Genomic DNA, 72089 nt, shown 5'->3' with positions numbered 1-72089 from the left:
GACCCTCACCAGGAGCAGAAGCTGGCGTGCCTGCAGAACCATGAACTAAATAAACCACTTTCCTTTATAAATTACCCAGCCTCAGGTATTCCTTTATAGCAACACTAAATGAGCCTGCGGGTGTCTTCAACCCGCACCTGCAGCCAGTTGCATGCTGCTGATGTTCTGAGGACAATTTTTGCTTATCTGTGCTGTCAGATATCACGAAAAGTATGTAAAGACATTTTTCTCCCTAATCAGCTCTCATTAGTGTTTGCGTGTTAACTGTATGTCCCAAGGCAACACTTCCCCTTCCAATGTATGGCAGAGAAAATAAAAAGGTTGGACACCCGTACAGGTGTGTCTCAACCTCACAGTGGTACAGGGCCTCTGACTCTGCCCCTGATTCCATTCAATCCCTGGGAAACCCCATCCAGGCCTAGATCTTTAGATCCAGACACAGACAGATGGCTCCCAAATTTACTCTTTGGATCTGACCTTCTTGCACAACTCCAAATTCACATGCACAACTTTCTACTCTTTGTCACCATTTGGGTATCAAATAGGCATCTGAAAACGTCCTCTGGCCAAAATGGAATTATTCGTTTTTGCTGCTCTCCAGGTTCTGCTTCAGAGTCTTTGCACTCGTGTAAAACTCTATTTCTGCAGGTGTCCGCCTGGCTTTCTTTCTCTATCCTAGAGAGCAGCAAATACTACCTTAACTCAGAGGCCTCCACCGACCACCCTACCTTAAATGCCACTCTATCTTTGTGTGCGTTAAGTTCCTTTATTTTTTTTTTCCCGCATAGCCCTTACCAGTACCTGACATTAAATTACAGTTATGCCTTGCTGAATGATAGGGATAAATTCTGAGAAATGCATCATTAGGTGAGTTCATCGGTGTTCAAACACCACGGCATGAACTTACACTGACCTCAGGGACACAGCCTACTGCACACCTAGGCTCTGTGCCATGGAATGGACTAGTGCTCCTGGGCTACAAACTTCTACAGCGTGTTACTGAATGATGATCATTTGTGTGTCTGAACATAGACGGTGCGTATTGAGAATATGGTATTATGATCTTATGGCACCTCTGTTGTACACTGATGCATCATTGACTGAAACAGCCTTAGGCTGAGCAGGACAGCAGGCACTTGATTCTTTATTTCCTCTCTCTTTCCCTATGTGTGTAAATGCCATGAGGCCAAGATCCTTTTTCTATTTAGCTCATTATTGCCTTCAAAATGTCTATGAATGACCTGACACATGGTATACACTCAATATATGAATGCATGAATTAATTAATTTTAGAAAAATTGAGGACTGGTTACTAACAACTGTTATCTCATCAGCTGCATTCATTCTAGTGTTGGATAGGAAAAGAGAAACTTGGCAGGGTGGCTTATGCATGTAGTCCTAGGATTCTGGGAAGCCGAGGTACGAGCATTGCTTGAGCTCAAGAGTTCAAGTCCAGCCTCAACAAGGGTGAGACCCTGTCTCTACAAAAAATGGAAAACTTAGCCAGGCCTTGTGGCACGTGTCTGTAGTCTCAGCTACTCAAGGCTGAGGCAGGAAAATCACTTGAACCTAAGCGTTTGAGGTTGCTGAGAGTTAGGCCTAAGTTAGGGCACCACAGTCCAGGTGACCAAGTGAGACTCTTGTTTCAAAAAAAGAGAGAGAGAGCAAGAAACAGACTTGTCAAAAAAATAAAACTGCAAATTCAAATTAGAATGGGAAATATCATTCATTGCAATGAACAAAAGAATATGGAAGATACGGATTCTTGCATCTGATCGTCTACTTAATAATTGTATGACTTAGGTAAGACACTTTCTTATTCTGTATGCTTAATTTATAAAGTGGTTAGATGAGTCACATGGGCAAGTCCTTCTGTTTTAACATTCTATCAGATACATCTCTAATTTACGATGACATTATGCCTACAAATGAGGCAGTATTAGGACATCTTCTGGTGCTGGAGATTGGAATATTAAAAATGAATATCTTTCTCAGACAGTAACCATAAAAATAAATATAATATATTGGCCATCTTCTCTGTGTTAGATATTGTCTTTTATATGCAATTGTGTCATTTTTTAACTGTGATGACAATTTTATGAGGTAAGTATTTTAGCCCCTAGTCACCAGATAAAAACTGAGGCTGAAGCATTTTAGTAGTTTTCCTAGGGCCACACCACTAGTAACCCCCAGAGCTGGGATTCAAATCTAGATCAGTCAACCTCCTGGATTTCAATCTCAATCAAATGAGGAAATGAAATAGAGAAACCCACAGAGAGAAAGAGATTTAAACACAGAGTCAGAGACAATGGGACTAAGATGGAGGAAGAATAAAATGCAAAAGAGAACGAGAGAAACGTGGTAGAGAAGTTACTATCAAGTCAAGGAACAGAGAGACTCAACATGAGTTAGCTAGCATGGCAGTGCACCTGTGAATACGTATTAAATTCTGTTATATTTTTTCTCTCTCCCCTCCTCTTATTCTCTGCACACTCACACACATACACAGAAATACTACCTGCAATGAGATAATTACTGGAATTTCGTTTTTACTAATATTTCTTAACTGTTGCATCTTTGATTTAAAAAAATAGATTTAATCAAACAAGGACTGAGGGTGTGAGACAATGGCCCTGACATTCCGTCAGTGTGTTACAAGATACATTATTTAGTTCCGAGGAGAAAGTACTTTATGGGACGGTGCCCAATCTTATATTTCTCTGTTTTTCACATCTGAATATACTGACATAAGTGAAATTTAGAAAACAGAAAAATCCCTTAAATAAGTAGCACAACTCTGTGAAATGCGTAAAAATTCTGAGATTTTTAATTCACACATTTACAAAGTGAATCTTTACTCCGGTTTTTAAAATCATGTTTAGCAAGCTATTTCTATATAGGGATTAGCACAATTATTCTAATATAATATTGGCAATTGATATCTAAATCTGGGCTTTGCTTTCTCTTACAGAAAATAAATTGCTGAATTATTTATTAGATGCTAAATGGACATCACCCAGATTTCCATGCCTATATTTGTAGATCGGTAATGGCAGCCTAAATTAACAACAGTTTCATCTTTCGTATATATTTCATTTTGAGGTAGGGAAAAGTCTAGAGCATGGACTCTGAACTCGGACCAATGCTGTTTGCTGCTTTTCAGTATATTATGTTTTCTGACTTGAGTAGTGTTCATTATATTTTGCTTATACGTATTATTGGTAACATGCTTTTCAAGTTATTCTTCCAAATATCATTCCCTGGCAGTGGGGGAAAAATAAAAAGCTTATTGAATTTATTTCATGGGGGAAAAAAAAAAAGTGTTCTTTTGTGACCACAAGGTGGCACAATGGTGACCAGAAATAGTCAACCTCCCAGTAGAGTCACAATTCCCAGAAGCATTTCCCTAATTGTTATTATTAATTTGTTACTATTATCACTATAACATTTCATGATTAAATATCACCCCAGCCTTTGGAGAAAAGATAAAGTCCTTCCATTTAGTTACTTATTTCGTCTTCCATCTGCCTACAAACTCATCACTATTTTACTTTCGTCTTCCCCAGACTCCAAAAGGACGAGGTCTTCAGATCCATCATTTTATTTATTGTCCAAGGGTTTAAAACAAAAATAATTTAGATAACAAGTAACATTTCTGGAGAAGGATAAACAAAACCTTTTATTGTTTAATGAATCTAATGTAATGTTGATGTCAATTCAGTTTTGGTCTTGCCTCTAACATTTCTTCATAAAATAAGAATAAAATGCCACTGCTGCTATGTGGCCTTCTAGTAAGGTTTTTGCACACTGCTGCCTCTCCAGGTTTCATGCCGGTTACTATATGCACATTGACAAGAGAACCCAGAATATACCAAGGTGTTCGTGGATTTTCAGATCACTTGGTATTGAGAAGAGACCATCTCTCCTCATGTTCAGGGCATGGGGAGCCCACTGACCCCTAGGAATCTAGGAATTGCAACGACAGTTATTTACATTTACTGGGAAGGTATAAATGAGTGAACATTCTTTCTCAAAAGTAAATGAATCACAGGCTGAGCAGGGAAAGTTGTTTGTTATTCAATAAACAATTCACTTATCTAAGAAGGTGCACTTCTTAATAAGACAAAAGGGTTGGTATCACCCTTGAATGAACGTCTCGCCCCCACCCCTCCCAAATTCCATAAATTAAGATTTCTGGCTTTTATAAAATTTAACAGCATGTTGGATGCCCTTTATTAGTGGTGTCATTAATGTAAATTACTCTCGCCCAAATGTTAGTGCTGTCTTGTAGTTTTGACATTTTTTAGGTTGTCACTTGCTTCTTGCCATTGCAATTGTGAAAGTAATATTTCATCTTATTAAAACTCACATTTTGTGTATTTTTAAATGCCTGAAGTATTGTTGTTTAAAATAGGCCCGATTTTACAGTTGTTTTTTTTTTTTTTTTTTTGGCCGGGGTTGGGTTTGAACCTGCCACCTCCGGCATATGGGGCCAGCGCACTACTCCTTTGAACCACAGGCGCTGCCCAAAATAGGCCCAATTTTAGAAAAGGGCAGTAATATTAGATTTGGATACTGAGTTCAACAAATACTACTTAAACTGAATTTCCAATTTATTATCACAGGAAGGGTAAAATCTACATCATAGTTATACTTTAAACAAAGGTTTTAAAAGAACAGAATATATCATGAAATTGGCACTTTCCAATTAAATTCAGAGAGTGCAGTCATGAAAGCAGAAAAGGCCATACGGAATTATCTGTGTACCTTTTTATGTTTAAACTGCTACAAGGAAAAGCAATAAACTGAGCAGTTTATCAATAACAGAAATTTATTTCTTACAATTGTGCAGGCTTGGAAGTCCGAGATTAAGATGGATTCAATGTCTGGCCAGGGCCCACTCTTTGGTTCATAGAAGGCCCCTTCTCACGGTGTCTCCACAAGACAGGCCTCTTTTTTTAAGAACGTTAATTCTACTTGTGAGGGATCTTTCCTTATGACCTAATCATCTCCCAAAGGCCCCACCAATTTTGTTGTTGTTGCCATTGTGTGCCATGGCATCACAGTTCATAGCGATCTCAAACTCTTCGGCTTAAGTGATTCTCTTGTCTCAGCCTCCCAAGTAGCTGGGGCTACAGGTGCCTACCACAACGCTCAGCTACCTATTTTTGGGGGGGATGATGCTTCACTTTTGCTTAGGCTGGTCTCCAACTTGTGCGCTCAGGCAATTCACCCGCCTCAGCCTCCCAAGTGCTGGGATTACAACACCAGGCATTTTTTTTTTCTTTTTCTTTCCTATTTATTTATTTAAAAGATAGAGTCTCACTTTGTCACCCTAGGTAGAGTGCCATGACGTCACAGCTCACAGCAACCTCCAGCTCTTGGGCTTAGGCAATTCTCTTGCCTCAAACTCCTGAGTAGCTGGGACTACAGGCGCCTGCCACAATGCCTGGCTATTTTTTTGTTGCAGTTTGGCCGGGGCTGGGTTTGAGCCCACTACCCTCAGTATATGGGGCTAGTTCCCTACCCGCTGAGCAACAGGCTCTGCCCCTTTTTTCTTTTCTTTTTTTTTTTTTTGAGGCAGAGTCCCACTCTGTCCCCCCTAGTAGAACACCATGGTGTCACAGCTCACAGCAACCTTAAACTCTTGGGTTCAAGTGATCCTCTTGCCTCAGGCTCCTGAGTAGCTAGGACTACAGGCATCTGCCACAACACCAGGCTATATTTTAAAGATGGGCTCTCACTCTTGCTCAGGCTGATCTCAAACTCCTGTGCTCAAGCAATCCATCTGCCTCGGCCTCCCAGAGTGTTAGGATAATAGGCGTGAGCCACTGTGCCTGGTGACCCCACCTCTTAACACCACCATCTTGGGTAGTTTGGATTTCAATGTATGAATTATGGGGGGCAACAAACATTCAGACCACAGTAATACACTAAGAAAAAAAGTTATAAAAAGCCAACAAGAAAAGAAAATCAAGGCTAGAAGTCAAAGAGGAAAAAACCATCACGTTATGTGACTACAAGGACCACGAAAGTAATTTAAAGAACATTCATGTCTTAAATGTTCAAAAACAAGGGACCAGAAAAGTTTATTTCTCTTAAATCCACAGCTCAAATCCAAAGAGTGAGCCCCTTGTCTTTAATTACTGGAAGTGCTAAGGCAAAAATCAATTTGTCTTGGGGGCCGGAAGAGAATACATTTAGAAACGTTGACTGCAGACATCCACAACCATATCAGGTTAAAAGCACGGATTTTAAAAAACATGGTCATTAGTAGAGCATTACTAGCCTTTGGTTGATAATGCTTTTGCTTCCAAATTCCTCTGAAACATCCCTCTATTACAGATATATAAGGAAGAAGGCAGGGAATATTCATTTGTCGAGGAAGTCCTCTCTGCCAGATAGATAATTTTTGTGTGTATGTACAAACACAAATATGCAAACACACATATGCACACACACACACGTGTGTGTATGTGTGTAAGGATATTCTCATACGCCCCTCGTAACTGGCCATAGTATGGTTTGGATGTTTACGAAGAGGTGGGGCCTCTAAGAAGTGATTAGACATGAGAGTAGAAGGGCCAGTGCCATTATAAGGGGGGTGGTTTCTATAAAAAGGAGACTGTGGCCCCCTTTTCTCTCTTTCCCGCCCTTGCTTGCCCTCCTGTCTTCTGTGGAGGGGTGATGAAGCAAGAAGGCCCTCGCTGAGCAAAGGCCCCTCGAGTTTGGATTTCCCAGACTCCAGGACTGTGAGCGCTACACTGCTGTCCATTCTAAACTAATGGGTCTGTGGCATTCTGTGATAGTGGCAGAAAAAGGATTCAATTTACCCACAAGGTAAACATGGTCACCTGCATTTACACTCATGAAGAAACTCAGCCTCAGTGACAATGAGAAAATTGCCCAGGTTCACACAGCAGGCCAGGGGCACCCCTGGAGTCTGAATCTGTTTGATTTCGCCTTGATCTTCCTACTAAATTATGTCAGACACACAAGAAAAAGAATAATTGTTCTTCCCCCATCCCAGATGGGTTCAACGCAACCTTCTTTTTTTTAGACAGAGTCTCACTATGTCCACCCCCCGTAGAGTGCTGTGCTGTCATAGCTCACAGCAACCTCAAACTCTTGGGCTTAAGCGATTCTTTTGCACCAGCCTCCCAAGAAGCTGGGACTACAGGCGCCCGCCACAATGCCCAGCTATTTTTTGTTGTAGTTGTCGTCATTTTTAGCTGGCCCAGGCCAGGTTTGAACGCACCAGCCTTGGTGTATGTGACCAGCACCCTAACCACTGTGCTACAGGCACTAAGCCAACAAACCCTTCTTTTCTAGCACCTGAAGTGTGTGACTCTGCATTTCCTGAGTGTTTAGTGGTTTCTTGGGGCCTCCAACACATCACAGGCCAGAGAGGTTTTCCAGGTTCAATTAGCAGCAGCTTCTCTGGGTTGTGACAGGCCATTCTTAGATGGTGAGTCTGCTACTCCCAGGATCCTTCCAATTTACGTAACAGGTTGAGCAGTTTGAAAATAATACATTATTATGATCGGAAGCAGTTAAATAGTTTTGGAAATGGCTTTAATGTCAGAAGATCATCCTGTTTTAAGTGCAGTTGGACTTTTCTTTGGTCTGTTCCTGTCCACTAATAATTGCCTTGTGTCTATCATCTGAGTAGACTAACATTTTTACTCTCACTATTTTACTGAGTGCTGATGCTTCCACGCAATGCAGAGGGTGAATTATTTAGATAATCTAAAACGATCTTGGTAAGATAGCACAGAAATCATTTACACTTGAATTGGAAATAATTTCTATTTCTTCTAATAAATGATTGCATGATTTCCCTCTTAAGCTTTTCATTGTTTTTTAGACTATATCAATGTTAAAACTTAAGGAATGTAAATTGACAAACTACAAAAAAAGATGAAGTGTTTGCTGTGGACAATGATATTAATACCTTCCTTTTTTTTTTTTTTTTAGTAGTACAGGCATTGTTGTTCTAAGCACTTTACAAGTATTTTCTCACTTAACTCTTACAATAGTTGTGAGTTGGGTACTATCATTTTATTTCAGGGTTGAAGAAACTTGGGCACAGAGAAGTTAAGTAACTTGCCCAAAGTCACACAGTGAGAACAATAGTGGAAATAGAATTCAAACATATGCAGGTAGATCGTAAATCTGCATTCTTAGCTGTAGCTTAACATTGAAAGGACAACTATAGATAATGAAATGAAGAATCAGACGCCAGCTAAGTTGCTCCATCTTGCACAGCTATTGATGAGACTAACAGCAAATCCTGGTCCATAGCCCCTGCCTCATAAGAGGATCGTGGTGGCTGTTTAATGCAAATAAAATACTGCTTCCCATTTTGTTTGCTTATTAAGGCTGGCCCTGCCAGAGGAGTAAATGTTCCTGCTTCCAAGGTGAGAGACTTGCTGGCAATAGGTCAGTGTACATGGGTGTGCCTTACTGTGCATTACGATTCCCCCGAAAAGGTGTGACTTTTTCTTTTTAATTCAATCATTTTTATTTGTCTGCATTTTAGAGATTATCCTCATTCGTGATGACTCTTCCCAGCTGCCTTCAACATATTTTTCTTTCCTCAGCTAGTGTCCAGCCTCTCCAAATAATTAAAGAGCAATTAACGGTTCAGTAGAACATCTAGAAAATGTTGGGTTTCTATTTAGCAAAGGGTCTTGAAATGGTGGCTTTTGCCACTGGATGATCACAGAATAGCAATGTCTCAACCCACGCCTGGATTTGCTCATCATCCCGAGTTGGTCACGGGCAATTGCATTTTTTTGTCTTCTCTTTCTCCACGGGGACATGAAGTGTCTTTGTGGGTTTATGACTTCTCTGAATCAGAGATTTTCTTCTATGTAAACTGGGATCTGGATAAATGAGTTTATGTCCCTCTGATGCCCTAAAAAGCTTTGGTTCTGGAATGGGCAGCTGGCAGACACTAGTGCTGTCCTTAAGCTGGCCCCTATGGCCAGCCTCTCTTCCCCAGGCAAGCTAGTGTCAGAACCAATCAATCAGCAGCAGGATAAATAATTGATCTCTGACATGTGCTTCTAATTCTAATAAAAGGGCATTTAACCACCGTGAGAATTTCATATGACCGAAATATTTTATGTGGAAATTGGAAGGTTTCTGATAACTTTCTGTGAAGAAGTTTTCACAGTAAGTAAAATCTCTTGGGGCTCTTTCTATCTCAAGTTCAAGTTGCTTAGATGGTGATTAAGGTCATTTTATAGGCCCCTGTGGTAAATGATAGTGAGGAGAAAAAAAGCATTCCTTGGCTCTGTCATTTAGCAAAACTTAATCTATTTGTTTGGGTCTTCATCCATCAGACTTGCTGAAATACTTTAAATAATTAACCTGTTTCACTGCGGCCCGAGGAGCCTCCAAGGCCTGAGAGGAGTGATTACCCAGCACAGATTGCTTTATTTACTGTGAGACGCTCAATCTCTGTCTTTTGCCCAGCTGCTTTTTCTTGGGACAAAAGACAGGTCCTAGGCACAGTATCCTTTTCACTTTATAGTATTCATCAAAGAGAACGAATCAATGAAATCAAACAGCAAAAGGCATTAAATTATTTCATTTCTTTCTTTTTTGTTTTATATTTCCCTTGTAGCAACTGAGTCTGTTGAACTTAGAAACATTTTGAGATGTCGACCTAAGTCTCTAAACTCTGCACAAAGGATCTCAAACCACAGGCATGGACATTTCCAAGGAAAGGAGCACAGAATGGCAGGATGAGGCAAGAGGCTGCTTACCCCCAGCCAAGTCTCATGACCCAACCACACAGTCATAAGAGGAGTGTGTCAAGTTGCTTTCGTAAACCAAGAGCAGTTAAAGAAACTCTTGGGGATTTATTTGGAGATGAGATTTTCCTTCCTGAAGCAAAGCTCAGAAGCAATACAGACCAAGGATGATTTTCAGGCAATACAGTGACCATGTCTGTTCAGGAAAATGCCCCTTGTAGGAATCTTTGCAGAGAATTTACCCAGGGCTTCCCTGCTGCTTAATCTGTGTCTCCCGTGTTACCCGCTTTTGCTTATGATGCCCAGAGCTTTTGTTTTTCTGAAGGCCATACTGCTCCTTTAAAACTGGAAGAGAGAGAAAAAAGAGAAGTCAAACCAGTTTTAGAATGAAGGCAAGGCTTTGCGATTCTATAGAGTACCAGAGTTGATAGAGGCAGGGGTATGGCTCCTAGACGTCCACAGGACCAGCTTACCTTAAAAACCACAGGACTCTGTGTGCTTTGAAGAACATTGAGAACAGAATAAAAAAAAAAAAAACAAGGCCTATAATAGATGAAACTAATAGACTATTTTAAAATGAGTCATACCTGGTACCCAATCACTGAAATAGGAGCGGACCAGAGAATCTCCTTGCCTGTGTCCTGACTAACTCAGAAATACTACAATACAAATATTTAAAGTAAGGGTCTAGGTTCCCTGGTGTGTCCCCTTAATGTTCTAAACTGATGCAGTTTGGTCTTCCTGGGAGTATGAGACAATATTAGAGAAGTAGGGGAGTTTTCTTTTTTCTTTTTTTTTTTCATCCAAGTTATACAGTGCATGCTTTACCCAAATCTCCACGGATTTTAGACCATTTGTCCTGTGAAAGACTCAATAAAATGCAGAACCTAATTCTGTTGGAGGAAAGTAAGAAGAGAAAGCCCAGCCCACCACAGGCCGGGTCAATCCTTTCATCAGGTCACTCAGCCATCAGTGTGGCTGAGGGATTTCCAGGCCAAAAGCAATTCCTTTGTGTTTGTTTTACAATAGTAGTGGCATTCCCTCAACTCCCCGGAAAATGTGGTTTCCACAGCAACCAACTCCATCAAATGTCACGGACAAATACACGCTGGATCTAAATTTTCCATCTTTTTTTTTTTTCTTACCAGCTTCGTTTCCTAGATAATCCCTTTAGATGTATTGCTCACTGTCAGTTAGAAATCATATTTATTTTTACTCATGAAAAAGAAGTCTGGGGATATGCAATGCTGGGCTAAGGTCTTTCCTTTCTATTTTCCCTTGTAGGTTCTTTGATTTGCATTCTCACAATGTGGCTGCAAGAACTTCAGCAGTCAAGCCTGTACAGATAGGGAGAGGACGGAGGAGCAGGCCGTGACAGACCTGAGCTGGCTAAGTCAGTCCCTAGGAAAGAACATTCCGGAAGGCGAAGGCCACACCCAAAGACTCCAGCTGAGACCTCTTGGGCCAGAACACTGCCACTTAACTAGCCTCCTACCCCCCAGTTTAATTTCTTTCTTTTTTTTTTGTTATTAAATCATAGCTGTGTATATTAATGCAATCATGGGTTACAATGTGCTGGTTTTATGTACAATTTGAAAACGTTTACATCAAGCTGGTTAACATAGCCTTCACAGCATTTTCTTAGTTATTGTGTTAAGACATTTATATTCTATACCTAGTAAATTTCACATGTACCCTTGTAAGATGCACCGTAGGTGTGGTCCCACCAATGACCCTCCCTTCACCCATCCTCCCCACGCCCCTACCCTCCTTCTCCCCTTTCCCTTTCTTCTTGGGCTATAATTGGTTTATAGCTTAAAGCTATACATTGGTTTCATAGTAAGACTGAGTACATTGGATACTTTTTCTTTTACACTTGAGCCCATCATTGTCCAAATTAGGAATTTGTCAGGAAGTTGTCAACAGACTCCCTCGATGAAATGGAAATGAAAAATCTCCACCTTACTCTTTTGTTGTGAGAATTAAATGTATCTGAGTGAAACGAGCACCTGCCAGAGCGTGATGAACAGGCGGCACGTGAAAATACTATTTTCTTCTCTCTTCCCGGGATTATTCATTCCTAAGGGTGGAGTAATGCCTTGATGCCACGCTTAATTTTCAGTCTATTTAACTTCATTCAACAATTTCATTTTCAGAGAGAAGACAGACGGCATAAGAAAAAATAATATTCAGCCTATTTCTCATCGCCAACAGAGCATTTGAAACTTGAAATGCCATTGTATACAAAGCCTTCTTGTGATGTTACAGAATACCTAATTGTTACGTCAGGTATTCCTGTTTTACAAGCTGTAATCCATAGCAATGGATTACAAGGCTGCCTGTGCTCTGGTTATATGAGAAACAGTGTCCGTTTTTAGTACACTGTACCCGATGTGCACTATACCAGCAAACAGAATCTATACCATTGGGAATAGAGGCATATACACACATTCTTGCATCATTTTAAGATCTTTATTATTAAGTAACTCATTTAGGTTGTCAAAACACGTTATAAATCTACACAGAAATTAGAGAACAATATTGCATGGAAATTCTGACTTCACATTCTATTTTGGGTAAGAGGGTTTGATTGTCGATTCCCATAGTACAAGGAATGTATTTAATTAGACATTGATGGCCCTATTCTGATATGGACAAGGCAAGCCTCAGGGAAGAGGCAGAGTCCAGGAGGCAAAGCAAAGTCAAATGAAACTCGAGGTGGACGAAACAAGCTAAAAATACATTTTTTTAAAGCACTTGTGTTTGTTGTCATGGTGGTTGTTTTCTACTAAGGAGATGATAGTACTCTCATTTAGCCTAGGAACTGCTACTGTAAAACCTAAATTTATAATGTGTGTGTGTGACTTTTAAAAATAAGGTTTGAATCCCTCAGCAGGACAGCAATCGTGACTTGTGACCAAACAAATCTCTTCTCCATAAAATAACTGGAATTAAGGATTTGTACATGCACATTTAACAAGTAACCTGATGGCTCCTTGATGAGAGAGAGAGAGAAAAAAAAAGAAGGAAAGGAAAGAGAAAAAAGAAGAAAATGGAAAGAAAGAAGAAAAAGAAAAACACTTTCCATACCATAAATTTTACCTTGATTGGAAATCACGGACCAGCTGATTTCATTTGGTCTACTTGTATAGTTTAATTTAAATGGGAGAGATTGATTTTTCAGAAAAGCAAAAACTGTGTGTGTGTATATATATACATGTACTTAAATAAAAGAAACAAAAACTGTGGCACATTCTTATGGCAACTCATCAACAAAGTAAAAACAAAACGCACAAGTAATTCTGAATGTAGCTAATGACTCTTCGATTTACAAAGCTTAAAGTGACCCTTTTACTCCTTGGTAAATTGGATGTGTGCTCAATGTAATCATGATTAACATTTTTTAACACGGAAATAGAATACACAAATTTTTCTCCTGTTCTAAAATTCAAGCAATATCATACCACTCACATTATCCAATGAATGGGCCTTAAAATCATCTTGATTGTATTACATTTCTCAAAAGCATTCATTTAAATGATTGTCCCAATTTCAGGGAAAGCATTTCTTAAAAGCCATGACTGGAGTCATTTATATCTTGTAAAGTGACCAAGACAGGACACATACTTAACTGCTACCAGGCACGAATAAATACCTCCCTCTCCACACCCCCTCCTAAAGGTTCTGTGTCTTATGTGGCAGCCAAGTTGCAGTCTTTTGGGACACGGGGAGTGTGTTTATAGCTGCTAACCCTCCCTTCACCTCAGCTATATGATCCCATCCCTTCATCACGCCCTTATCAGAGAACCTAGAAAAGTCATGGTTGCCTCATTTTTCTGCGGGGGGTGTCAACCAGGGTCTTTAAGAGGACCATTGCTCTAAATAATGATGTCAATTTGTCCTTTGCCTTATCAGAGAAAAAAATAGCTGCTGGCACTCATTGATCACTACTTCCCCAAGTGGCAGGGCACCTGGTGGCATTATTGATTTGTTGTCCCCATACCTCTGCCTGCTGACACTACGTACAAGAGCAGTGACTCAAGCTGGGAAGCTACTTTCACGGCTACTCAGCTCAGCAGTACAGTTTTTTTCTGGATGCACACTGTGTATCTCTTGGTTAGACAATATGATTTTTTCATAGGAAATCACTCATTGTCAATTTTAATATATTTTAAAATGTAATTATTCAAGCTTGCTTACTTGAATAATTACATTTCTTACTTTTTATTCATTCCAGTGCTCTTTTCAGCCTTTATCCCCATTCCTAAACACTGTGCCTCCAACGAAAGGCACGAATATATGAGATTATAAAAGGAAATGAATTTTAATGAATCAATAGCATTCTTTTTTTTTTGAGACAGAGTACTTTGTCACAGAGTGACAAACCTCAAACTCCTGGGCTTAGGGGATTCTCTTACCTCAGCCTCCCTAGTAGCTGGGACTACAGGCACCTGCCACAACAGCTGGCTATTTTTTTTTTTTTTTTATTGTAGTTGTCATTGTGCAACTGGTCCAGGCTGGGTTCAAACCCGCCAGCCTCCGTGTATGTGGCTGACGCCCTAACCACTGTGCTATGGGCACCGAGCCAATCAATAGCATTCTTAATTGAAAATGGGGTAGCAAGAGGATTTTCCGTATTTCAGAACTAGGGCATTTTTATGTTATCCTTCACCAAGTGTAACCTTCTCAGCTTACCCACCATCACCATAAAGCACAGCTAGGACATTTTTTACAAGCCATGCTTACAACTACTTGCCTTAAGGCTGGAGGGAAAAATGATGGCGTGATAGCCTCGTAATTGTGACGTGGGGCTACATTTGGGATTCTACGGAGATTCTGTTTAACGTGAGAAGAGCTTTCTGATAAGGTGGCTCCTTAGGCTCATCGGCGGCAGACGTGGGGTTTTCCTCTGGGTTTTCACAGCTGCTGACAATGGCCACTGCGCTGAACGACTTTCGCCTGACCTTGGCGTCTGCGGCGCAGGACCCTCGGCCGGGGGGCGGCTTCTGCACGCCGTGGAGCTGCTGGTCTTTCCAGTCCAGCTGCTTGGCGCTGCAGAAGGGCGCGTAGACCTCGGTGCTGCCCTCGAACTGCAGGCAGTTCACCTTGTAATATTTCCTCTTCACCTCCAGGACGTCGTGAAACCTGTGTCCCCAGAGGATCTCCCGAGGGACGTAGGAGCTCCTGGACTGGTGGGACGTCCCCGTGGAATCCCCGGTGTAGATGAAGGTCACCAAGATCTCGAAGTTATCCTTGGCCACCGCTTTGCGGTCCAGGGCATACAGGGGGCTCTCGTGGTCGATTTCATGGACGATGGTTACCGGCGTGACCAGGATGATCTGGTCATTGACTAATTTGAGATCTTTGAACGCCATGGTCATCCTGCCTTCGCTGTCCTCTGTGTATCGGAGCAGCTGGGCCCTGACGGTCCCTTCCACCACGTGGTTGGGCCGGAAGTCGCCGATGCGCCACATGAGGCAGAGCTTCCCGTCCCGCATCCCGACGAGGGCGAAGTAGCTGAAGCGGATGGTCTGCGCGCGCTTGCGGGCCGTGGCCATCTTGGCCAGCGCGGCTCCGATGATGAAGGTGTTGATGATGCAGCTCAGGATGGACTGGAGGATGACCGTGAGCACCGCCACCGAGCACTCCTCGGTGACACAGCGGTAGCCGTAGCCGATGGTGGTCTGGGTCTCCAGCGAGAAGAGGAAGGCCGCGGTGAAGGAGTGGACGTTGTCCACGCAGGGGGTGATGCCCGGGTCATGCAGCAGGTCCCCGTGGTGAAACGCGATGAGCCAGAAGATGGAGCCGAACACCAACCAGGACAGAATGTAAGACAAAGAGAAGATCACGAACATGTGGCGCCACTTGGTGTCCACCAGGGTGGTGAAGATGTCAACCACGTAGCTGCCCCATTCTCCAAAAAGGTGCTTGAAGTACACGTTGCAGCCGCCGTCCTTGTGCAACAGGCGCCGCCTCGCCCTCCTCTTCTCGGTTGTGACATGCTCCGGGGGGTACCCAGGGTACTGGGGGTCCACACTGACAGTCCTGTAGCTGCTGCCGTAATAGCTCATCCTTTCTTTCGTCCTTAGAGCATCCAGGGGAGTTTTGTGGCCGTAATAACTCCAGGTGTGTTGCTGTTTCTTGGTTTAACTTTTCAGTTCAAATCTAAAAAAGAAAAAAGAATGAATGAAACACACCTTAGTTTCAGTTCTCAATTTCCATCTTTGTATCTTTATAGCAATTTGCCAAATCTGGAGCCGTGTTGTACCATCTAAAATAGCTAAGGCTTCATGGGAACGCAATATGGATGGCTCATTTCAGTTGAGAATTCAGCTCCGTTCCTATAGGAACAAAATATGCAATTAGAGAAAATAACATTTTCTTGTATGTATGCATGGGCTTGAGTAAACACTGTTATTATCCCACATGATGCCTCTCTACCTTTTCTGATCTGGCATTTTAAAAAAAGAAAAAACATTGGCTTTATTTGTGCAGACTTTTTCTGTATGAGGGCATTTAGAAAATGACATGATCTATAACATAAAAAGACAAACTATGGTTCAGATATGTGTAGGGCATTCTTACAAGCTTGCTGTTTAAATCAGATGGTTTTTCTTAAAAGAAGGATTCAGGAAAGAGTTTCTACCTCCGTACGATAAGGTCACTTACTGTCGGTTGCTATCTTCAGTACCTGCGGCTTCCCTCTCCCTCTCTTCCTTGGAGGTCTTCCTTCCTCCTGTACTTCCCAGGACAGAAGACACCTGACAGGGGCACCTACTTCATACTAAACTCTTTTTCCCTTAGCTCCACCTTTAGTTTTGAAAGAAAAAAACAGTTTCTTTACCCCAGAGGAGTTAAAACCACTCCCAGGTAAGCTTTCAATGAGGTGTAAAATTGCTTCTGCTTTTGTCTCCTGTCATCCATCATGTTTTTTTCTTTTTCTTCCTTTTTTTGGACACTGGCAGCTCTTCTCTTTCCCTTTGAATAGAAGCCGAAAATTTGCCAAAGTTGCTAATCTTGTTTCCCTCTTAAAGGGAGCCTGCTACCATCAGACCCTTCTCTCCAGCTCTTCTGGGTTTTCCTGACACTTTCACAGCCATCCTAGGCCAAAAAATAATTTTTCTCCCTGCACATTTGGTCTTGAAAAGATCCAAATAGAACATACAGTTCTTGGATCTTATCATGGCTAGCATCCATGGTGCAGTCCATGGTGCAGGCCGGTGGATTTCCCAGCTCAAATCTGAAAGTAAAGTTGAATGCAATGTCAGAATGGTATTTAGTTACTTCTATAAAAGAAAGAAGTAACTGCAGCCTAATTTTAATGGTCAGGCAATCGTTAGAATATGTGTTCTACATCGTCTGTCTCCGCTAGATGGGATAAAGAGAGTGAAACAGGGAACGTTAGACAAAGGGGATCCTGCCACTCCACGGCATAGAAAATGCATCGTGACCTGGAGACCCATGGAGCCAACAGAGAAATTAATCACTATATTCACTTAGCGTTTTCCAGGCTGCAAAAAGGAAGAAAGAGTTAATCTCCCTTCAGTGAAAAAGAATCATTTTTCTTTTCCTCCAGGGATCTGGGCCTGTTTTACAATAAACCCTTTGTTTAGTGGACCATTCAAAAGGATGGACTCTGCTTACTGCTGAAAACTCCTATAAGGTAGGTACGGGTTTTTCTCCATCCCTTTCTGCTTATCGGTCACTTTCCCACTCATTCTCCAGATCTGTTTTCAGCCATTACTGTCCTCTCCTTTGTCAGCACAAAACTGTGTTTGGGGGGACACAATGGCATAATTTCACGATGTGACCCAGGGCTGCCAAATTGCTTACTGGAATGTTGACCATAAAATGTTTCCACAGATTTTTGTCCAGAACATCCACCATTCATTGGCATGTCCCATCCGATTTGTCTCTGAACGATGCTTCACAAACAAAAGAAACTGCTGCGGAGATCTCAGTCTCACTTTCCCCCCTGCAGCCTCCCATCATATGAGACATGAGAAGGCGACCGATGATAATCTTAAATTAACAAGCAGATTTGGGGACAGGATGGTTTTCTAAACTCGATTCCTTCAAGGGAACCGCACACATCGTGGGAGTGGGAGAGTTAGAAAACATGGTTCATAAATCAAGAGCCACTGTGTGCCTCTGCTCTTTTCCACTGCCAAATAAAAAAGTTTTCATTTGAAGTGGCATTCTGCTGGCGTCACTTTGAATTCCAGTAATACCAGCAACTGTTATAAACAAGCCACTTTTAAAACACCTTCCAACATATGCTAATTAGGGAACACATTTTTAATTAATACAAGTTACGAGTGAACTAATTGGAGTGTATGAAAAATTTGTTGCTGAATAATGTGACCATTTCAGAGACACAAGTTACAACTGTGAGAATTTTGCCCTGAACTCACCATGTCCTCTGATCGTTATTGTGAAAACTAAGCTCACTTTATCCAGAGACAAGCCTTCAGATCTTGCTTGAGTTTAACACTTTACTTGGTTTTTGAATCTCCAACCATGTAATGATGCGTAGTACTCTTTTAAAAAGATGATTGTCTTTACGCTAAATAATAAATGATAACCAAAACGAATCCTATTCATTTCTCAGCCTATGTACGATGAGCAAAGAAGTTTATGAAGTAAATTTTGCCAAAATCGCTAGACAAAATAAATGTTTACTAATTCCTTCCTTAATATACTGTGTTAATTTGAATACTTTTGCAACTCATTGCCATTAAAAAGTAGAGGATGGCACTTACTTGTATTTATCATTTCTGTTTTTTAGAATTAAAACTTAAGAAAAAATTACCCTTAAACGTTATCTTAATCTTTCCACAATCATCTTACCACCACCAACTCTTGAAAGCGTTTGCAATGTTCTCCCTTCTTTATCTCTTTTTGCGTGTTGCTGACTATATAATGATAATGGCTATATCATTAGCCTCAAAATTCCTTTTTTTTATAAATTGGGAGTGAAAATTAGATCGGTTCTAATGACAAAATTGTGAACTATAAAGTTCAAAGGTAAATGTTGAATTAGAGAAGGTCTGTTTTTCCAGATAATGAATGACAGAAAAAGCACAGAGTTTCTATTGCCATGACATAGAGTTATGTCAACAGACTGGGCTCAATAAAGAGGCAATGCACAATAGGGAGAGTGAATCATGTCCTCAGAATGCCATCAAAGTTCCTTAGAATGTCCAAAGCCTGTAATCCCAGCACTCTGGGAGGCTGGAGCAGGTGGATTGCTTGAGCTCAGGAGTTCAAGACCAGCCTGAGCAAGAATGAGACCCCATCTCTGCTTAAAAAAAAAAAAAAGTAGAAAAAATTAGTGGGGTGTGGTGGATGCCTGTAATACCAGCTATTCAGGAGGCCAAGGCAAGAGAATCTCTTGCGCCCAGGAGTTTGAGATTGCTGTAAGCTATGATGCAACAGCACTCTAGCCTGGGGTGACAGAGTGAGAATCTGTCAAAAAAAAAAAAAAGAAGTAAGGGAGGGAGGACATGGGGAGGAAGGGAGGGAGAGAGGGAGGAAGAAGGAAGGAAAGAAGGAAGGAAGGAAAGAAGGAAGGAAGGAAGGAAGGAAGGAAGGAAGGAAGGGAAGGAAGGAAGGGAGAGAAAGAAGGAGAAAAAAGAGGAAAGGGAAGGGAAAGGAAAAGAAAGTAAAAGAAAAAAGAATGTACAATCACTTAGGAACCCACTGAGAAACTCCTTGATTTCCTTTATCCCATGAGGCTAAGAGAGAGGAAGTTAGAGGACTCAGTAAGCTCTGTCATCATTGTTACTTTTTTCATATCTTTCTCATTGTATTAAGCTCATACATTAAAAAAACAAAAATCTGAATCTGCTTTGACCGGTAGGATCTGCTTTTAGGCTTCAGATTTCTAGGACTCAGGGAGAAACCTATACTAATACAGCACATATCACGTGGGCTGTAAACACAGCAGGAAACATTTACAACAAAACAAATGAGCATCCAGCACATTTGTCCCTGTTTCTCAGAGGCACAAGGGCCTCAGTCAGACTCGCAGATTTTGAAGCCAGTCGCCTGCCATGTTGTTTACTAGCTAAAGTACTCTCGTGGATAGGAAACTTTTCATTGCATGTGGAGGGTACAACACAATAATTAAGGCTTTACGGTCCTGATGAAATCTGATCTCGTCTGTCGCGTCGCTTAACATAACACGTTAATATGATTTGTCTACCTCGCATACTTTGAGATGCACCACAAAAAAAATGGTTGGATAAAATGTCTTTGTCTATAGCCTTCGAGGTTAGCAAGTACCTTTTTGTTCTCTTTTTTTACCATGTACCTATAGCCCATACTACATGAAGTCATCAGTCTCAAGTCACTTTCCTGGCAACTATTCGGTGAGATAAGTCTTGATGGAAATGTGAGAATTGATGGGGTAGAGAGTAGAGAAGATGTCCTATTTCCGCTAACAGATCAATGCCCTTGAAGACAGGCTTGGGTGGAGTTCCCAGGGGAAGGGAGGCAGGTGCCCGCACAGCTGTGCAATAGGTGGAGACGAGCGTAGTTGGTGAAGGCGCAAGCAGATATATATGAGGGTGGGCTTTGGGTGCTGAGCAGGAAAGAGAGACAGGGGTGCAAATAAGTTAGGACAACCACCACCACCACTCCCCCTGCCAAAAATAAGGCTATTTTGTTATCTTGCTCAAAACCTGTTCCACAACTTCTTGCCTTAAAATTATGCTGGAACCTTATCTAGCCTGGAATCCTCCCAAGACATTTAGACCCATGTAAGCAGAGCTCTTGATTCAGACCATGGGCCTCCTGATTCACCCAGCCAGAACTTTCTGGTAACTGCTTGTACTTCTCCAGATACTCCCCGATGCCCCAACTTCAGTCTCTCCTTTGCTGACAAGTCCTTGGCATCTCCCATTTCCCTCTGCTCCCCAGAGCAGGCCTCCGGGTGACTTACACATCTTCTCTCTGTGTTCTCTCTCCCTCCCAATCCCTATCCAAGTGCTGGTGACTGAGGGTTTTACCCCTTTCCTGATATAACTTCACAATTTATCCTCCTGAGTGAATGTAAGAAAGTTTTGCACCAACGTATTATAGAAAAGGGATTATAATACATAGGGTGCAAAAAAATGCATACATATTTTAGGAAAGGAAAAAGACTGTTATTACTATTGAGATACTCATGTCCCGTTTGACTTCTGCAATTACAAGAGAAACAAGATACCACGTACAGGGTGGCCATAAAGTTCGCGTGAAATTGCACATCAACTTTGTGGCCAGCCTGTATAAAATAACAAATGTTTGTATGCATATATTGAGTATTTCAATTTTAATACAATTTTTCCTTTCTTAAAATGTGTCTTCGTGTGCTGTGTACTTCCTTCGTGAGGGACAACTTAAATTTTGTCTTTTAAATGCAAGCAATGTGGCCTAATTGTGTGTACTCTCAGGTTAATAATTTTTTACACCCTCTGTATGTTATGAGTAAACAACTAAGCTGAAATTTGGAGCTGGGAAGAAATCCACTTATAGCCTTGCTAGAAGACCCTGTTTCTAGTCCAGGTTTTCCTTACATAATAACGACATCTTAATTATAAATCCTTCTTTGCCCAAAATATGGCTGTATTTTACAAAGTAGAAGACATTTAAAGACCACGAGTATGCCTCTGCATGTTTGGGGATGTCAAGATTGTAGCTCAATAATGTAAATTATAATTCTGAGTTATCTGGCTTAACAATCAATTATTCTCTTAACTAGAAATAGTCTAAAATAAAGGGATTTTTGGTATGTTTTGTTTTGCTTTGTACCATAGAGAAACCCAAATGGGGAGGCAGACTCCAGTTCCAGGCCTGTCCTCAACTCCCCGATAACTTTTCTCTGAACTTCTGTGTCTTCATTCTTGAAATGGGGTGATGATCCCCGTGTCACCGAGTTACTATGAGGTTTCTATGAGATAATGAATGAGAAGCCACCTTTTACTGTGCCGGGCACATAGTAATTACTCAATAATTATGACTTAAATCTGAATGCCACAAGAACTCAGTGTCACCCTCTGAAATATCAGAGCTTTGTGCTTTACCATCCTGACTGCCACACTGGAAAAAAAGTGTTTTGTTTTCTTGGGGCCGTGATTTACAAGGTAGAGATAGGTGAAGAGACATGTGAGTTACATAGGCTTCGCAATGCCCTGCGGTCAAAACTAAACGTAAGTTAAAGACAACCCACCTGGCAGTTAACGTGTTAAGCCTTTCTTTCTTTTTTTCTTTTTATTAATATTAAATCATAGCTGTGTACATTAATGCGATCATGGGGAACCATACATTGGTTTTATAAACAGTTTGACACATTTTCATCACACTGGTTAACATAGCCTTCCTGGCATTTTCTTAGTTATTGTGTTAAGACAATTATATTCTACATTTACTAAGTTTCACATGTACCCTTGTAAGATGCACCGCAGGTGTAATCCCACCAATCACCCTCCCTCCGCCCATCCTCCCCCCTCCCTCCCCTCCCTCTCCCCTTCCCCATATTCTTAGGTTATAACTGGATTATAGCTTTCATATGAAAGCCAAAAATTAGTTTCATAGTAGGGCTGAGTACATTGGATACTTTTTCTTCCATTCTTGAGATACTTTACTAAGAAGAATATGTTCCAGCTCCATCTATGTAAACATGAATGAGGTAAAGTCTTTATATTTCTTTAAGGATGCGTAATATTCTATGGTGTACATATACCACAGTTTATTAATCCATTCGTGGATCAGTGGGCACTTGGGCTTTTTCCATGACTTAGCAATTGTGAATTCTGGTGCAAATATCTTTGTTGTAATGTGATTTTTGGTCTTCTGGGTATATATATACTTAATAGAGGACTTATAGGATTGAATGGCAGGTCTATTCTTAGATCTCTAAGTGTTCTCCAAACATCTTTCCAGAAGGAATGTATTAATTTGCATTCCCACCAGCAGTGCAGAAGTGTTTCCTTTTCTCCACATCCACATCTCTGGTCTTGGGATTTTGTGATATGGGCTTGAGATACCATCTAACTCCAGTAAGATTAGCCCATATCACAAAAGCCTTTCAAAGAACATTCTACTGGCTGACCATTAGGGCAGACCAAATGTGGTTCCCTGTAGATTTTTCTCAGTAGATTCAAACAACAAAAAAGAGGGTATCCCTGTTTCCTCCCACTAAGACCCCAAGGCTATCTCTCTGCCCTTTCACTAGTTTTCAAAGCCCCTTTCTTATTCACAACTGTGACCACTTGGGAAATCATCTGTTCCTAGTTCTCAACGCCTTTGTGTTTACACACACACACTCATATACACACATACTCACACATTCAACTATGTTTAAAATTTTTATTACTATTTAATTCTGAAGAACCAGCCTAAGGAAAGGAAGGCTGACAATCTTCTCAAAGTTAAGAGGTTAAAGAAATTCATGAGGTGATCATCATACTTATTCTTTATCTTAAATTGTGTATAAATGTTGCACTAAAATGGTTCTAAAATGGTCTTTCTTGTTCTTATCTTGAGAATCAGACTGCCTATCCCCACCTTGGTTGCTAACCCGCTCAAAGATGGTTACTTTGAGCTAGATCCAGGTTAGTCTACCATGAAATCCAATATTCCCTTAAACTCTGTTGTCTGTGGTTCAATTTATCTTTGTTGTATAAAGAAAGCACTTATTCTACAGTCTCTCAATTTTCCATTGAAGAATCTGTTTCCGATTAATTTCATTCTAGTTTTTTTTTATTAATTATTAAATCATAGCTATGCACATCAATACAATCATGGGGTACAATGTGCTGGTTTTATATATAATTTGAAATATTCTCATCAAACTGGTTAACATAGCCTTCACAGCATTTTCTTAGTTATTGTGTTAAGACATCTATATTCTACATTTATTAAATTTCACAGACACCCTTGTAAGGTGCACTGTAGGGTCCCACCAATGACCCTCCCTCCACCCATCCTCCCCCCTCCCCTTTGCTCCCTCTCCCCTTTCCCCTTCTTCTTGGGCTATAATTGGGTTATAGCTTTCATTCTAGTTTTTTAATTCACTTTTGTAAACTGAGTTCCTACTATGCCAGTCCCACATACTTTTAGGGATAAGTAGGAAAACAACAAAAGAAATGGTCAATTGGTAACAGTAATAACAGTCACTGAGGAAGCAAGATAAAGTGTTGGTATGGGGAAGGGCATCATAGAAAGTTTGGCCAATATATCCCTCACCTCATTAACTTAATGATCGTGTTAAGACATTTATATGAAATCAGCACATTGTACCCCATAAATACATTAATGTATACATGATCTACCTGTTTATGATTTAATGAAAAAAAAAAAAAGTTTGGCCAAGGACCTGACATTCAAATTGAAAGAATGCTTTTCACTCCTCGCCTTAGGTAAGAGTGCTCTCACTCACCTCAGACCCTGTTCTCCCTCCTGTTTTTTTTTTTTTTTTTTTTTTTCTGTAGAGACAGAGTTTCACTTTATCGCCCTCGGTAGTGTGCTGTGGCGGCACACAGCTCACAGCAACCTCCAACTCCTGGGCTTAGGCGATTCTCCTGCCTCAGCCTCCTGAGCAGCTGGGACTACAGGCGCCCGCCACAACGCCCGGCTATTTTTTGGTTGCAGTTTGGCCGGGGCCAGGTTTGAACCCGCCACCCTCGGGATATGGGGCCGGTGCCCTGCTCACTGAGCCACAGGCACCGCCCCTCCCTCGTGTTTTGTTTGAGGCACAGTCACTATTTGGTTGTTAAGGCTGTCACTATTTATAGGTGTAGTTTGGCTGTTGCATCCCTGTTCCATGCTAATTTTAATTCCTACTTATCATAAGAAGTTATCATTACAGGAACCCATCTGCATTTTATCATTAAATTCAGGCTTTCTTGATCTGTCACCTGGTTTAGCCTGGTTTACAAAGCAGTTTTTTTTTTTTTTTTTTTAACTCATCTCTTGCCTCTGTCGTTCAGAATGATGATTCTTAACCTGCTGGCATGGTACAGCCCGAGCTCCACAAAGTCATCCCACAGCAGAACGGGCGAAGGGTAGGAACATTGAGATGGAAGATGGGGATGCTGGTTACGCTTCCACTACCTCTTAGCTATGTGCATCTTTAAGCTTCACTGCATGTATTTAAAACACGGGAATAATTGTTCATTTATCTCAAAATGTTTTTTTGAGGAATAAATGAAAAACAGCCAGAAGCTCTCTTTATTGATAGTCCTCCTTTAACCCTTCATTTATATATATTTCTCTCCTCTGATTCCTCATCACATTAGGTCTTACCCAGGCTTGGAGACAAAGATGTCCAAACTATCATCTAAAAGAGAAATAGGAAGCAACCAAATTAGGACAGAGAAAACACTGCTTTCCAGGTGGAGGAAACAAACAGTATTTGTGAAGGCTCTGTGACTAAAAGAAGTAAAGGCCATTCTTTCCAAAGACCCGTAAGTGGTCAGGGGTGGGAACTAGGAAGAGCTGTGGCTAGAAAGAGAGACCAAGCCACAGGCTGAAATATCTCATAGACAGAATTAAAGATGTGAATCTTTCTCCCAAGAACAGTAAAAGCTATTGAAGTATCTTCACGAAGGGCATTGCATAATACTATCTTTCTCATTTTAAAAAGATCACATAGCTGTCCACTGGAAAATTGCTTGGAGAAATGTAAGAGATGGCGGGAGGTAAGCCAGGAAGCTATTTCGACATCCAGGTTTGAGATGAGCCTGGCTGGGATGAGGATGATGCCAGTGGACGTGGCAAAAGCCACCTCTGATGAGGATGTTTTTCACCCTAAAGCTGGAGCACATTACCTAGGAGTGACTGATCAGAACTTCACAAACAAAGCTGCACCTTGAGGAAAGGACATGAAGGTGCTGTATCCTATAGTTTAAGGCAGTTACTGGGAGGCAAGAGGCCACTGGTGAGCTGGGGCATATCTAAGTGTCCAGGGAAAAAGACAGGAGTCCTAGCTCTTCAGAAGGTGGTCTCTGACACAAGATTTTCATTTTTCCTTGCCTTTTGGTTCTACTCAAATCAAGTTCTCTTTCTCCATATGGGATGCAATAAGCTACCTGATATTGTTTCCATAATATTTTCTTCTGCTTGCGTTAAAGAAGGACATTTTTGGTTGCTTGAACAACAACAACAACAAAATTCAGTTTAAATTGTAAAATACCTCCCATATACAAGAATATGTCCTAATCACTCTTTCTTACCCCATCGTGGAAACTATTAAGTTTTGCAAGTCCTTACATTACAATAGCTCTTAAATCTAAACACTTCTCACTCTTGTCAAAACCACCATGTCTTCAATGGGCCATGCCTTCCTTCACTGGACCATAGCAACAGTGTTGTAAAAGGTCTCTTATTTTTGCCCTTGCTGTACTTCAACCTGTTGTCCTTTAAAACAACAACAACAACGAAAAGAAAACAAAACAAGACATGCCACTCTTAGTTTCAAGCTCTTGGGTGTCTTCCCATTGGAATTAAGAGTAATTTGCATAATCTGTATTGTACACAGACTGTGCACACCCGACCTCTGTCCACCTCTCTGAAGTGTCTCCTACAACCTCTCTTTCACTGTTCCAAGACAGGTAGAGACCTTCACTGTGTCTTTCCTTTCTACTAACATGAGAATCAGAAAGCTGTAGCCTGAGAGCCGAATCTCAGGTTGTTTTTGTAAATATTTATTGGAACACAAGCAGTTCATAGTTTACTGGCACTAAAGGTATTTGGGAATGTCACCCCCAAATATGCCCCTGTAGTGTGCTAATTACTCTGAGCGAGGGCACACTGGGACAGGGGAAACTGGCAGAATGTTTCTCCAATGTCCTTTTATCTGTCTAGGGACAGGTCGTCCAAAGAGAGCTCAATGTCATTGATCTTCTCCGAAGTTTCATTAACTAAGATTACCAGGCATCACAGGAGAGATGACTGGAAGTCCAGGCCACATGCAGACCCTCTTTGTCACAGACTCTCATCTGTTTTTCTAAGAGCCCATTCTTCTTTCCCCCAAATCATTTACACCCCATAAGTTGCCTACCTCCCCCTTCCTTCTTCCTTATGGGGAAGGTATAATGAGCTTTTGCATCTCATCGGTATCTTGAGCATTCACTTTTCTTTCCTGTGATGCCCTCATGTGCATAATAGATGAAGAAAATTCTTCCTTACATGAATCAAACTTGCAGAGTTGACTAGGTCTGAGAACCTGTGGTCTGCACAGGCTAAAACATTTACTATCCTGAATATTATCTTCTTTGGCTGCTTACAGAAAAGTTTGCCACACCCTGTTCCAATACCCAATGATGTTCCTGTCATAAACTGGTTATTTTGGTTGACTGGATTGCCCATGGAATAGATTTAGACCTCCATGAAAAAAGGGTCATACGTCTCACTGACCTCTCTGTATATAGTAAGCAGCTAGAACTTACTAATTACACTTTGAGAGAAAGAAAGAATAAATAATTGAACAACATGAAGATGATATTTCTTCTCAAGGCAATTTCAGTCCTAGTAAGAGAATCACACTCTTAGAACCATAAAAACATCAGGGTCCACAGTCCTCCAAATGCTAGTTCTCAATTCTTTCCATTTATTTTCTCTTTCCTCTTTCACAGCTGCCAGTTTATAGATAGTTAACAAAACAAAGAAGTCATACTGTTTGTGTTTGCTCAGTAGCTTTCTTACAATTGCCTGTAGATCTCAATGTAACAATTGCATGTATATAACTACATTACAGAACTCTCTGGAAATCTAGATCTTTTTAAAATTGTGCCTTGCATTAAAGAGTGTTTAATTAAATATACTAAATCTATAACTGAATCACTAGATGTGTGACTTCTCCAATATTAATACAAGTTATTATATTTTCATTTTCATTTTTTTTTTTTTTTTTGCAGTTTCTGGCCTGGGGCTGGGTTCTGGCATATGGGGCTGGCGCCCTACTCCTTTGAGCCACAGGTGCTGCCCTATTATATTTTCATTTTAAAAAATACATTTCAAATATATACACTGATTTTGAACTACAGTAGAAGCTCCACAGTTGACCATCTCCTGACATTGGCCAGCTCCTTAAGTCGACCTAATTTTCATAGACGGTACATGCACCACATGATGAATCATTACAGTAGGCCAGCCCTTAAGTTGACCAGCTCTATTATTTTGACTAGTTACAGTATCTTGAGTGGTCAACTTACAGTGATTGTACTGTATTTCTGGAGGTAAGCTCTATTTGACAATCGTCTATAAATTTGGTATGCCCTCCGATCCAGCAATTCCATTTGTAAAAATTCATTCTAAAGAAATAATCATAGATAACCACAATGACATGACTACTCTGGACAGATATTTGTAGTGATAAAATTTGGCTGTCACCGAGGCATGTTATAAATGTGGAATTAGTTTCCTAGGTAACGGCACAAACATATAATTACTCTGTAGCCATTAGAAGTGATGGAGTAAAAGAATGATAAGAAAATATGTTTGAACATTTTGTGTAATGAATATAAAAAGGAGATTATAAAGCAATACTTTTTTAAGTTTAAATATACGTAAACATGGAGAAAAGACAGAATGATATATAACAAAATGTTACTTGTGGCCCTGTCTGTTTGGTTCCATTATTTTCCAAGCTCCTTTTCCTTCTATTCATGCATTTATCTTCTCCAAGGTTTTATGATAGACGTGTACAACTTCTGTCGAAATAACAATACCGTAGGTATTTCCAGTTGATCCTTTGAAGCATACCAGTTCTGAGGTTTTGCCAAGGAAAAACAAACCAATAGCAATCTAAAAACATTTATTAGACCTTTTATAAGACAGCTATAAATAGTTCAGGGAGGCAGACAGTCTTACAGACATTTAAAGTCAGACATCAATGCTGTAATTTTTGCTGGAACAATTCACAGAAACAAATATAGTGACATTTAATTCATCTAAGTAAAACCAGATCTCATTTAAAACAAGGAGATGGGAGGAAGAGGGAGTCGGGTCAGATCTGGCCATGGGAGACCCATTAGAGAAATCTAGAAAGCGGTTGGTAACAAATCAGGGGTCCTTAAATGCAGAATGAAAGTTAAACAGGCATCAAAATTTAGTTCTGCTTTCCAGTGCCCGCTTGTACCCCTTCCCTGTTCCAAACCATACTAAATTGCTAATCCCTCCCTTTCTTGGCTTAGTATAACAAAGTCTGTTTTAGGAATATTTCTCTTATCTTAATATTTTCGATAACTTTGTAGAGAAGTGTTCAAAACTTTGCTGTTTTTGCAACTTGACTACAGTCAATATTGATAGAATTTTTAAAACCCAAAGATATGGTCCTTTAAATGGATGAAAGCTGAGGAGAGTAGTTATGTATTTCTGATGCAAATCAGCCTAAATAGATAGCCCTAGCTATTTGGTTCTTAATACCTATTGCTGAAGAGCCCTACCACATCCAGCTGCCCCTACAAGCAGGAAGTATGGTGGTGATTTTTAAAGCATAGTCTACGAACTAGTGCGCTTCCAGAATTCTAAGGAGTATTGCACTTGCAGATCCTGGGTCCACCCTCATCATTCTTATTTAGGTTGGTCCCTGGTTGATTGTTAATGTATCCCAGAGATGAAGAGCTACTACCTTAGAGTTTCTAGATTCTGATAGACTGGAGTTTGAGTTCCATTTCCTGCTTGATCACTAAGTAAGAACAACTCTTGCACAAGCCAGTTAACGTCTCTGAGCCTCTATTTGCTCAAGTGAAAATAGACCAATAGATTGTTATAAGGATAAAATGAAGCCGAGCTCCCAAACCTCCTTTCTCAGTACCTGACAGACAGTTTTTACTCACAGTGCTTTCTAGCTATAACGATAATCTCAACTGAATCAAAGAACTCCTGGAAACTGGGATCATTTCACATAGGTCTCTGTTGTCATTAATGTGCAGAACCAAATGAGAGAAAAGGAGTGCTCACTGCCGTTCTTTTTCCACCATAAATTATAAGACTGGCAATTTCTCAGGCCCGTTTAAGAGCTTAAGGCTTGTTTAAGAGTTCCCTTTTAGCCTCTAATTGCCTTGACCTTCATTATCCTCAGGGAGACATGACAGAGTTCTGTATCTCTAAGAATAGAAGTCATGTTGTACCAGTCACCACTTTGCTTTTTTCACCAGAGTGACAACAGTCTTCATTATGGTTCTAAATGCCAGGTTGCTGTGACTGACCTTCAACAACTCCCATGTAGTGTTTTTGGGGGGCTGCTTTGGTGGAACCTAACTGTTTATTTCAAAGCAAATATAATTTATGGAAAGTATATGTGTCATGGCTTTTGATTTTCTCAAAGTTCAGTGTTTATGATATGTCAACAGAAATGCAAGTCTTTTCAAACTGTGTTGCTTTTTTTTTCCAATTTGCAAGAACTGCCTGCAAATTGTCCTCTTTGGCAGTTTACAGAGTGTCTATTTATTAGTCCATTCAATCTGCTGGGAATCTTTAAACTCACAGATGTCATTTGCTCAGAGACCAGGAACTCCCTGGATAGTGTCTACAACTTCTTTGACCTTTAAATGATGGAGTTTCTGTTTTAAGCTGTCAAAATGAAAACTCAGGACATCTTTATAGGAGAGGAAAATAAAGCAAGTGTTATTGGCTGATGGTTCAATTTTCATTTTCCCTGTGGATACAGATGAATTAAGAAGGCCTTAAAATACAAGGCAAAAGATCTTCCCAGGAAAATACAGATCGCTGTTTGGGATAAGACCGTGAGCTATAGATGTATGTTATCTGTCACATGAGATTAGCTTTCTGTGACCCTGTGCCTTCTCAAGGCCCCTTGGCAAGGAACTGTTGCCACTCACTCTAGATAATAGAAGATTTAGGTAGCTGACAGGAGTTGGTATATGTAATAGGCTCTTGAATTTCCATGTATTTAATTTTTTTGTCCTTTCTTGACAGTTACCTTTTTTATTTCCACTATAATGTTATAGAGGAAAAATGAGTCACCCTGTCCTAATTTGGAAGGTTTGAATCTCATTGAATCCAAAATTGCCTCTACAAACAATGGCCACCCCAGTTAGTAATAGTTTCCTTAAAAAAATGAAGTGACAATTCTCAGCATTTCTCCAACTGGACTATGCATTTTAATGAAGAGTTGAGTTTGAAGAACTGGGGATACTTTTCCCTTAAGTCTTAATGATAAGAGGATTAAACCTTCACTGGAAAAGTATACCATTTAGCTAAATACATCAATACCTGTCATGGGCTGGGGTGTGTTCTCTCTCAGGCTTGTTTAAGAGTTTCTTTTTAGCATCTAATTGCCTAGACCTTCATTACCTTCAAGGAGATATGACACAGTTGGAAACTCTGGGGTAGGGTGTTGAAGGTAATGGAAACAGCCTGTGAAATCTCTAATTTAACTATACCTGGGGTATTGTGAAGACAGTAATTAAGACTTACGAGGATCGTCACTGGCCTTCAGAAACTCATTCTTTCCTAATAAACCACAGATTTTTGATCAAGAAAGCCCCCTGAGAATGGGGACATCTATAGTAGAATAATATCAAAGAAAACATGATGCTGTTAGATCAAAAAGAAGGGTGTCTAGGTTTGAAAGCTTCCTCCTAATTTAGAAAGAAAGCTGCTTCCTTTGCTTTTGTGGCTAATTCTTGATTTTCTAGGCTAATGAAGGGACTCAGGATCATTGATAAGCCATGAAAGGGAAGTAGTGAGAAATCGGTTTGCATGTGACTTGGAATAAATCAGATGCTTTGAAAAGAATGCTCCATTGAAAACGGTTTTCTGTTCCTTTGAGATGAAGCCATCACTACAGAAAGGTGTAATCAAGGGGAACATTCTGGGTAGTTGAGCAAAAGGCAGTTTGGGAAATTAATTTTAATTCTTTGGGCTAATTCATCCAACAGATAATCTCCCTGTAGGAATTTGAAGGGTGCCTGGCTTGGACAAATTGATTTCTCACATCCAAATCAAAGTCCTTTCCCGCTAACAATGTACAAAGTGTATCTATGTGGAGAAAGATTTCCAATATATTTTAAGAATTCAATGATTGTTAGCTGATTGCATTAAAGATTATTCATAAAGTTTTAACAACAGACCACATAGCCCCCCCTTATTTTAGGCTTATTAGAGATATGGAACAATGTTTAATTTAGTAACAAAACTGTCTTTTCCTTCAACTTGATCAAAATGCCATTGGGCCTCCATAGTAGATAATATTTGTGAAAAATTAATTCAACTGGTGAGTCTTAGGAGTACTGCAGAAATTTAAAACATGAATGGGAAGATTAGTCTATAAACTAAATTGATTTTTTTTTCCATTTGCAGGGTTTAGGACCAGAGGAAGAAATATTGACTCTTTAACTGAGATGTATAAATATCATTGTCACACCAGCATCTGAACTCCCAAATCTCATAGTATGTTCCCATAGAAAGATAGACTGGTGGCCCTCATTACAAAAATTTTAAAAAAATGAAGAAGAAGAAGAAATAGAAACCAGTCTTCAATGACTGATTTTCAACACTTTATGAATGTATGCATGCCAGCTCCCATACTGACAAACATTTTAAAAGGAAGACATCACAGGCTAAGGGAATGTATGTCTTGTTGATTTATTCATATTTAGCTAAATGTCACTAATATCTTGTGAAAAGCAAAGGCCTTTTCCAGCACCCCCCAGTCCGCTAAGGCTCCCCCTCGATTCTTGGGTTGCCTGGCTACGGAATTTTCTGGTCTTGGAGTTCCCTGGGCATGATGTTGCCTGGGCTTGGGGTCCCTTGGGCATGACGTCATTACGTTGCCTAGGCTTGGGGTCTCCTGGGCCTGGGGTCCCTTGGGATGAGATGCCTGGACATGGGGTCAGCTGGGTGTGGTATCTCCTGGGAATGGGGTCCCCAGAGCATGGAGTTCCCTGGGCATGGGGTCCCCTGGGAATGGTGTGCCTTGGGGTGGGGTCACTTGGACATGGGGACTGCTGGGCATGGGGTTCCCTGGGCATGGGATTACCTGGACATGGGATCAGCTGGGTGTGGTGTCCCTGGGCATGGGAAGCATACTGTCTATGCTGTACTATCAAGCAAAACAGACCTCTTCTTCCTCTCCTCTAAGTAAGAACATTCTGACCTCCATTGTTCTCATCTGAACCAAAGAATGTTCTTGGTATGGAAGGAGCACGTGGGGCTTGCTGACCGTGCTGTGGATCTCTGCTTGGAAGGAGCACATGGGGCTTGCTGACCGTGCTGTGGGTCTCTGCTTGGAAGGAGCACATGGGGCTTGCTGACCGTGCTGTGGGTCTCTGCTTGGAAGGAGCACGTGGGGACTGCTGACCATGGTGTGGGCAGACTTCCTCAGTGCTGTTCACCAGGCAGATTTTGCTATCAGTTCAATAGAACAAACCTAATCCAAATCTCAACTATTTAAACAGGGAAAGTACAACCGAGTACTGCGCGTGGCACAACCTCAAAGGTCCAGCCCCAAGGCATTTGCGATGCAAATCAAGCTTTCTCTGCGTGTTCCCAGCTTCTGCTTTTAGGCACATCTTCCACCCCTAGCCCAGATTAATATCTTCTTTCAGGGGCTCAGTGCTGTGTCTCTCCCTCTCCCCTAATCCTAACAGAAATCCTGAAAAATAAGTTTTAGTGTGTCTTTTATGTTTTGAAAATTAGCAAACTAAATCTTAGAGAAATAAAATAGTTTATTATATACCATAGATCTGGAAAGCAAAAAAAAAAAATATATAGAAATAGAATTGTAACCCAGGTCTCTATAAATCGTAGATGGCATATAGAGGTTAATGCCATGCCCTTGGATGTGTATATTTCTTGTTTATAAAGTTTGAACCAGACTTTGCAGAATTTTAGAAATCATACACTATTCCTATAACTCTAGACAGCAGCATTGTGAGGAGATACTTCAGCATCTGAGGTGAGTTTCAAGATTTCCTTGGAGGTATGTGCTCACTTGACTTGTGATAACAGCCCTTGATGTCCACACTAGTGTTCATAGGTGTAGGTAACACATAACTGCTGCCAATTCCTATCAGACCAAACCACTAAGAACCAAAAGTCTCAGCAATCAAAGAGATCACAGGAAGCCAGGACCTGGGAGGGATGCTATCATGAGGGCCGAATGGGCGATGGCTTTTCATGGAGAAGAATGTTTCTGATAGTGAGATTATGCAGTCAGCGGGTAGACTGGAATTAAGCCAAAGTGTTTTAACACAAAAGGAAACACAATCTAGTGTGGGTGATGTCACAGAGCATCCTGAGGAAGGCAGCAAAGATAAAACTTCCTACCGCATGGATCCAAAGTACACAGCATTATCTTGGCATTAATTCCTCCTGCAGCCACAAGCTGGAGTCTATGGGAGATTTAGCCCTAATTATAAAGGCTGAATGCTAGAAAGGAGTGTGTGTGTGTGTGTGTGTGTGTGTGTGTTGGGGGGGAGCATGTGTGTAAGTGCATTGGTGTGTAGGTCTGGTTCCTGATCTGTGAGTTAAGAGGATCAGACTTCCAATCTCTCCTTCACACTGGCTCTGGGCTGTTTGTGAAATCATTGTGAATAGCTAAAAGACATTTTCTTTGAAGTGGACAGAAAATCATCTTGCTTTCCTCAAGCATGCTCTCAAACTATGATCAGAAATGTGCTTTATAATATAACAGCAGTGATTTTTGGACAGAGAAAGGATAGGGATAGAGTGACTCCACATAAAGCTTTCCCATCAGTGGCACCAGCCCAGCATTAATACAATAAAGAGAAATTCACACCACAGGTAACAAGTGATTAGAGAGACTCTTTGTCAGGTGAAAATCAGAGATAAAATAACACCTGAGGTTGGAAAGGAAAAAAACAGAGCATATTTCCATCTTCATTTCTAAAGGGTAAAGCACCTATTATCACTGTGGTCATGCTTTTTTAGGTAGAAGCGGTGCCTTCCACGTTGGGAAGCGATGTCTCCTAACACCGCAGAAGGGGACAGCCAAGACTCTGAGTCTTTCAGCCTTGGGAGACAATTGCTAAAGGCCTGCGGCTCTCAGAGCTCCTTGCTCAGAGGAACGAGACCTGGGGAGCTGAAAGCATAACCCAGGGCCTCAGAATACATATTTAAGATGAAGGAAGTAATTACTTTGCAAGCCTCAAATCTGACATGGAATGATAGGCAAGGCCATGACCAGACTGTTAAGGTCTAAAGGCAGGAATTGCCCACTGGGGTGGGGCACTGGCTGTGTTTGGGCGGGTCTAGATATGACTGTTGAAGGATAGGAGCTCAGTCAAGCCCCTGGAGGACAGTATAGGGAGGAAAGGGTGTCAGGGCTATAAACAGACACTCAGGGAGAGGGCCAGAGGAGAGAAGGAAGGAAGAGAAGACGGTGCTGGGGAGGGGAGGACAGTGAGACAAGGGGGTGCAGATGTTTGGGTAGGCAAGCATTCACACATTTCACACCAAAGCAAAAAAGTGATTGGGCGGCGGCGCCTGTGGCTCAGTCGGTAAGGCACCAGCCCCATATGCCGAGGGTGGTGGGTTCAAACCCGGCCCCGGACAAACTGCAACCAAAAAATAGCCGGGCGTTGTGGCGGGCGCCTGTAGTCCCAGCTACTCGGGAGGCTGAGGCAAGAGAATCACTTAAGCCCAGGAGTTGGAGGTTGCTGTGAGCTGTGTGAGGCCATGGCACTCTACCGAGGGCCATAAAGTGAGACTATGTCTCTACAAAAAAAAAAAAAAAAAAGTGACTGGGCCCAGGTATAAAGCTGGGGTTGGGGATCTCCAGACTGAGAGGGGAAAGGGTGAGATAACAATTGTCAGCCAAAGAAAAACACTATTCAAGTGCCTGGCGCTGCATGTTCCTGAATCTGTTCAATTGTCCCAATAACCCTGAGAACCAGGAATGGACAGCATTCTCATTTTAAGGATAAAGAATCGAAGCTTATGTAGCTTGGTGTACTTATCCAGGGTCACAAGCTAATAAATGTTGGGGGGAAAGGACTATTAGAAATGTACCTTATTCTGTCAATAAACTTTTAAGCTTTAATGAGAAAAGAAACTGTTGGAAGCAAAATCAGGGTGAAGGTGGGTCTGGGGACATGAACTCAGGAAAAAGGAGATAGCTCAGCTACTAGGAATGGGGTTCAACTTCAGAGCAGAACTAATCACACACATACAAAAAAAAAATGCATGTTGTGTCCCCTGAGATGAGTTTTAGGGCCAGTCACTTAGTTGTTCTCGGAATGACCCACCCCAGAACATGAACTAGAGAGGCTTGCATATAGAGTCAAACACCCTGGGCTCAGGGATTGGAGAAATTCATAGGCAGGGAAATTTAGGCAACTGATTCCACTAAGCACTGATCAGTGCTAAGCTCAGAAGGCCAGCAAAGATGAGCAGGACAGACAGAGAGAAGCTTGGCACATGGGCTTAAAAATACATCTTTCCCAGAACAATCAAGGCAAAGTTTCAACAAAAACAGTGTTTCATCGGATAGAATTATCAGTGAAAATAATAAAAGCAAGAAACTCCAAAAGAGGAGAGATGAGGTTCAACAACTGAGTTGGCAAACTCATTCCAGAAAAAGTGCTATCTATGTAATTGCTGAATATCACTATGACCACCTTTGAAGGACTCCCCTCGGCCATCTGCTGACGGTAGGAAACAGTTCTACTGCAAGGGATTCACACCCTCCAGTGCAGAGAAAGGACACCCCGTGTTCACATATAGCAACGACGGAGCCCTTCTCTAGGGTGATGGAGAGAGTGGGACTAGAGTCTCCTTATGGAACGTATAGGGATATAGATTTAGTGTTTGAATCAGGGAGAATGTTTTTATTGTTGGAATCTCCAAAAATGAAATTGAACCATATTTGTCATGCCATTGGGAAGGAGCATCTGAACCCCTTTTGGTACTTGTGTGCCTTTGCTTAGTGCTGTGACTTTTTAATTTTAGCTGACGTGTTTTCATCTTCCTTTTGTAATTCTACATATGGCTCAAACTTAAAAAAACTCAGACTGCAGACAGCATCAGGAACTTTCTGAGCAACAATTAAGGAAAACACAGTACAATGGCTATAGGGGAAGTTTCCAAGGACAGGAACTGTTTCTGAATCAGTTACTCTCGTGCTAACAGGGTGCCCCTGAACCCCACGGTGATGTTAGATGGGCTGCCTCTGGAAAGTGAAGCAAACTCAAATTTTGGTGATCTGGATCCCATGAGGGCCTTATCAGGTTCTTTTTTTTTTTTTTTTTTTTTTTAAACCTATAAAGGTTTTTCTTTTTTTTTTTTTGTAGAGACAGAGTCTCACTTTATGGCCCTCGGTAGAGTGCCATGGCCTCACACAGCTCACAGCAACCTCCAACTCCTGGGCTTAAGCGATTCTCTTGCCTCAGCCTCCCGAGCAGCTGGGACTACAGGCGCCCGCCACAATGCCCGGCTATTTTTTGGTTGCAGTTTGGTCGGGGCTGGGTTTGAACCCGCCACCCTCAGTGTATGGGGCCGGCGCCTCACGGACTGAGCCACAGGCGCTGCCCCCTTATCAGGTTCTTAACCCTACTATAATTCAGGTGTGTTATTTATCATATATAATGCAAACAAAATAGTGCTTTTGCCTCACTACTTAGACTTGCTTTTTGGAGATGGATTGAGATCTGTTTGACTCTCATCTCCACAATTTACCTCTATGTGAACTCAGAGCAGTTATTTTACTTCTGTGTTATTTTATCCCTTTCTAAGGGATGCTTTTAGAAAGGACAGTTATAAAAATGAAATTAGGTAGATAATGTATTTTTATTTGTTTTGGGGAAAGCAAGTATCCAATGTACTCAGTACTGATATGAAACCAACGGATGGACAACTGCATGTCCACACAAGGGAAAAATTCAAGGGGGGGTAAGAGGGAGACAGGAAGAGGAGAGAGGAAGGGGAGAGGAAGGGGGAGATAGGAAGGAGGGGAAGGGGGAGAGAGGAAGGGGAGGAGGGAGGAGGATTGGGGAGCTGTCACCTGACAGGCACATGTAAGTGTACACAGCACACCTCTCCGGTGAAGGGCTCAACTACAACTTGGACTTTACCTAACAAACATAAACAAGGTAACCTAATTGTTTGTACCCTCATATTAATCTGAAATTAAAGACAAAATCAGAGAACATTGAAAAAATATGAGGAAAACTACAAACTTGTGATGAATATAACTGAAGAAGAACTAAAAACAACATAGCTATTGAAAAATAGTAAATGTCCCATAAATGCCAGTGGTTTTCACCTGAAGCTCAAACCCTCAGATAAAACAGAAACTTGTATGTGACTGATTTGAAGCAGCCACTGTGACAGCAGGAGACAAGACCATGTCACATAATGACAGTAAAGCAGGTATTTTGAGGTGACCATATGTTAAGATCAAAATATGAAATGAATGATTTGTCTGCATTGAACTGTGTGCACACAGAAGAATGTTCCTGACCTTTCTTGGCCCCATCACCTCTCATTCCAGCCCATCCCAAGATCCCTCCCCTGACCTCGGCTGCATGGCCAACCTGCAGACATTGAGCTTTGCAGATCGGGCAAGGCCCAGGGCTGGAATGTGGATGTCCAAAAGCTGAAGGTCAACTATGGCCAGTCAGGAAGCATGGCCGAGCAGGTCAGAGACGGTCTCAACTGCCAGAACCACTTCTGATACTTCAACTGTATTCCACCTTCCTCATTAAAAATAAAATTATGCTTGGATTTTCTCAAACCTGAGAACAAAATATGTATTCTTTGGAGGCGAGCCACCTGGGATATAACTTTGAGCTTAGCTATTAACTCCCATCCCCACCCCCATCACTCGCTCTATCAGAATTTCTCCTCCCTCCAGAGCTGATAGTAATGGTCTCCATTTAGTTTGCACTGTCTGTGTGCCAGGTACCATATCAACTGAAATTAAATAATATCTAAGATATAGATACTATGAAAGGCTTTTGAAAGGAGGCAGAGAGAAGCTAAGGAGTTTGGGAAGGTCACGCTGCTACTCAGTAGCCAATTTGGTTTCTGCTTTTCAGACTATGGGTTTTCAGAACCTCTGGGGATATTGCCTTTTTCTCCCTTTGAATTCTCAAAATGACTTCAGGGCTCATCAAAAATAAAACAAAGGAGGGAGGGAGGCTTTCAAAAGAAAAGCTGGAAGTGTTTCATAAGACATTTATGGTTAGACCCCAGGTTAGGCTGCTACTCTGTCTCAGGATTTTCATGTAGACAAACTGCGTTCTTTCAACTTGTGCCGTTTCTTCTAACAAAATGGAAACCAGAAGGCATGTGATAGGGTAGGTATTATTGACTACCTAGCAGCAGTCCGGGTTACAGATTGAAAGGCAGCAAAGACTAGATGAAAATGATTAAAAGTTAGAAAGCGTGCAGCAAAGGCTATGTTAACCAGTTGGTTGTAGGCATTTCAAATTGTATGTAAAACCAGCACATTGTATCCCACAAATGCATTATTGTACACAGCTATGATTTAATTTAAAAAAAAATAAAAAAATAAGTTAGAAAGCCCAGTATTTGTGTGTATAATCAGATTTCAGAGCTTAAAGATCTTATTATTTATGGAAGTCGCCTGTTAGCAGTTGTTTTGCTGGAATCTCTGCAGCACTCTGCTTTTAGCTGTGAAGATGTAAAGCATTTGAAATGGATGACAGCATACTTTATCACAATTTCAAATTCTTGATGCCACTTTGTTGCCACTTCGCAACAGTAGAGAAGGTGTACAAAAATATGGTTCCTGAATGACTACTGTTTCCATAGGAAATGAAAGATTCACCCTCTCCCCACTGTCCCTCGTCAGTAAGTGCCGTGAGCTGGCTCAGTCATCATCCTTTTAGTCTCTCCATGTCTCCCAACGATACTTCCCTTAACTGATCTCTGAATGGCACTGGCATTTTTAATCTGTTTGGCTCAGCATTCCTCAGCTATTACCTGAGAAAAAATAATTTTTTCCCAGGCGTAGACTATGCACCAATAAAGCACGTCGACCGACCCAAAGCAAGCAGTGTATAAAGGTGACTGTTAGCAGAGATGCCCATGAAAAAGAAAGAGAGCAGGCAAGCAATTAGTTCAGGCTTACATCGCTTTGTAATCCACCCCACTGTCTTACCTTAGTTACAGACAATGAAGTTGCAATCCAAAGTCCGTGTCCTTTTCATCTTGTAAGAGCACTGCAGCTAGCATCTCAGGGCTCTTTACCCCGGTTTCTGTTCTTTTCTGAGGCTGTTAGCACCTACCGCCATGGAGATGAGAAACCCCAGGGGAGAATCTCGCTCTTCTTTGCCTTTCCGGACACATTCAGCAGGGACAAAGGCCGCTGAGTTCTCAGCTTCACTCTAGTGAATTAATACTTTCTTTAACTGGTTCCCATGCCTACACATAGTAGATGGTTTTGCCATTGGTGGCTGACAGAAGACAAGAATGAAGAGGAATATCCCTCCCCCTTTCCTATCTATATCTTTCGATCAAAGTTCTGTGGTTTTATTCACTATTAAGAATCGCCTCCAACCACAACATGGCCACACATTGTCTCTAAACTTCTTCTCATTCGAGAAGGCTCAGTTTTTCTCTTACAATTATTTTTTAGGATTTACGAAGCTCTTCCAAGGGTATTCTTCAAGGTGTAAGTGCTCTGTGACTGTCACTGCAAAGATTTTTCTGTGCAAACACACACCCTATCTGACTGTGTGATCCTACACCTAAGGCAAACACCATCTTGCTCAACATCATTTCATAGGAGTTCCAGGGAAGCCTGGGCCCCCAGAAAGAATACTGATGACCTCACTTGTGATTCCAGGAACAAAGTTTTTGAGATGTTCTTCCAAGAAACTTTGATTTTGTTTTGCAATTTGCAGCTCGTTTGTTTGCTTCCTTAAAGTTTGAGATAAGAGAGGAAGTAATTTTCTTGTTAATGTCAGTTTTTCATCAATCATTCAGTCTTATAATTTGGAATAAACTAGCCATGGAAGTATTGATATTTGTGAGAAACTAGGTAAATGCCGGTGCTATTTACTGGGGATGGCGGGACTGGAAGAGAAGGAGATTTGAAGTAGGGGAAACTCTGTTTTATTGCTGTAAAATTTTCTGACAATCAAATAAAGAGGTCAGGTAGATAAGGTTACATATTAATCTGGAGCTCAGGAGAGATGTCCACAATGAAGATATAAGATTGGAAGTTATTAGCATGTGTATGTAAGATATTTAAAAGCACTAACATGAAGGAAGCCGCACAAGAATCCTAGTAATTAGGAAAGAGGTTTCCAATGACTGAGGCCTTGGGGAACCCACTTAGAATTTGGGAAAATGAGGAGGCTTAGACAAAGAGGGCTGAGATGGAGAACTGGTTGAAGTAGGAGGAAAATCGTGAGACGTGGTATGAATGAAGAAGTGTTACCAGAAGAAGGCAATAATCAAGTGTCAGGTGCTAATGGTAAATTAAGACGAGGACCAAGAATTGTCACCCGTTGGCAGTGTAATGTCCCTGGTGGCCTTGATACAATGTCACCATAAAGTTTTGGAGACAGATACATGATTAGACTAGAACAAGTGAGCACAGGGTGAGAGGAAGTTTGAAAAGCATGCACGAGACCTCCAGGGAGTTTCTGGTGGGAAATGAAGTAAAAAAATAAATAAATAAAAAATAACGTGGAGATGAATGGGTAGAGATGTGGGGATCAAAGGTGTATTTTTCAGTGAAAAGTTTTTGTGTTTTTTTTTTTGAAGCAAATGAACAAGCTGCAAATTGCAAAACAAAACCAAAGCTTCTAGGAAGAACGTCTCAAAAAAAAAAAAACAACAAAAAACAAAGATGGGCAGTGCCTGTGGCTCAAAGGAGTAGGGCGCTGGCCCCATATGCCAGAGGTAACAGGTTCAAATCCAGCCCCGGCCAAAAACAAACAAACAAACAAAAACAAAGATAATGGTCAATTTATCACATAACTTATTGCCAATTGCTGGTATTTCAGTTAAGCAAATTTCCTAAATTTTGTCTTGTGTGCTATTTCTATTAAAAATAAGTATCAAAGTGTCCTATTGGTCTCCTGGTTCCTTTCATTGCAAAATCATGGAGAGAGAATGGAATACTGTTATTAGGTTGACCACTAGACCTTCTTTTTGTCTATCTGATGTGGCTAATTATCATTTTCAACGAATTGGGTAAAAAAATAATTCAGTCATTATTTTCTAACTTGTATCTTTTTCTACATTATGTAAAGTACTTTGCTTGATTTCTTCTTAAAGAAAACACTGGCTGTTTTTATAATCATGTAAAACAACATAAACTATAGAAAATACAAATTGCATAAGAATACATTTCCAAAAACAATATCTAAAATAATTGTAGCTATCCACAAATTAATCACAACCTAGTTCTAAACTACTTGTTTACCTAGAATATTGCTTGATATACAGTTAATGCTTAATATTATTTCTTTAAACAGTGAATGAATGAGTGACTCCCTTAGCACTAAAGAGGTCTGCAATTACAACCTTTACTTTAAGAGTAATGTTAGTATTAAGACGAGGTGATGGCCTGGGGTAGCTCACACCTGTCATCTCAGACCCTCAGATGTTGAAGCAGGAGGATTGCTTATACTCAAAAGTTTGATACCAGCCAAAGCAAGAGTGAGAACTTATCTCTACGAAAAAGTAGGAAAAAACAAATTATCCAGACATTGTGGTGCAAATCTATAGTCCCAACTACTTGGGAGGTTGAGGCAGAAAGATTGCGTGAGCCCAGGAGTTTAAAGTTGCTATGAGCTAGGATGATGCCACCACAGGCCCTTTAGCATGGAGCAATAGAATAAGATGTCTCTAAAAAAAAAAAAAAGAGAGAGAGAAAATGAAACATAAGACATAAATAACTTTACTTAATCTAAGAAATTCATATATTAATGATAGATATAGATTTTACATAGCTTTGGTAGTGCTTTTGAAAAGGCACCTAAATTTTACTCAAGAGAATAATTTTAAATGCATAGAATATGCTAGATCCGGGTTTCTCGGCCTTGATATTTTACAGCAGATAATTCTCTGTCATGGAAAGATTCTCTATACTTATAGAACATTTAGCTGTATCCCTGAATTCTTCCCACCAGATGCCAGGATGAACCCAAACCCCACCTGTGACATCCAAAAATGCACCAACTATCCCTTGGTGAGCAAAATCACCCCAAGTTGAGAATCACTGTCCTAGACTCAAAGAACAAAGTAGATGTTATTGCAATGTATAATTGTACAGAATATGGATTCACAAAAACATAATTTTTTCATAAAATACAATAAGATTCTTTTTTCATAAAACACAATTGTGTAATCTTTAAGGAGAGAGTACATGTGTAAAATGCGTACAAAAGGACGTGATGTTTGTAACATTGAATTTTATAGGAGTCTGTGGCAAAGCTTCTGAAAAGATATATTCATAACTAGAAAAACAGAAAGCTGGACTTCAAGGGAAAACGGGTAGGGAGAAAGCACATTTTTGTGTGAGCGTACTGCAAACATTGGCTTTTCAGAGTATCATGGTAAAACTAGTGTACAGTTTTCTGTTTCAGTTGAAAGGCAGCACAGTGGTTAAGAGTTGAGATAGGGCAGCATTCTGTCTATTAGATTACCACGGTCAGCTGCTTCATTTAAGCACTCTATGCCTCAATCTCCTAATCTGCAAGAGACAGATAATAAAACTATCAATGTCATATAGGTCTTACCAGAAGTAAATGGATTAATACCTGTGACGTACTTAAAACAGTAGTAGGCAGAAATGAATGCCATCTGAGTGCCTTTCAAAGAAGTCCAGCTCGGATAGTACAAAGAGAGGTGCGTGTAGGTTGGTAGGTGAGAGTAAAGTTTTTTTTCTGAGCAGTGAAAAGACAGAAAATCAAAGGTACTGAAAGAACTTATCACAGTTGTAGGAATGGGAATAGAAGTGATAGGGAAGATTTAAGGTGTGCAGACGAAATATATTTATTTTAGAGAGAAACTGTACTATTCTGATAATTCATATGACAATCAAACTAATTTAGTAATTTGAAATGGAGGAGAAAAAAAAAACAACGGTGCCTGTGGTTCAGTGAGTAGGGCGCTGGCCCCATATGCCGAGGGTGGCGGGTTCAAACCCAGCCCCGGCCAAACTGCAACAAAAAAATAGCTGGGCGTTGTGGCGGGCGCCTGTAGTCCAGCTGCTTGGGAGGCTGAGAATCGCGTAAGCCCAAGAGTTAGAGGTTGCTGTGAGCCGTGTGAAGTCATGGCACTCTACCTGAGGGCGGTACAGTGAGACTCTGTCTCTACAAAAAAAAACCCAAAAAACAAAAAAAACAATGTTTATATGATGCCACACACACACTAAGTAATGGACAAAATTTTAAATTTAACCTGATTTTCCATACCCAATGACAAATGTTAGTTGTTTTGTACCGGCTCAGCCCCTGCTGAACCTCGCCTCTGGATAGACCCAAACAAACCTCACAGGTGCCACTTCTGCTGGCCTGAAGGCTTCCTGTTATTCTAACTGTCTAGCTACCATAGGATACAGAGGAAGTGTCTGAAGTTCTCACTACTAAACAGACTTTCCTTCTCAAGGTCTCTCCCACTACTCATGATTCTAAAGTTATTTGCATCTCTCTGACGTATTTGCCTTTCCTCGGCTGACCTGGGCTAACGTGGAATAGATCATCCTAATAGACTTCAACATCTGCAGATGTTGAACATAACTAACATAACTAAATCAGAGTGACTTGGCTGGCATCCAGTTTCTCCCTAATCAATGATACTTATTTAATTTTAAGACTGAAAAATGAGGCTGAATAAGAGTTTCTAATTGGGTCACTTCTTTCAGAATTTGAATGAATGATTTTTCCCTCTGGTTCGTTATATCTTTTCCTGAACACACACACACAGAAACACACCACCAAGCAAAGTTCCTCTGAAATGACAGCAACAGGACTGAGTCAGGTAAAGTCAGCAGAAAATTCAACTTACAATATTTGCACCATTACAAGGTCATTAACACAGCAAGAATGGCTATGAACCCCACCAAGTTCCTCTTATTTGGCCTGAGCACTTTCACATTCTCCTCCTTCCTGTTCAGTTCCTATTTTACGATGACTCAACATTACCAAAGAGGGAGTCCTTCCTTAAAGACAGATAAAAATGTGTCTCCCTGTGTCTTTCACAAGACTTTCCTGTCCGCATGCTGTGCCCTGGAACTCTGCAAAACAAGTCCTAGGCTACCTCTAGCAGCCAGTTCTTCAGGTAAATAAAGATAAGAAACTTGTAACTGCCTCTTATTTTCCAACTCAATCTTCACTTCTTCCATTGAAAAATCTCCAAAGACTCTGATTACTTCCAATAGCCACAGTAATTTTTGCATCTGTTATTTTTCATAGTGAAAAAGGGTGGGAGTAAATGCAAAAGTCATGGGTTACCAAGACAGGTGACAATCAAGACCCATGGGACATTATTCAACTTGGTCATAAGCAATGGTGTGCTGGAAAATTTTAACAACTGCCTTTCTGGGGGAAACAAAAGGACTGACTTGTACAGCTTCCAATTTCTGTGGCGTAAATATTCTATTCAGGGCTGATTTCAAGTTACTGATGTAGGGCTTCCTAACATACAGTTGGTAAAAGGCACACAACTGGTTCCTGTGAGCTGGTAGGATTCAGCGCAACATGAAATACAAGTCACATCTAAGGATTTTCTCAATGCCCTAATTGTTCTGTGAATATCTCTTTTAAAATGTAATGTATTTTAATTCATAATTATTGAGATGTTGTTTGACCAAACTTGAACCAATCAAAGGTTCAATTCCACTTAAAATTCAACTTCAAAGCTACTAAGAGTGGGCAAAATATACAAAGTCACATACAAAGCCTCCAGCTTCTAATTGGGATAGTAAAAAAATTGGTCTTTGATGTCAGTGCTAGAAACAAAATTGGGCAAAGTCCACACATCTCATACATTCTCATGATATGTATTATATATACCTCTAAGCAGTTATTATCCACCATGAAGCCATAATTAAAGTTTTCTTTAAATTTTTAATGGACAGGAAAAGAAAGTGAATTTAAACTGCTTTCTTGTGAAGAGTGACACTGCAAAAATGATCTATCATGTTAATTCAATAAGCATGTAAGTCTTTAATCAAGAATTAAGGAAGCTCTACCAATGTCCAACTTAAAACTCTCATGGCTTTGAATTTCTGAAAAGCTGCGAATGTGTTTGTTTTTGTTCTCCAGTGAATCGATTCTGTGATAGTTACCTGTTGAGTCGTATTTGCTCCCCAGTGCATTTTACACCCTGACTCTATTTATGCTGAATGAAACTGGTTGACACAAACTGCGTTAGCAGTGAATAGGAGTCAGCAGAAAAGGGAAACGTGCTTATTTGGCTGATCCTGGGATGTTAAGAGGGTAAGAAATATGAGACAGAGCTGAAGTGTGAACAGCATCTGGGCAGAGCGTGTCAAAGAATCGAATAGTTCTTGGGGAGCATTAAAGAGTTTTGATCAGGAGACTAACACAATTCAATTAGCATAAAAATAAAGTTTGTAAGATTAATATTTAAGATTCTGGCTCTGCTGGTGAGAATAGACTGGCCAGACAAGATATACAGAGGCCAGTATAATCTAAGGCGGTAAAGCAAAGGGAATGGACTCGAGAGCTATTTGGAAGTCAGAATTCACAAAAATCAGAAATCTAGTAGAGAGCAAAAGGAGAAATGAAAGAGATGAACTCCCGGTGTGGAGGGGCAGGAAAGGGTCAAGGATGATCCAAAAAAACTGAGCACAGGTGCCATCAAGTCTACAGGTGGGGAAACAGAAAGTTTGTGATAGTATGTTGCTGTGAAATAGGAAGGGGTCGTAGGTAAAGGAGATAGAAATAAAAATGTGAAGAGAATGAAAAATGTTTGAAACTATTGTAGGAAAGTTGAATATTATGCTACAAGGTATACGAGGCTACCTTGACAGCTTGTTTTTAGTAACATCTCCCAGAGAATCTTTTAGAATACGTGTAATTTGGAAAAGCATTCTTAGTGTTCCCCATAGGTCCCCCTTCGTTTCTCACTGTGACCTGCTAATTTCTACTGAAACCCATCTGATAAACACTTTCTAATTTAAGAATTTTAATAAGGTGACTTAGTCCATTCTTGGTTTCCAGTTGGACCGGTAAATAACCTTTGTGATAAAAGAACACAAAATATTCTAAAAATACTTGCTGGAGACTTCCCAGAACAAATCTCTGAAATCAGCCAGGAGCATACGGGCAGTGCAATGGCCGTGTCCTTTATGTGGAACGCCCTAATTAGTCAAGGACATGACCCCCTCCAGTGAGGTCATGTCTTGTTTGGGATTGAATGGCTAACTTTGTATCTGTGATCACGTTAACAAAAATGCACATAAAATGTCCGAGAATTTTTCCCTTGTTTTATTCAGAAATTAAACTTCCCCACCTCAGGTCTACAAAATGAGCATTTCACCATGTCCAAAGGTTACTTTGATTATAATAGGGTTTAAAAGAGAAGAGAGAACATTGAATATGTCAGAGCATGTCACCACTTTGGTTGGTTACCTCATATATTTTCCTGTGTTTCTAGGGTACCATATTTTTAAGGTATACTGATTTATACTCTTACAAACTAAAATTTGTATCTGAAACCCTTGACCAAGTTCCTAGCTATAAACTTCTCTACAAGTAGAAGCTATTGAGAATGCTGAGGTGAAATTGCCTAAAACCGAATCATGTTAGTTCTGAGAGAGCCTGATTTCTATTACAGTAGAAGGCTGTTATCACCTGAATTATGAAGACCATGCCTTCAAACTCTGTGTCACTTAATGCATCAATTTTTTTTTAGTATTGCTTATCCAATGGCTTATAAAATTTGAAAACTTATTAACAGCAATTTCCAAATCTTGGCTCTAAATGCTGTGTTTTCACAACAAATATACAAAAGATTATTCATTTGGAAACATAAACACATATTTGATGTAATAATAACAATAGCTATTACTTATTGAGTAAGTATTAGATATGAGCATTCTGGCAACTGTTTTATAGAAATTATCTCTTTTAATTCTTAAGCAATCTTGTAAGATAGGTGCTAATGTCACTAAAGCATTGTTTAAATAAGTAAATTGAGGTTTAAATATGTTAATATACTCTACCGAACTCACCTGATGAATAAAAGTTACTGGGAGAATTCAGATTGAAACTCTCTAGTATCCAAGATCACACACTTCTCAGTCAATAAAAGCAAAATACGTAGACCTTTTTTAAAGGAATAGAGTGAATGTAAACTATTCATAGCTCCTTCTCCTTTTACCTCTGAGTACTTTTATAAAGACACAACTACTCAAACCAGACTATGTGCACACACTCACAGTAGTGAAACTTTTGCTGAGATTAACTGGAAGAAGGATTATGTAATAGAAATGCCAAATTATCAAAGATCCTAGTTAGGTCAAAGACAATTTCTGTAAAACAGTTACCAAAGTGCTAAGTTACCAAGCTTGAATGAGTTACACCAATTTTTCTGGCTTTCAAAATTAGTGGCTCCACATTTGATATCCAGAGGCTCTAAATGATTTTTGGGGATGGCCAACCTTGCCATTTAAATGAGCTCATAATAATGACTATGGAATTAAACAAAAACCACCCAGATCAGAACAAGCAGAGGATGTTTACTCAGGGCTTGCTATAGCAAGGGTGTCGGGGATGATCACTTTTATTTAACAGAAACTCAAAGGCAGGCAGTGGGAAAGATTTATAGTGGAACAAAGAGACACCTTCAGGGGTGCCCAGGTCACAAGCTGTTGGCCTTGAGAAACTGGAGGCAGGTTAAGTAGAAGCAGGGTATCCTACGTGGTTGGCTTGGGAAGCATGTTTTCTTTGGTTACTTCTGAGTTGGAAGTGAGAACAAACAGTTAAGGAAGCTGGCAGTGACTGACCAAGTTTTGACTACATAGGGGCTGTTGCTACAGAAGTTATTATTGGGTTTACTGGAGTGGTTGCTACAGAGATCATGGGGAGAGTTGTGTCCCATGCAGACTGGCCATTATTCACTTGTATATTCAGCCTCTCAAAATGAACACAAAATGCCAGTAAACGCAATGTGAGGTAACAAATCTACACAAATATGCTTCCTGAACCTATTGCCTCCACACCCATACTTGTAAGTTGAATTATTTATGAATAAAGTAAAGAAAAATAAATTATTTAAAAGCTTCCCTGATAAGATAAGTCAAATTAAAAATATATACATATAAAATCTCCTTTTTGTTTTTCAGGACCCCTCCCTATTTTAGAAGGCTGATTATCTACTACCAAATACAGTAAAGCTGGATTGATTTAATTGTAGCTCTTTCTACTTCTTAAAGAAAACTATAGCAACCAATACTCACCGGTGATGATTTTCTGTGGACCATTTTATGGCCTTACAACCTAGGATCTGGAGAAACCAGTTCCTGCCATTTCTCAGGACTGGTTACCTACAGGCAAGGGAAATCCCTCGTATTCCTGAAAACAGGGATGGCCTACTTTGCATGAACTTTCCAGTATGACTCTATGTAACAGTCCAGAACTGTTTTACACCTGTGAGGGACAGTGGCATCATAAATTTCAGCCTTGTGAAACCTACCCTTTCAAGTCTGTGCCAATCACAAAAGACCAAGTCAGTGTAATTTTCCATTTCCCCCTGCTTTTCATTTCATTAACTAATACGAGGTTGGACAATTAAGTTTGCAAGTCTCATCCTAGGAAAAAGTACTACAGGCCTCATCGCTGAATATCCCTATAGTCACCTTCAAAGTATTCCCCTTGGGAAGCTACATATGGATGTCAGCACCTAGTCCACACTTCAAAGCAATTTTGGGACTGTTTTCCTGAAATTTCCATCAAAGCTATAGTCATAGGAGGTATGACAATAAATCTGTGATGTCATCCTAGAAAAAATGCTATAAAACTCATTGCTGACTATGGTCACCCTTGAAGTACATCCCTTGTCTGTCTGGTGACCATAGTGATATTCAGCAATGAGGTAGAGTGCTTTGGAGTGAGTGCTTGAGCTTAATTGTCAGACCTGGGATAAGGGATGGATGATAATTGAGATATTTGGCAGGCTCATCCTTTTAATCTGGATGGTATCTGGATATACAACATACACTTTTACCAAATGTTAGTAGTTCAAGTTCCGTCCTTTCTGACATCTACAATCCCATCACTGACTAATCAACTTCTTTTCAGCATGTAGCTATTTTCTCTCATAAAATGATTCATTTGAGATTCCCGCCTTTCCAATCTGCCCCACCCTACTCTACTGCTTGAAAATGCTACTACTGCTGCCATGAAATTAAGGCCCAACCAATAGTCTTGGCCAAAATAGTTGAGTCAGTTATTCCATGCAGACAGCTCTTGAAGGTTACTTTTATTTTCACTTTGATTTTTTCCAAAGCCTTAAGTAAATGCAAATGTTACCATTGTTATTTCTCTTTAGGCTAGGAAGTCTGGAAAATAGAGAGGAGGCTTCAGAACACAAGGCTGCCTGGGGCTCAAGAGAAATTCTGGAAAAAGATCTGAGTCATGTGCTGTTGTGTCAGTTCTTAAATCCCAAGGTTCACCATCTTTATAGGGTAACTGTTTAAGAGACTGCTTTATATCTTTCACCTTTCCCCAATCTCATTATTTGCCCCATTTCTTGAAAAAATGTTCTCTTTCTTTTTATGAAACGCATTCTCCCACTTTATTTATTATCCGTACTAAGATTGCCTGCTTCTTGATCTAATCAAATTCACATTGTTAGGGCAAATTACAAATGAGCAGTCAGCCATGCCTCTTCCAAAGGGTGAAGAATACAAATAGTAAGTAGAAAAATAAGTGTTTCCATACAGTATTACTTTACCATCCCATAATGGCCAAAATAAACTAAAAAATACTAGATGGAATTATTAGTAGGAAAATAAAAGCAAAGTCATCTTTAATTGCACTGTGTCTCTCTACTCTTTTCTAATGAAAGCATGGGGTCTCTTATTTCTTTGGCATCACCATCTATTGAGTTGAGTCATGTCCCTTCCAAAAAATTTTTGAAGTTGGAATTTGTAGTACCTCTAGATGTGACCTTACCTGGTAAAAGGATCTTTGCAGATGTAATAAAGTTAAGATGACATTATTAAGAGTGGGTCCCAATTCAACATGACTGGTGTCCTTATAGGAGAAGGGAAATGTAGAAAGACACAGAGAGAAGTCCACGTGAAGAAGGAAACAGAGATGGGAGTTATGCTGCTATGAGCCAGCGAAGGCCTGTGGCTTGCAGAATGTAAAAGTGGCAACATTCTCCCCTAGAAGCCTATGAGAGAATATGTTTCTTTTGTTTCAGACCACCCAGTGTGTGGCTCCCTGTTGCAGCAGCTATAGGCACCTTACGTGGCCTAGCATCCATCCATACATTTGAAGGTTATTTTATAACTTTTAGATTTTCTTCTATCTGTTCCTTCCTCTTGAAAGAATCTTTCACCAAGTTTAAATATTTGAAAATTTTTGATAGATGTAATAGTTAATTTTGTGTGTCAGGTTGACTGGGCTAAGGGTTGCCCAGATAGCAAGTGAAACATTACTTCTGGGTGTATCTGTGAGGGTATTTCTGGAGAAAAAAAATGCATTTAAATTAATAGACTGAGTAAAACAGATTGTGCTCACCAATGTTAGGGCTAATCCATTGAGGGAAAGGTGGAGAAAGAGCAAACTCATTTTGTTTTTCCACAAATGGGACATCCATCTTCTCTTGCACCCAGACAATGGAAGTCCATGTTCTTGGGCCTTTGCACTAAAAGTTATACCATTGGCTTTCCTGGTTCTTAGGTCTTCCTAATTAGACTGAATTATACTTCCAACTTTCCTGATTCCCCAGCTGCAGGTAGCATATTGTGGCACTTCTCAGCCTCCATAAATGCATGAGCAAATTCAAAATCAATCTATTTTTGTTTTATATAGTTATCTATCTCTGTTTCTCTAGAGAATCTTGACTAATACAATCGTCTCGTAAATATTTCTGTTATTTCCGATAATAAAACCAGCTGCCTGATTATATAACTCAAGCATTGAGTTTGTTTTCAGAAATGCCATTCTAGATATCTTGCATACTGTTAGGTTGCAACATATCCCATTATCATGAGATAATATGATAATGGGATGTTATCACATCAAAAGTGTTGTTCATTCACTTTATATGATATCAACAGATCCCTGGATGTATATTTTCTTGAAGGAGTGGTTTACTCCATAAGTCTAAATATACAGGCTAAAAAGTAACAAGCAAACATTTGAAAGATGGTATTCCAGTTATTTCAATCCTTTATAGAAACTAAGACTCATAAAATAAGAGAGAGAAAAGAGAGATTGCTATGCGTTTTTAGATAGATATTTTAGGATGCTGTTATTTATAATGCAGAACAAATTTTAGACTTTTTGGTATTGTGGGACCCTCATTTTTCTGGCCTATGAATGAAGCTCAGCTTAAATGATGCAAGTACCACCCATCCCATCAATCCTGAATTATAACTCTCACCCAGGCTGTCATAGTACTTGATATGCTAACAGTCGCTTCTATAGACTGATGTACCCTAAACTCTCAAATGAAATGTAAACACGACATGGGAGGATAAGTGGGCAAGAAGTGACTCCTGATGGAGGATATCATGATGATGGGAGGGCATGGGCTCAAATCAAGTACAGCATCCCTTCAAAGTCTAATAAAACCTAGCCTGGGTAAAAGCAGGAAACTGAAGGTCTCCCTGGGGCAAAAGCAGGGAACCGCATCTTGCAATCAGTAAAATAGATCAAATAGATGCATTAAAAGGAGGTGTGTGTGTGTGTGTGTGTGTGTGTGTGAGAGAGAGAGAGAGAGAGAGAGAGAGAGAGTCATGCTTATTGTTGGCAAAAATGCAGTGTGTTTAGAAGAAGGGGGATCCCAAATAAATGTGACATTATTTCAATTAGTTTGCAGAAAAATCCTATGGAGAAGAAAATCTTCTTATATATAATTCCCAATTTTTTATTCTCTGCCACCCCCTCCAAAACAAATGCTATTCAACAGGCCTCCCCTTGACTATTCCATTCAAGGAGGTAATAAGTTGTTAGCAAATTTATGATTTTTGAGACATGAGCCTAGTCCACAGGAAGTTTGTGAGCTGTTTAGAGGACAAGACGGAACAAAGAGGAAATTATCACTGAAATTGCATTTTTACTTTTTCCCCCCCACCCCCATTTAACAGTAAAAGGAGTGGGAAATGGTGACAGATGATGCTCACAGGAGTAGGAGAGGAAGTAGGCAGATGACTGAGTTCTGAGAAGGACGTACGTCCATGGGGTTAGTTCCTCTGGGAGGGTCTTATGGGGAAGGCGAATGTGACCAGCCCTTTGAGAGATCTGCTTAGATGGTCAGAGTCAAGCGGGGAAAAAGTCTTATATTCTTCAGATGAGATGAGAAAAAACAAAGTATTTTTATAAGGTAGGAAAGCCAGAGTCCTGTAAGAGAAGGAGGAGAGAAAAGTCAAAATATCAAATTGAGCCCAAATGGGCAAAGCATCTACCTTCCAGACTAAGGGTTTTTAATTTTATTAGCATGCATTTCTTAAAGAAGATTTCTGAGCAATGTTTCTGTTACATTTCTGGCCATTGAGCTAAAAAAAATTGGATGACACTTTCTCCTCTCAGGTGATCTAACAGGTTCAGCAAAGTTACACAGAAGTCAATACGTCACAGTCATCCAGGGTAGATAATCATAAGAGAACAAGGGAGATGGATAACCCAAAACGACAGCTGAACACACAACGTACACCAAGGAATCCACCACTCGCTGCCTACGTAGGTGTATGGGCCTGACCTAAGTTCATGATTTAAGCTAGGAAAGAAAAGTACCTGGGAAAATAAAGTCCCAGTGTTTCCATTGACCTTGATCACCCAAATAATATGTGCCGTGTTATCCAGCCAAAGTGTAACAAAGATGATCTGTTTCCCACTAGCTAAAGATTTGAGAGATGGCAGTGTTTTTAGGTCACTTTTTCTCCTTATCTTAGAGTTTTCAAGCCCATAGAATTTTTTTTTAAGGTAAAAACAAAACAACACACACACACACACAAAACCCCAGAACAATTACCCCCATTCAATTATAAAATCACTGCCATCAGCCTTTTTCGATCACTGACCCTTTGGACAGAAGCAAGAAACAGCAGGTTCTGCCCAGATCCGAGTTGCCCTATTTCAGCAGCACAAACGCTTTGGCAGGAAGGTAAGTAAGTGATTAAATCTGAGGTGGAGCCTAACAAAATAAAGGCTTGCGCAAATGATTTAACAGTGTTCTTGAGTGGCCGTGAGGCAGCCGAGGCTGGGCAGAAGTGGACACCTCAGTTCCCCTGTCAAATTCTACTTGTTTAAAGCTCCAGCGTATGATTTAGGGCTAGACCCAGGTTGCTGGCAGCAGTTACGGGCAGAGTTATAAAGTGTTAGCAGAATCATATTCTGTCTTTATCTTGAGTGTGGTGTAACTAGAGAAAATAAACACGGTTAGTCAGAGCTGTGTGTTCTCTGTAAATACGGCAGTAACCAGCTTTTAATCTTTTTATCCACATATAGCTGCGATAAACAGAGATGTGGCAACGTTTTAAAAAAAAATGTTATACTTGGTTGTAAGTCTAGTTTATAGCTAAACATTTTCCATCCTTCTTAGTCAATTAACCTTATTTAATAGTGTGCCCTTGGGTTGCAGACTGCCCGCAGCTACCGAAACTGTGGAGTCTTACACTTTAGCAACTTAGTAATAATTATGCCCTTTCTCGCTATCTTCCCCAAATCAGAAATCACCCACTTTTAGAAACTGTTGACACTAAAATATAAATAAAAAACAACAAAAAGGTTTGGTGGCATTTCTTTTTCAACTTTAAGAATCTGAGCATGCTGAGAGTTGACTAAAAACAGATACAATGCTTCTCTCTTTCCTGGTAATTAAAACCCATGAGCAAATTGTACAATATTCTTTTCTTTTTTTTTTTTTTTTACAGTTTTTTGTCCGGCCCTGGGTTTGAACCCACCACCTTCGACATATGGGGCTGGTGCCCTATTCCTTTGAGCCACAGGCACCGCCCGCTAATTGTACAATATTCTTAATTCAATCTATGACCCAAAATGTAGGTAGCCGACCCATGTGGCTTAGGTCCTCCTTATAGCCTTCTCTCCCCCATGAAAGAGTCATGTAAATAGGGTTATAATGGCCCTCAGCACACCACAGCGCGCCTGGCCCACAGCAGGTATGTAACAACTATGTCCTGAACCAAAACTTTTTGTAAGTCCAGGAAGAGGACAGAAGAGGGGATTGGAAACAGAAATTGGCTTGATTTTCTTTTTTATACCTCTTTATTCCACAGAGCAACATAAAGCAGCTGGTTACAAAATAAAAAGAGGAGACAAAAAGAGAAAGAGAGAGAAAACTTTCGTATGTTTTAGTGGAAGCAAAACTGAAAAAAATTTTTCACGGAATTTTTAAAATGAATGTATAGACTTTATAAAACTGAGGCCTGTTAAAATTATGGAGCCATATTGGATATAAAAATTTAAGTGATTCAAGTTATGGGTCTTGAATTGGTCATTGGGCAAAGGCATGATGATTCAACAACCAGAATGACATATATAAACATCAAATAAAATAAATGATAGAGGCAAAGAAAAAAGTCATGCCCCTTTCCTGATTTTTTTTTCTTAAAGTTCCTAAAAAGAAAAAAAGTCACTTGGCTTAATTTGAATTATTTTTGATCGCAGCCAGTAATCATTTTGAATATAGGCAAAGCAAACCTGCAAATTACCCCAAAGTTAGAATTAGATGTCTCTTTCAGGCTTAGGAACAGTGCTGTTACCTGAGAAAAGTGATCACTCCTCTTCCATGGAGGACAAAATTTAATGAATGATTTGGAATTAACCTTTGCACTAAACTCTAATCCCCTGGGAATGCTGCCATGTTTAAAGTGCCTGCTGAGTGTTAGAAGCTTCCTATTCCCATCCCAGCCCCTCTGAAGGCTCTGTATATTGCTATCATCAACCACTTTAAAGAGAGAACCTAAGTTCTATAGTGGAAAAATGCCTTGTCCTAGACCACTGGATTTCCAGACTTTCGTGGGTATCCTAACCGCTTGGAGGGGTTGTGAGAAACATGCCCAGAGTGGCCAATTCCCTGGGTCCCAGGGCGAGCCTGAGAATCTGCATTTCCCAGGTGGCGCTGACCCTGGTAACCCAGGACCCCTTTGAGAACCACCAGCTTAAATCGCACAACTGTAACTGGCAGAGATGAGAGCAAAACCAAGGTCTATCTGAATCTAAAATGCATGCTTTTTGTCACTCTTAACTTTAAGATTGCTCTACTGCAGAGATAGAAGAGGGAAAAAAATCACTGTAGTAGTCGAATGCTAAATGAAAGAGGAACAGATGGCTGAGTTGAAACCTTGGAGTGTGAATCTCCCTATGTGTCAAACACTAGCACCTCTGCTCAGTTGACCTGACCCTTAGTATTGCTATCACTGGAATAAGAACTCTCCTCCTACTTCCTCCCATTATTCTCAAGGAGTTATTTTGAAGATAAAACTTGACAATCAATTTAAAAGAATTGTCCAAGCTCCGCAGTGTTACCACGAATGGTACGTGTTATGTACGTTAGGAATCAAAGCAGAAGCAAGGTAATGGTGAACAAACAAGAAAAGTCAAAACACGCTGGAGAATGAGCTGATCTCGAGCTGAGACTACGTAAAAGGAAACACCAAACACAGCAAAGAAGTTTATGAGGATCTTCAGAAGTTTAGTCATCTTTAAGATGAATGCGCTAATAGTTTTTCGGGTAGGAAAACTGCCAATTTTTTCCCCAGTGGTATTTTTTTCAACTTAAAAAGTAAACATTTTATTTCTTTCTTCAAGAGGCATTCTTTTGGTAAATGATTAATAAAAAATCATTTTCATGTAATTATTTCTTGAATGGTAAAAAATTAACGTTAATAGCTTTCTTTCTTAGGGAATGTTCTTTTATTCACGGAACTCTGAAAATATTTTACTTATAAAAATACAATTTTCTTATGTTAATTGCTAGATTTTGTCTGATGCTACTTCTGAAAATATAAATATGACTTCATTGGTAGCAAACTTTCTGAACCAATTAAATACAGAATTTGCTATGCAAGAAATGGAAAAGAATATTTTAGCAGGTGTGACCTTTGGAACATCACATGACCCTCTGTGCCTATGTTCCCTGATCTATAAAAATAAAGTTTGTCATGAGGACTGAATGATTTATATTTTTAAATCACTTAGAATGTTACAAAGCCCTGTGTTTGTTAAATTAAAATAAAAAAATAAACTGAAAATATAATTTCTCCTGTAAAATGATACACGATCCTTTGGTGGTCAAATATTTCATAAGTTTTTCAATGTAGTCACATTTTGCTCATGAGCGATCCAGATGTATCTTCATTTTGCGACTTTGGTGACAGAACATGTAAGATGTGGAAACAAACCCTTCAATTGGAAAGATGAAGTCACTTATCAAATTATCTTCATGATACTGAGGAAATAAGAGGCCTTTGAAATACACAAAATCTGCCCAACCCAACAGTGCTGTGGGAAGAGACGCTGAGGCAGAGATAAGGTGAAAAAAGTTGATCACACATAATCTAATAAAAAAATAGAAGAAAAATATCTATAAATGGCGCTGATAAGAAAATAGTTTTCACAGTACAGGTTCTGCCATAACATTTTCCTGTCTTCCTATTAGTATTAATATTTTTATTAATGGTCAAGAAATTTTGCCACTATTTCTTAATGTATATTTGTTATTTTCCTCAACTTGAAAGAGGAATAAACCATATGAAATCAGGACAAACAGAGTCTATGGAAAAGTAATTGGTAGATTAGAAAAATCTGGGTTAGCCTAGGGACATGGTTGCTATCCATTCAGCACCACCACTATACCAAACGAATGAGATATAGACGGAGAATCTTACAGAACCCAAGCTCATCAAAATAGCAAGAACGAATTGATTTCCCAGTGTTTTGCTTTTAAAAATAGAGGTACTCTAACATCAGGTCCCCAAAATGAGACTCTGAAAAGCCATTAAAATGTTAACATTCCTAAAGCTTATTCATGTGCATTAATCTCCCTTTATGTTTGCAAATAAAGCAAAGCTGTTCTATGACAGCACACATTAGGGCAAATTAAGACTCTCTCCCACCCTCTGTGTGCTATTTGATGGTAGCAACTATGTCTCAATTGTTTGTTTTTGTTTTGTACACTGCATGATGTGTACTCACATAAAAGAATGTGGTAAGGCTTACTACATACCTAGGCTCTCCAGTATAGACCGTTGGTCCTAGGCTACAAACATGTACAGCATGTTATTGTTCTGAATAATGCCAAGAACTGTAACACAAGGATTAGTATTTGTATACCTAAACATAGAAAAGGTACAGTCAAAATATGGTATGATAATCTCATGGGACCACGATGATACTTACTTATCAGCACCATCAATAGATATTTTTCTTCTATTTCTTTATTAGATTATGTTTGATCAACTTTTTTCACCTTATCTCTGCCGATCATATATTCAGTCTGTTTTTGACCAAAATGTCATTATAACTGTGCGTGTCTGTGTGTCTGTGTATTCTCCTAGTAATTCTCCTTCTCTAGTCAAACCCTGACTAGTCAGCCTATTAATGGTGTGTTGAGGGACTATATAAGTGAATAAGGGAAATGTCTTCATTGTACAGATGAGGAAACTGCCGATGAAAGAGAATTATTTACATTCAAATAACAATAAATGTACTACATATAATGATAGAAAGACTGAAATTTTGTGCCTTTGAGTCTAGTGTTCTTTCAATTGACCCACAATAAGTCTATCTTTAAGTCTATCTTTCTCATCTCCCTGTATATAGGGGAGCTGTATCTTTGTAGGTAAGTTGCTAATTCTATCTTAAACACACCATCCATGTATGAAAATAAGTTCTGTCCAGGGGCTCCATAAAAAGTGTCACCAAGGCGATCTAAATGTGGTTTAGGATAATATAGCACAGGGAATAAACAGCCCCAGAAAGAAGGGAAAAAAGCCCTAATAAGCAATTATCACGTTCTTAGTGTTAGAGATGGTTCTATTTCTTGCAAAAACTCACCCTTCATCTGAGTCAAAGGGTCTTCTGCAAGTAAAAGAACATCATTAATTAGCTTCTTCTAGCTCATCTCAGTCCTCATTGCCTGTTAAGTTTTCTTCCTTTCCCAGAATCAGTCCCAAGTAATAGGAAATATTTCTATCTTAGAACGATAGTCTCAAGTGACTGGAAGGCACAAGACTGGGTCTTAACAGCCTCTCATGTAAGCGACTACCTAGGTCAGATCCACTTTGTATTCCATCTTTCCATCTTTTTTTTTCACCACTCTGCTTGTATCCTCACACCAAGAACCTTACACTCTGAACTCTGAATTCATGTTTTCCCAAACCTGTTGTAGCCTTCAGAATCAGGTGGATAACTCTTCTTCCTTGAAGCTGGGCTTTGGATTTCCCAATGGCAAGGAACTTATGAATTAATCTGTACATGCCTGGTGTTCAGTAAAATGTGTCACTGTACATCTACTGAGAAAGAAGATGCCATTTGTTCAATTTATGAAACCAAAGTGTAAAAGGCAACAACATTCTGTCTACTGTGTCATCTGAATGCCACCACTGTGATATTTAATATAACCCGGTCCATAATACTGTACTAACAGCAATCATCATGGTTGTTCTGATTTCTATGTTACTGGATTCCTGTGAGTGTAAATCCCAGCTTATTTAGCTTCTGCCTTGTTTTGTTTAGATCTGCTTATTTGTGGTTTGATTTATTCAGTTTTGCTTCTCTGAATGTTTATTTAGCTTTTAAAATTTTGAGATACTAAGAGGTACAAATGTTTTGTTACAGGGATACCTTTTGTAAGGTTTAAGTCAGGGCTTTTATAGTGTGCCTATCACCAGAATAGTGTCCATTGTACCCAAAAGGTAAGTTTTCACCCCTCCCCTGTCCTCTTTTCCTGGTTTCCAATGACCTTTATATCTTTCTAGACCTGTGTGTGCCCACTAATTAGCTCCCAACGATTAAGGAGTGTATGTGGCATTTGTTTTTCCATTTCTGAGATAATTCACTTAGATTATGGTTTTCAGTTCCATTCAATTACTGCCATAGATATTATTTCATTCCTTTTTATGTCTAAGTAGTATTCCAGGTTGTGTGTGTGCGTGAATTTCCCATGTATTAATGGGCACTTGGGTTGATTCCACATCTTTCCGATTATGAATTATGCTGCAATAAACATTCAAGTGCAAGAGTCTTTTTGATAAAATGACTTCTTTTCCCTTGGATAGATACACAGCAGTAGGATTGTTGTATCAAGTGGTAACTCTACTTCTATTTCCTTGAGGTATCTCCATACTGTTTCCAATAGAGGTTGTACAGTGTCACAAACAGTGTACTCTTCAATACATTGGCCTAGCAAAGAATTTATGACTAAGACCTGAAAAGCAAATACAACAGCATGATAAATAAATGGGACTTGATTAAATTTAAAAAGCTCCTGTGCACGTGCGTGCGTGCACACACATACACACACACACAAAGGAAATAATCAACAGTAAATAGACAAGCTACAGAATGGGAGGAAATATTCTCAAGCCATATATCAGAGAAAAGGCTAACACCCAGAATCTACAAAGAACTCAAACAACTCAGCAAGAAAAAAAAACAAACAGTTCCATTAAAAAAGTAGAGAAAAAGCATGAACAGGAGTTTTTCGAAAGAAGCTATATAAATGGCCAAAAAACACGTGAAGAAATACTCAACATCACCAATCATCAGGTAAAGGCAAAATAAAACCATAGTGTGATATCACTTTACCCCCTTGTCAGAATAGCCATCTGCATGTCAAAAAACAGTAGATAATGGAGTGGATGCTGAGAAAAAGGAATGTTTTGTTAGCTTTTAAACTCCAAGAGCAAATGGTGTAATCTTATCCTCAACTCTATATTGTTATCTAACACAGTTAAATAAAATTTTAGTCATGAGGAAATGAGACTGCCTCTATTCCCATATAGGCTAAATTTAAATATGTGCAACTCAGAAGTCCGAGATAATTTATTCAAATTAGCCACACCACTTCCAACTTGGGTGCAAGATCTAACCACCCACAAGCTGGCTCATTTCTGACCCCTACGAAAGGCTTCTTGATGTGACAATCTTGGTATATAGTTCATAGTTTCTGACATCTCGGCACTTTCCAAAGTTATAGCTGCATCTCCAGGAAGGATTTTGCCTTCTCAGTAAACTCAATAATAAATTACAGGAGCACTAGAAGGCCAATTAATAACCTGATTAGTTCATCAGGGGCCACAAAGTGTATCTTGCAGGTGCTAATTGGTGAGAGCCAACCAGGTCTTGTTTGGCATCCCTAAAATGCTCTCTTCCATACATGGGATTGTTCAGAGATCTACTGAGCAATTTTTGTGGTCTAGCCATTAAGCCAGGTGCCTTGTTTTGCGAGCTTACTTTGGATGATTTTCCCAAAGTAGAGACAGAATGTCCTGAATTACCCATTGTTTGGATCAGTCTCACACGAGATGAGAAGAGCATACAGTTGTGAAAAGACGGGCCAAGTTTGTGGGTGAGTAGATATGTTTCTGGGGCAGGGCCAACTAACTAATCAAGTAGTAACCAAACCCAAGAATTTCGCCTCACAAAATTCCTTTCACTAGTGCTTCTCAAAATTTTCCATTAAAAAGAATCTCACAAAGCACAAGAGAACTCAGTACATTACCCTTTTCCCTACCCCAGATCTTGGGGGAATCTGAGGATATAACATGGGCTGTGCCCAAGCTCAAAATATTCCACGGTCTTATAATTTTTCTCTTTAAAATATATTTTAGTCTCAAATTTTGTTAGTTACATATTCATGCATGTATTACAAACCTAATTTGGGGTTTTCTTGAGACAGAGTCTTACTCTGTTGCCTTCGTTGAGTGCCATGGCATCACAGTTCACAGCAACTTCAAACTGTTGGGCTTAAGAGATCCTTTTGCCTCAGCCTCCTAAGTAGCTGGGACTACAGGTGCCTGTCAAAATGCTCAGCTAAATTTTTTCTATTTAATTTTAGTAGAGACAGTCTTGCTTTTTCTCAGGCTGGTCTCAAGTCTGAACTCAAGTAATGCACCTGCCTCAGCCTCCCAGTGTGCTAGGACTATAGGCATGAGCCACCATGCTCGGCCAACAAACATAATTATTTAAACTGGTTATCAGTTAAATTACTTAATTTTCTTTATTTCTCATCCAAATCACTATGGCAAATTAATGTTTCTAAAAGGTATACCATGTTGATCCTGTGGCTTCTTTATTCAAAGGCATAAATTAAACACACAAAGAATAAATTACATGATCATATTAGAAAAAGTATATGATATCTAAAATATAAAATATATGATACTTATAGATGGTGAGTTTAATGGAAGAAGAGGCAATACCCTTAGAAGGCTGAAGGCTGAACTGTGAGCATCTTTAAAACAACTTGTTCTTAATTTCTATTAAAAGAAATCATTTTCTCTTTGAGCAAGTTGCATTATTAGAAAGTCATGGCACTGATAATGCCATGTTAAACTTATGGATGCTTCTATATGCAAATGGTGTTTGAGGGCAAGTCTATTTCATGGAACTTAAAATTTATATAATTACTAAAACGTGATTCTTAATTTCTTTTATGAAATGGAAGCTTGAGACTTAATGTCTAATGACTGTACAGTATAATCTAAAATACAATCAGGTGAAAAGGGCTATGGTATTAGGATGGCTAATTTTATGTGGCAACTTCACTAGGCTATAGTGTCCCATCATTTGATCGAACACCAGTCTAATATGGCTATGAAGATATATGTTAGATGTGATGAACATTTACAATCTAATAGACTTTGAGTAAAGCAAATCACCTATCATAATGCAGATGAGCCTCTTCCAATCAGTTGGAGGCCTCAAGAGCAAAAACCAAAGTTTCCTTTCAGGGAAGGAGCTGTGCTTCAAGGCTATGACAGAGAAATTCTGCCTGAGTTTTTGGTATGCTGCTCTGCTCTGCAGATTTAAACTCAATACTGCAACATCAACTCCTTTTTTTTTTTTTTCTTGTTTGTTGAGGGAGTCTCCCTTTGTTTCCCAGACTAGAGTGTCATGGCCTGAGCATAGCTCACAGCAACCTACAACTCCTGGGCTCAAGTGATCCTCCTGCCCCAAGCTCTCAAGTCTCTGGGACTACAGGTGCATACCCTCACACCCGGCTAATTTTTTTTTCTATTTTTATTAGAGATGGGAGTCTTGCTCTTGCTCTGACAGGTCTCGAACTCCTAAGCTCAAGTGATCCTTGCTCCTCGGCTTCCCAAGAATGCTAAGATTTCAGCGTGAGGCACTGCACCTGCCCAATACTGCAACACCAACACTTACTAGAATTTCTGGCCTTTCTAAAAGATTTCAACTTGCCATATCTCATAATCATTTCAGCCAGTTCCTTAAAATCTCCCTCTCTCTTTCCTCCCCCTCACTGCTCTGTTTCCTTCTGTATCCTGTTTCTTATGTTTCTCTAGAGATCCCAGACTAATAAACTACAGGGGGAGAAAAGATAATTGTAAGAGAACCCTCACAGAGTAAGCTCTGGCAATAAAAAATCTGTAATAGAATAAAAACATTTCAGAGTTCAGAAGTTTTTATGTCCACAAACACACCGAGGACACCAACATGCCACAAACTTAGCCATTATCCCCTTCCTGGAAAAAAGTTCATTTATTTGGTGTGCTAATCATACTTTATGTTATCATGATATTGGATCAGGCATTGCTCTTAATTATTTACAGGTCTACCTTTTTCTGTCAAATGAGGGAGGGAGACAAGAACCAGGTTTTTGCTATGTTTGTCCTCAGCTTGTCTAAGTACGATGGTGCCCAACAAATGATTATTGATTACATGGACACATGGTTCTGCTTTAGAATAGAATATAATGCAAAATTAAAGTTTGTCAAAATGGAATATATTTTTTTCACATCTGCTAGAACATACTTTTTTCTTCAAAAAAAGAAAGATAACTGAACATTTGTTTTTCAGTTGAAAGAGCAAATCTCATGAAATGTACTCTACAGCCATGTAACCATTTAAAGTCATGAAGTCATACTCATATAAGTAAAATAAAATTAAGCATCGAGGTGATATGTCTGGAACAGGTTAAGTTAAAAAATTGCTTTGTTTATGTGAAGTTGTTAGGTAAATCTAATTTGGGGATTTTTTTTTAACTGAGATAATTGACTTTTCTTAATTTTCCTTTACACCTGTGGACAGTTTCGGATCTAATTTTGGGAAGGGGTGAATGTGGGTTTCATCATAAGTAATCTCCCCCCAACACTCAGACTTTGGGAATATTTTAGTCATTTAATAAATATTTGCTGAGAGGATCAATTCATGTATAGTGAAAAATATCTCTTGCTAAGTATGGGACCAGCAAAATCAGGGAACTGACCAGATAACCCATTTTCTCAATTTCAACGTGTTATATGATGGTCACTTGAAATTATGGTTGTTAAAAAAAAAAAAAAAAGATCCAAATTCTAGAGTGTTTCCTTTTTTTTTGGTTTATTTATTTATTTATTTATTATTGTTAAATCATAGCTGTGTACATTAGTGCAATCGCCTGTACCCATTCTAAGATGCACCATAGATGTGGCCCCACCCATAAACCTCCCTCCACCAAAACCGTACCCCTCCCTTCCCCTTCCTTGGCCCTTTCCCCATAGTCTTGTGCTATAGCTGGGTTATAGTCTTCGTGTGAAAGCTATAATTTAGCTTCATAGTAGGGCTGAGAGTGTTTCTTTTTTCACAAACAGAATGTAAGTATTTCCCTCCTAAAACATTAAATTATTTCCTCTCCATGTTTAAAAAATGGTGATGGTGGGAAAAAGAAGTGACATTTCCCCCATTCTGGAAGAAATTCCTCATTATCAACATGACACAATTGTGTATGCTCAGAAAGAATAGTGCCCGTGGGCACCTCAGTGTAAGGAATCAGAGTGGGTCCTTGTAGCTTACATCGCTGGTCACAGAGAATGACCTGAAGGAGATAAGTCTTTATTGCCATGGTTTATTACCTGCCAGCAATGACAGGTACCCAAGTAGTTTACTAAAACCAATATGTAGGGAGAAAAAGTCACTGGTTTATAGGGAGAGGATGTGGGTGGTCCACCTGCATTCCCAGCCACACCCATGCACAAAGATCAAAAGAAGAGACCTTCCTGGAGCTCTTCTTATTTGCCCTTTATATCAAGCCCAATATCTCTCAGTATCACAGTACCGTGTTGCAGCAAATGGAGCTCAGACAAGGCTGACTCTGAGTCTGAGATTCAGAGATGTTTACAACATACAATTTTTCCAAGATTACACAGAAAGTAGAAGAATCTAAGTTTCAACTATAAAATGAATAGCTCTTTTACAAGGATGAGGTGAAGGTCCAATGAATGTATCATTTAGACATCCAGAACATGGTAAGCACTTACTAGTTTTATCTCCCTACCTAGAAATATTTGTGGTCCAAGGGATGCCTGAAATAATGAAAATTTCCATTTGCTTTTCCTAAAATCAGATTTGAGCTCATTTTTCCTACAACTGGAAATTAACATAAAATACATGAGTATAAATTTCATATGAGATAAAAGCTGAACAGTTTGTTCAAGTGGCAGGTTTTACACATGTAACAAAGAAAATACGTGGACCTTTTTGGCACCAAATATTGCTGCCAATAGTCTTCATGTTTTGATCATTTTTCCCCAAACTATACTTTTGCCAGTTCCTAATTTTCAACTAATTTATATCTAAATGTTAACTTGTACTCACCCTGACTTACAGAATGGTGTAAACGTGTTTTTCAATGTCCTTGAAAACTCTTGTTCTCTCTCAAGTCAAAATTCTTACTTAGAAAAGCACATTAACATACGGTATTGAGTGTCCCTCCCTCTTCCAGTCTCAAATATCATGCCTTGTTTCGTATGAGACTAATGTCTTGGATTTATCTCAATTCTCATATTCTAAAAATAAACTTAAGCTGGATTACATCTATCAGTTACTCAAGTCCTCTCTCTCTCATCCTCTCTCCTGACTTACATTGAACTCTGGACCCTGTTCACTTTTAAATTTCTTTTTGGCTTAATTTCAGGAATTCCTTAAATGTGTTCTACAAAAGTGGTTTAAAGTACTTCGTGTTATTTTATTAGTTAAAATCTGATACTCTGACTCTCTAGAGTGTCTGATCTATATTTCCCACAGTAAAGGGATAAGGTATGTTAATACATCCTTTTCTTCTTAAGGTTCTGGCTTTTGCCTAGCTATAGAGGTAACATTCCTCAAAAATTCATCAGTCCTATTTTCCTAAAGACCTTTCAGCCCATAAACTGTAAAAGAGTCTAATGAACATAATCAAAATTCATCTGGCTTATGGAAAAGTTCTTATTTACCACTTAAATCTACCAACAAGGAAAACAATTCGGTTTTCTGTGTTAGAGAATTCATGGCATCCAGAGAGCAAAACCTTACAAGTCTGCTTGTAACTGAGCACCCATACACTTCTTTTCTGAATACATACTCAAGAATAAAATTTCTAAGATTTTAATAAACAAGACAAGATTATAATAAGCAAGGCTTTAGAGGAATTAAGGTGAACACAGGAGAAGAAAACTCTTCACTTCTAATTTAGGTTAAAATAAGTTTAGAAAAATGGATGTTTTGTTTCCTTTCATATCATTCATTTAACTGTAAGAAAAAGTTAAACTATTTGTCTTTAGATTTTCTAGGCGTTGTATAAAATGTATATTTTTTAAAGCTTGCTGTTATGCTTTCATAAATACATAACAAATGTAATAATCTGGTTTTAAAAAAAACTTACAGAACACTCTCTATGATTAAATCACCTTTAGATAACTAGATATAATAGCAGGTCGGGCTGTTAAATAGACTCTGTAAACCCTAATGGAGACTGCTTTTGACCAAAGCTTCAAAAGAAGTTAAGAAAAATGACACACAATTTGACTCCTACTTAAAGCACTTGGATAGGGAATTAAATTATCTTAATTGCATTTAATTCAATATTGATATTTACATGGCTGGACACAAAGCATTGCTGCCCCCCCCCCAAAAAAAGTGGCTAGTCAGAGCAAAATATAGGCTGAAAGTCTTTGAATAACAGTGAAAACAAAGCAATGCTTACCTTTATCCACTCTCCCCATAGAGAATCTCTGAGCTGGGTGCTCTCAGCTGGGTAGTGGTAAGAATGTTCTTTAGTTAATAATAAGGGAAAGAACAGGTCCAGATACCAAGAATCTGGGTTAACCATTGACACTGTTTGTTCCTACAGTTCCACCCTGGGAATCTACATAGGTAGCCCCTGGCATCTTATAAAGCAAGGCACAGCCAGTCAGCTGAGACAGTGATTACTTCATCACCTCTGTAGCTCTGGGGAGGTACATGTGAAGGTCACTCAAGTATAACTTGACTAAGTTTTCACCTGGTCAGGGATAGAGAGGTAGATTTCCTGGGCTGGAACATGCTCACCAATGCCAGTAAGTGACTCAAATATTTACAAACAGGGTTGTTAAGTGCTCACCTATGGAAATTTTCATACCAGTGTTTAGACTTTGTCTGAACTTTTCAGCAGAACTCTTTGCCTACCTCTTAGCAGGTGAGAGTTGGGATTGCACACCCGTGAAAACTGCAGGCAACTGAGCACCCATACACTTCTTTATTCCATATACCCTTAATGGTTATTTATCCTGTGCAGCACAGCTAAAAAAAAAAAAAAAAAAAACCGGCACATGCAATCCCGGCCCTTGCAAAGTGGAAGACAGAGATTTGTCACCAGGAGAGAGAAAGAGACTTCCCTTCCCTACCCCTGGAATCAGAGCTCACGAGTGAAATGGTAAATAAAACACAGGCTGTGTCCAGGTCTCAGATGTATAGTCATAGTCAGACTTTTTCTGCCCAGCAATAGGTCCTAGTGGGGTTAATAAAATCATAAAATGTTGATGTGTCACGTTGTCAAGCTGGCTCATCCGAAGGCAGGGAATTGAGTGATAAGGGAAGAGGTGGATTTAAAAATGCTAGCAACCCAAGAGAGGTCCAGAAAATGTGAAAGGCAGCCATGAGGAACTAAAGAAATAGCAAGGCTGAGCACTTTGGAACATGCAGGAGTGCTGTCCAGGAGAGCTCAGTAGGAGTTACTTAAAATTATGCTGGGAAGGAACGAGCACCTCCCTTTGCTCCACAGAGCTCTGGTAGCCCAGGGATCCCGGAGAGACCATGTCGGGCGTGCTTGGCCCTCCACATTTAAGGAGCCTTTTCTAGGTTCTAATGATAGTTGCTATTTTAGAGTGGTTTGGTTTTTATTTCCATTTTTAAATGCGTGAACACTTGAGGAAGTAAGATTGGATTTCAGTGTTGACACTGTCACTTACTAGCTGTGTGACATTTGTTAACCTTTCTTCATCCCAGTTTCTTCATCTGTAAAATAAGCATGACAACCACATCAACAGTGATAACACCTACCATCAGTAGAGAATTAGAGGTTGAAGCCACTGGGTATCCTTAAGGTTTTAACATTCTAATGGCAGCACCTGTTTTGCAATCTATAAAAAAAGTCTGAAGCCTTCAAGAGACACATCATTTTATTCATGCCCAAGAATCAGGGAAGCGGCAGGGACAGAGGTTGCCTTTTCCTGTAAAGAAATTTGAAGACTAGACAAATGTTTACATTCTCCTACCAATGGCCACTTCCACTGCAGTTTATGACTTGACTGTTTTTGGTGTTGTCGTTGTTGTTTGTTTGTTTTACAGTTTTTGGCTGGGGCTGGGTTTGAACCCACAACCGCCGGTGCCCTACTCCTTTGAGCCACAGGCACCACCCTATGACTTGACTGTTTAATGAGAATTATCACTTACCCTGCATAATCACCACTTGTCCTGAGAACAGACCTTCCTGTGTTAGTTTTCAAAGGACTTACAAAAGAACATGAGGACCCACAGGACTCTCTCTGCTCTGCAAGGGCAATTTTGGGAAAGGTAGTTTTGTTTGGGTGGGTGTTTGGTATGATCTGAGAACAGGAGGCATCTAAGTAGAGTGAAAAAACATATCTGTCCCCCATGGGGAAGAGCAAGACGAGAGGCAAAATGGGGAGACTGGATGGCTTCCCAGCTCCCACTGAGTCAGATTGTCAAAGTGTGGCTTCGTTCCTTTGTTTGAAGTAAATTCCCAGAACATCAGACACACCCATGTTCACATGTAAGTAGAAAAACACTTTTGAAAGCCAAATGAAAATGATATCGGGGTTGGCTTTTCTGTTGCATGTCTATGCCTCATCAATCTACCTTAACTGAAAATTAGCCGACTGAAGTTCAGCTTCCATGAACTCTCATCCTCCCTGAAACCTAAGAGAGAAACTGAGGCAAACTGAAGGGGCACATTCGCTTTAAGATTTGTCGGCTTCCAAGATGATGAAAGAATTCATTGCCTGAGTGTAAAAGCTTTGAGTAATACACAATTCTCTTTTTCAATAGTCCGTGCATTCCTCCTATTCCACAATTGTAGTAAGGGCCCAAGAGGAGGCGCTATTGTACAAAGGGGCTACTTAATATACAGAGTTGAGGTCTTACTACTCCAGCTTTGACACTGGCAGGTGGTGGGCCGCTTTCAGTTTGTGTAAGGACTGCGAGCTAAGGATGCGTTTCACATTTTTAAATAAGAAGGGTAAAAGTTGAAAGAATAAGTTTTTGTGACATGTAAAAATTATACGAAATGCAAATCTCAGTCTCCTTAAATAAAATTTATTGGAATGCAGCCACACCCCACATATGTACATGTTGCCAATGAAAGCACTCATGCATTAATGGAAGGATTCAACGGCCTTTGGGGCCTCAACAAGCACTGTTGGCCTTCAAAGCCTAAAATATTTAGTACCTGGCTCTTTACATAAAAGTATTTGTCAACCTCCAATCTAGTTAAAGCACATAGTTCACTATTCTCCAAAAGCAACGTTTCTCTTTTCTGATCAATGATTTCCTTCTCAGAGTTAAGTCCAAGTCAAGGGTATTTCTACAACTTAAAGTCCTATTTTTCCGCCTAGATTCTCTGTACTTTTTTGCCTACTATAAGCTTCAATTGATAGTTTATTTTAAAGTAACAATAAAAAAGAATAAAGCTTTTTAAAGGCGCTATTCCTTCCATCTGTGTATTTTAGCTTTCTTTGTACCATCCTCTTTACTTCCTTTGCCAACGTTTAGACACTAGCAGGTAGGAACTGGCTGAATCCCACTCATCTTTGATTCCAACAAAATGTCTAGGAGAGTGTTAGAACACGGCAGGTGCTAAGGAACGAATGCTTCTACTTAATTAAGCAAACATGCCATATTTGGGGAATAAAACTTAAAAAAAAATTCTTCTGGCCCTGGCCTGCAGTTTATCAACTTAATGAATGCACCTGTTGTTGATTTATCTCCCACCTCTCCAGAGTACCAAGGTCTTTCTGCTGCCCAGATGCCACACCCAGCATCATAATTACCAGGTTGTACCTTGGTTGTCCTCTCCCATCGTGATCCCAGCTCTCAAAATTTTCCTTCAGAGTGCCGTTTTTCCATTTGAAGAGGTCTGTGGGTTTGACTGTCTTCCAAGCCTTCCAAAATATATAGAAAAAAAGCCAGAGAGAAAAGAAAAGAAAAAAAAAATCCAGCTTGAATTTTCTTCCATTTTCATAAAATGATGAACAATACTTCAAGAGTTACATAAATAAAATAGACAAAATTGGCCGTATTATTTGAAAGAGTCTATTACACTAAATCATGCTAATAGGTTAAAATACGAGATATCTTTTGAATGAGAAAAATGCCTTTAAAAATATCCCTTAGATTTTAAAGTTACACATATTTATTGTAGAGAATATGAATAAGAGTACAGATATGACAATAAAAATTAATCTAAAGCCTCAATTTCCCTTGGCAAAATTATTTTTTAGCTTTTTCCCCCATTGCTTTAAGATAAAGTTGAGATTTAATTATATTTACAATTTGAATCTTGCTTTTTATGCTTTGTCAGGGAGTTCTTGACTTAATGCAAAAGAATGCATTTCTAACCATGGAATTTCCAAGATCCGGGAGATGGGAGTTGCCTTCCTAGTACTCTGCCATCACACCTGAATTTACTGATCAGATTTGCACATGCTGGGATTAACTGAAACCACGCCTTGGGACAGCTTTTGGATCAAGCATGTATCAATATTTAAAGAGCATCTCCAAACATCATGTAATTAGGTAAATCCTATTTCTCTGCAAGAAGTGTGTATAAGTTGAAAAAGTTGTCACTCTCCTCAAGGAAACATGCTTTCCATGGGAATAGGAATTGTATCAAATGTGGCTGTTTCAACGTCAAACAATACTCTCAGTTTGAAGACTATTTTTCTTTGATTAACTCACTTTTGTCAATTCAAGGGAAGATTTCAGGTAACTCCTTGGATAATTCAACCCCCCAGTGAAGCCCTAATGATGTCTAAGTGACTTCTTTACTATGTCGATCATTTCATTGAGAGATATTTGAGAAAAATCAATCTCCCTCTACCACTTTCTCAATTCCTTTTCACCTTTCCAACAGGGCAGTGGTTCTCAACCTTCCTAATGCTGCAATGTATTTTCATTGTTAAAAAGGGGTCGCAACCCACAGGTTGAGAACCGCTGATCCAGGGCATAATCCCCCCTTTTCCAATTCATGTCCTTCTTGTACTCCTTCAAACCTCAGCAATGAGTTATAAAAATGAAGGTCTTTGTTGTCTAACCCCCTTCCAAGATTTTTTTCCCAATGCTTTCCTTCCCCTCAAAATGAGAATTAAAAGTGATATTTCTTTTGACAGCTGGTAACTAATCCCACCTTAGCAGGAAGGAGAACAGGAAGCCAGCAAAGGAATTTTCCATTCCTGTCTCTTTTAATTTTTCCCCACATCAGGTACGTTTCAAAATCTAGACATTGCCAGTGAGTCTGTCTATCTTCTTGTTTTGTCTACCAGAGTCACGTGCCCTTCAGCTTCTCCTGGGCTGTGGAGAAACAGGACTGAGCTTATGTTTGTATTTGGAGGAGGGAGAACTTGAGAACCTCAGAATCTCCAAGGGGACTATAACTGAAATGTGATGCCTTTGCTTATGCGAACAGGCTTTTTCCTTTTGTAAAGAGAAAAGTTCACACAGCTAGTCC

The 72089-nt window shown here is 39.7% G+C and overlaps 1 protein-coding gene across 4 annotated transcripts; it reads right to left on the bottom strand.

Moving 5' to 3' along the window:
* Nucleotides 1-12222: 12222 nt before the first annotated feature.
* Nucleotides 12223-67207, bottom strand: KCNJ16 (potassium inwardly rectifying channel subfamily J member 16). Of its 4 annotated transcripts, XM_053570521.1 has the most exons (4): nt 39865-40127; nt 16609-16742; nt 16033-16105; nt 12223-15929 (listed from the first exon to the last, which is right to left on the bottom strand). In XM_053570521.1, exon 4 carries the CDS (start codon nt 15833-15835, stop codon nt 14576-14578), a length of 1260 nt encoding a protein of 419 aa, XP_053426496.1. In that variant the 5' UTR covers nt 15836-15929; nt 16033-16105; nt 16609-16742; nt 39865-40127; the 3' UTR covers nt 12223-14575. The 4 variants fall into 4 exon arrangements, with proteins under 4 accessions (XP_053426496.1, XP_053426495.1, XP_053426498.1 ...); XM_053570520.1 differs by lacking the exons at nt 16033-16105; nt 16609-16742; nt 39865-40127 and adding an exon at nt 67071-67207; XM_053570523.1 differs by lacking the exons at nt 16033-16105; nt 16609-16742; nt 39865-40127 and adding an exon at nt 58943-58962.
* Nucleotides 67208-72089: the final 4882 nt, after the last annotated feature.

This window comes from Nycticebus coucang, chromosome 18 (genome assembly GCF_027406575.1).
Source record: "Nycticebus coucang isolate mNycCou1 chromosome 18, mNycCou1.pri, whole genome shotgun sequence".
Classification (NCBI taxonomy): domain Eukaryota; kingdom Metazoa; phylum Chordata; class Mammalia; order Primates; family Lorisidae; genus Nycticebus; species Nycticebus coucang.
Note: the sequence above shows the minus strand (reverse complement) of the source record. Positions and strands in the feature narration are given on the sequence as shown.

What these genes read in the sequence shown, in the direction of transcription:
- KCNJ16 (XM_053570520.1), bottom strand. Translation starts at nt 15,835, where the DNA reads ATGAGCTATTACGGCAGCAGCTACAGGACTGTCAGTGTGGACCCCCAG.